We start from the raw sequence: 60,948 nt of genomic DNA on the forward strand, positions 1-60,948 counted from the left end.
GCCTTCTACCAGCTTCAATGTGCTAGTCGGTGTAACTCCTGCCTCCTTTGGGCAGCTATAGGCTTTTGGGTGACAGTTGCATGGAAAGATCCAAAGTGGGGCCAGGAATGGGAGCTACAGACGGGTGTGAGCAAGTATGGTTTTTAAACTAAAAACTGCTGAGGAGACCGGAGAGATTTAGAAGTTTTCTGAAGGGTTTGACCCCCAGTGACTGAGTGTTGCAAAGAGAAGGAAGTTACCATCCAGGACAAACAGAAAAGCAAAGACAGGCAGAAGCCATGGGAAGGAAAATCAGAGCAAGCTGGTGACCGCAGAGCCATGTTATGGAAGGTTTGCAGTCTGGGAGCTCACAGTTACGTATACATTTCTCTGAGACAACTGCAGTAGGAGGTGATGCAAAGACTAAGAAGGCTGACAGCTAAACCAGAAATGATTGGAAATAGCTGTTTTCCTCAGGGATTTGATTAGCCCAGAATAGGTGAACTGAATCAGGAGACCAGGCCCTCCAGCAGCTGAACTGCTGGAAGGGAAACCTGAGGCAGAATAGCTGTAGTGTCACGTCACATGGTGATGTACTGCAGATCTGCATCCTGCTAAGATGAACTACTTTTTATTCCTTGGAGAAAGGGCTCATTAGCCCTTTTAATTATTTTCCTAACTGCTAGAACTCCAGATGCCATTATGTTATGTAAAATGACAAATGTATTTTTAACTTGTAAAGCATGTGAACTTTAAGCTCCTTCCAGTGATACGAACACAGCTCCATTTCGATGCATGACTCATCTTCACATGTAAGGAAAAAAGCTCAGCATTTCACATCCCTGGAACCATACTCCGTGCACCAGTGATGAGCGATAGTTGCTGTGGGAACCATCGCTTTTAGTATCCTGACTGTGCATCCGAAAGTGCCGAGAAACACTGACCGCGTCTTTGGTCGCGTTTAGCGACTGCGTGTAGGGACAGCACCCTTTCGGTAAGCAAGCGCCTGAAGGATCACTGCCCGCTATCGAGTCTCATTGGAATAGCCAGTTTAACACAGGGTTTGGGGCGAACGCGGCCAATCTTCCCCTTCCCAGAGGAGCCATCGGGGGAAGGGCCGGCGGTGCCACCGCGCGGGCGCGCTGCGGTACCAGCCCGGAGCCGCCGCCGCTGCAGCCGCAGTTCTCCCCTCTGCTCAGAGCCGTTTACCCCAATGAATGAATATCGTGCTTCACATCAGCGCCCTAAATCACCTTAAAACCACCGCGGGGGCTCCCCGCCAGGGTTGTTCAGGGGAACCCGAGCAGTGGAACCTGAACACGGAGGCAGCTCCCGCTCCCTGCTCGGGCCCGGCCCAGTCCCGGCCGCTTGTCGGGGGCTCGGGCCGGTCCCGCCGCCGGCAGCCCGGCGCGGCTCGGGGCGGGAAGGCGGCGCGCACCTGCCCGGGGCGGACCCAGGCAGAGCCCGCCTTCCCCGAGCCGCTCCGGGAAGCCTCGGCTGGGGCCGCGCCGCCACAGGCAGGTAATCGGGCTCCGGCGCGGAGCTGCCCCCGCCCGGCTCTCGCCGCCGCCGCCCCCCCGGTCTCCCGGCTTCGCCTCACGGCTTTCCCGCCCCCCGCCGCCGCCTCAGCGCGGGGGCGGAGGGAGCGGCCCCTCTGCCCGTGGTAACGGGGCTGCCGCCGCCGGACCCGCCCCGGGGGTCCCCCTCGAGGCCCCAGCGGGACCCGCTCGGCTCTGGGAGCCGCGCCGTGGCATCTCCATGGACTTCAGTTGTGGGGTGGTTTGGTGGTCCCTGCCCCTCGCTTGTGGACCCCGGCAATTGACGGACGGCCCCAGGGTTCGGTGCCTGCCCAGGCAGTGCCGCTCTGGGGTTCAGTCCAGGTATTCGTGGTTCTCTTGCGTAATTTGGGGGTGTCGGGATGAGGCGGGGGAACCGCTGTGAGGATTTCTGCTTAAAACATTGAGGCAACAAGTGGTTGATGAGGGTTTATAAGCTCGAAGCTCTGTTCTTTTGGGCAGAGCTTAGCTATAGTGTCAGTCCGAGGCTCAGCAGTTACTCAGTTACTTTCTGTTGCAGTAAAAGCAGTGATTTATACCTGCAGACTGAGAGCTGTGTGCGTTGGAGCTGGGGTGACTGGTCGGCAAAGCCAAAGTGTGCTTTCCTGAGGTGGCCCTGCAGGTCTGTTCTCACTGGCACCTGGTCGTCTTGTTAAGAGAAAAGCGCTGAGGTGGGACAACAGTTAGTTGACATCAATTACTAACACTTGTTTACATTTTTACTCAGGACTAAATGGCGAGCGAATGGACTGTTTGAAGCGCTGGGTTTGATTGCTTAAGAGAAGGGGCTCTGCTGAGGATACCCCACAGGAATCTGTTGGATATCTCTGTTATCCCAGTCTCTTCCTGATATGGAACAAAGTGAAGGTGAATCTCAGGAACAGGAATCCCAGGCAGAGAGTCACTTGGAGAGCAAGAGCAGCGTGAAATCCTTGCCTGGGGGAACAGCCCATGTCAAACTAGAGATAAAAAAACATGCAGTTACAGACGACTACAGACTCTCCAAACGTGTGCTAGGGTTAGGAATCAATGGCAAAGTACTGGAATGTTTCAACAAGGAGACAGGCCAGAAATGTGCTTTGAAGGTATGTGTGTTTTGTCTTTTTTTTCCTTATTTATGGTTTGAAGGCCAGAGTTCACTCCCAGACTCCTCTAAAAGCTACTTCTTCTGTTGCTTACCTTTCACAAAGAGTGATGTGTGAAGAATCTGAATATGTGGAAACATTTGCTATTTCAACACTGGAGTCCCAGCTTGAGCCTTTTCCAGAATATTCTGTGTAGTTTCCAGAATCATGTTATCAGCAATGAAATTCTTGTGTTCGTATTTAAAAGACAAGCAGGAATGAGAACAGTGTCCTGGTGTGTTCTGGGAGAAAACTTGCTAGATTTTGAATGAACCTATTATCCAGTACTCACGAAGGAAACTATTTTGGACCTTGTGCAGTGAACAGGCCTAAGCTGTGAAATACTTAAATGTTTATTGATCTTCAGTCTTTCCTGTGTTTGAAGACTTTTCTTGAGGGGCATTTCTAGGGGTTCATTTATTTTCCTACTTTATTTTTACAATCCAATTTACCAAAGGATACTTCCTGGGAAAACACTGGTTACACCAGTAGGGCAAGTGAGTTTAGTAAATATTTATGGTGATAAGTACCACTTCAATAAATGGAGCAATAGCCATTCATTAGAGAGCACAAAGCTCACTTGCCTTTTGTTCTGCAGCTTTTAAACTCGAAAATTTCCCTGATGCTCTTAAGCCACATTATTAGGAAAAAAAAAAAAAAGCAGCCTAAATGAAGCAGGATGGTTCAATACCAGAAGACTGAAAGCAGCTGAAGTAAATGTCATGAGAATTACTTATGGGTGTTACAGATTCCTTGCAGGTGTTAACCTGATGGGTCCAGGAGGCTCTCAGGTATCCTTCCTTTCCCTAAACATGCCCCATGTGTGCTGGGAGCAGAGCGGATCAGCCCGTGGTCAGCTGGAGGCTCTGCCAAGGCCTGGAGATGGTCTCTACCAAACAGAACTGCTGTCCCCACCAAAGCCTTTGCACTGGGATAGAGAAGCCTGGAAATACCTGGCAGCTTTGGGTACTGAAAAAAAAATTCAATAGCAGAACAAGAAAAGCTTGTGATACAATAATTTGCTGATTAATTCACGTGTTTCCAACACTCTCGTGTACTTTATCATGCTCCTTTGTATTAGCTTCACGTAGCTGACTCACAGAAGTTCATCACAGGGAAACTGGAGGTTTTAACAGACTGCAGGGTCTGGGGTACATGCACCTGTTTTGGGGAGTGTCATGTCTTTGCATCTCTGAGGTGATCCATTAATCAGGTTCTTCTGGAGTGATAACAGCACTCATTTCTAAACTTAGCTTACTGTGATGAAGGATAATAGTTAATGCAGAAGCTCATCTGCTGTTTCTGCAGAGTTCAGTGGCTTTGTTGCTGGTTAGAGATCATTCAAACTTCAAAGGGTTTGTAGTCATAAGGGCTGGAAACATTTTAAAACAGAAGTTGCCTTTCCAGAGGTCAATCTAGTAGCAACAAGTATGTTCCAGAGCAAATTTTGTAGCTCTGGAATGAAGTATGAAATATATTCCAAAGTATATTAGCATCTAGAAAATGTTTTTTTATTTTAGCCCTCAGAGCTGGGGAGAGGGAGAAGAGAATGGAAATTGCTGTGCCCTGATAGAATGTCTTCTGCTTGATGGGTTGGAGGAACCTATGGTGGAGTCTCCAATACCTGTTTGTGTTTAGCACTGATTGACTTGGCTGATTTTTTTCAGAACTTTTAGTATATATTGAGGGCCAAAGTTCCACTTCTCCAGTCATTACAGGCCAGCAATAGCTGATGCATCACTGAACTTACCCTGTAAATGTGTTGGTCATCCTGTTTCCCGTCCAGCTGTGGAACATGTGCACTTTTCTTCTGAAAGGGACAGAAGTATGGCAGCAATATTAAGATGTTTATGAGCTCTCTAGGGAGTTTGAATGGCAGATAATAGTTTGCTGCGTGCGTGTGTGTGTGCATTTCTCATCGTTATGGATTTAAGTGCTGAATAAAAAGTTAAACATGCAATTAAGTAAAACTGCCAGCAGCCCAGAGAGAATCTGCTGCTCTCTGCAAAGATGGTCTAGTGAGAAGATTACCCAACAAGGAGGGATAAAAACTCTGCTTGGTTAATTGGCAGGAATAGAAAGATATTTTCCTGGCCCTGAAGATATTTGCAGGGGTGAAAATATTCAGAGGAAGTTTTTCCTTTGTTTCTTGTGAAACCTGAACTGGGCCCCACAAGTCCCAAACCTGCTCCAGATGACACTTCAGAGCAAATCATCCAGTCAAAGCAGTTATGTAAAAGGGACTGTAAGCCTGGGAAAAAATATTCAGAAATGGCTCCAGAGCAGAATTCTCTGTGTAGGGACAACAGGGCCTTGCCACTGCTTGTTCTTCTCAGGTGTGATGGCAGGGTTATCATTCACTTACAGGAATAGAAAGTGGAGGCTGATGAAGCTGTCACAGAAAAAACCCAACTGGTATGACAGGGAAAGAGAAATGGAAAGACTGAATTGCAAGTTGAACATGAAAAAAAAGGGATGCTGGATGGATTTTTTTCCAGAGGTTGCTTGCACATATCCATTGAGATTTATGTATATTTGTGGACAAATACTTCAGGCATGAGAGTGTTTGCCGTAACCTGCTCCTTGGAAAGGAAGAACATCACTCCTGCTGCTGAAGATAAAGTGTAATAGGCTGTTCCCCTTCACATAAAACTTGCCCATTAAAGCAGCTCCTAACTGGGCAGATGGCACTGCTTTCTGCCTTCAGGTTTTCTTTTAAATGGGAACAGAGCCAGCACAGCCAGGGTCTGGATAGAAATTACTCAATGAGAGGAATTTTAGCAGAGGTACTCAAGAGGAAAGGGCTTGAACAGGCAAAAATATTCATCCCCAGAGCTATATATCAGTCAAGCACTCCATGCTGTAATTGGGAGGAACTGGTTAGAATTTCACTAATCATTTTGGAGCGGGAAAACACAAGACATCCTTTTGGAGATACTGCAGAGTTTTGGTTTTCTTCCTGAAATACTGTGTGGCTTGGTTTACTGTGCCTGGCATTGTGATTTGCAGCCCAGTTTACAATGTGCTGTCAGCTTTGTTTCTGTTGAATTGAAATGCCACACGCATTGCTGTCCTGCTCCAGAAAATCTCATCTGGTTTCTCACTCAGACACATAATGACGTTTTGGCTGAACAGCACCGTTTCCAAATAGCGAGAACACAGGGATTTAGAAAAGCAGAAGCATAAACAAAACTGCTGTGCAGGACTGTGGCCTTCTGGAAGGTAGCTATGTTTTGGTCCTGTCTCCCTTACAAATAGAAAAGCTTCTCAGATCTCTTTCCATAGTTGATCCAGAAATAGCTGTCAAGTGAAGTCTAGTCACTCTTCTATTTTTATCTCCTGTCTGCCAGCGTGCCCCCTTCTGTTCACTTTACCTTTTGGGGCTTTAGGGCAAGTTTAACCTCCACTTCTTTAACACTGACATCAGCCCGAGTGTTCTCTGCTGGTGTTTGCACTCCTCACTGTTTTTAGGGAGTGGAGGAGACCAAAATAGCTGGTTACCTGTGAGGATAAATGTGAACTCCTGGGACTTGCCTTTCATTAAAAAAACCCCAACGTACAGCTCCTTGTTCTTTCTTTCCTTCTCCCTCATTTCTTTTTTGGCACAAATTCCTGCTAAGTGGTGTCAAAATAATACTTCATTGTATTTGATAATCTACTTTATTTTTGTGGAAGATGGTAGGAAGGGCTCAGAGCTGGGATTTAGGAATAATAAGAAGAGAGAGAACAGAGAGGTAGAGAGCCTCCTGCAGGGTATATGGGCTTCTCTGCATCTGCAGCTTCAGGATTTTGGTGGATGTTTCAGGATGTAAAAACAGTGTTACATGTCACTGCCATACTATTCATCTTCAGTAAATCTTCAGTAAACAGATGGTGCTTCTTTCCAGAAGGGAAGGAAGGACAATTCAGGCATAGCCACAAAACAAAGATCCTTGGAACTTCAGGAAAGCCGAGTACCTTGGTTATGGGTGCATTGGCACTTTGGGATGAGGAAATCCTGAGCAGCAGTGGTGAAATGCTTCTCCCCTAAGCACGGGGCACATCCCCTTTGTTCTGCAGGTGCCTCCAGCCACCTGACACTTCCAGGTTCGGGTGGGGTGTATGAATGGACCTGCTACTTCATGGGATTGTTTAGGTTGGAAAAGACCTTAAAGATCATCAAGTCCAGCCATTAACCCAGCACTTCCAGGTTCACCACTGAGCCGTGCCCCAAGTGCCACATCTACACAGACCTTATCCTCTAGAATAAATAGTGAGTTCAGCCATCCTCTGCCTCATGGAAAATGTGTTGTGCTGCTGAGTGCCAGCAGAAAAGTGACTGTAACTTGCTGATTTGAAGACAAATAGGCATAGCCCAAATGTTAAATAAAGCGAAAAACAAACACAAATTTGAACACCCTCCTTGCCTTTTAGGTTTGAAGAATGTTTAGTGAATGATAGAGATGATAACTGTAGAGTAGGAGTCTCTGCTGTTACGCATAAAAGTATTAGCATAACTTTCTTCTCAGAAGGAAAAAAAAAAAAAAAAGAGGTAATGGAGAAAGAAATTTTGCCAAAAAACAGCTCCTTCCCAAAATGATTCTTGGGACCCACACATAGGACGGTCCAGAGAATGTTGTTCTGCTTTCTATAGGTGAATTGCTGTGGATAGAGACAAGCGTTCTGCCTCGGTTTCATTTAGTCTTGAGCTACGTTTTTGTCTCTCATTCAATTTTAACGTTTCTGATTACATTAAATAGTTCTGCATGACAAAAGCTAATAGTGGGATAGTCTGTTTTCAGTTAGTTTACCCTGAAGCCAGGTCATGATTGCTCATAAACAGGAGACTGTACAGTCCAAAGTAATTGTTTTGCAAGTTATCTAAATAGCTGGTGCTTGTAAAATACCCTGCTTGCTGCCTGAAGTAAGATGATGACCAAGGAAAATGATGCAGCAGTGGAGAAGTGAAGGTTATTTTAGGCTGATGATTGCCTGTAGAATAGGAAATGGTGACAATCTTCTTAGATGCTGCAGATTGCATTTTTAAAAGAGAATTATGCCAGATTAGAAATGAAACATTTCAACATTTTTGGCATGAGGAAGAATAATGGTGTGCTAAGCTTAGAACTATGATGACAATTTGGGGAACCAAGCGTAATGGTTGGTTAGGTTTTATCCAGGGTGAAGCAGCTCTTTTGGAATGATGGTGTGTTTCTGGAGGAAATCAGCACTTTGCAGTGAAGTATTCTGTAGTTCCCTCTTACCTGCCATGTTTCCTGCAGAGCGTTTATGCTGGTTTATCTCTTGCTGCAGTACATTCAGTGTCAGTAACACAGCTCAGTCTGAGAAACAAAGTCCAGGAGCTGTGTTGTAGATCAAAGCTGGTTACAGCACAGAATGAATATGGGTTCAGAAGAGTTCTAGTTAAATGGCAGCCCTGTCTACACCTAGAACATGGATAGCATCAGACTGCTCTTGAATTTTATCCTTCAGTGCCAGTCTTGGAGGCTATTACGTAAATATGCATAAAATACCTAAAATAACTTCCAGTCGATTAAAAAGTGGGTCGTTTCTACTGCTAGAAGAATTGTTTTTAAACCAGTGAGTCATTCAGAGTCTTTGAGCACTTTGTACTTATTGGGGCCAGACTGGCACCTTTCAAAGTGTCAGTTGGACTAGTTAATTTTTAAAACACGAGGAGTTATCAATTTACTTTGAAGATCTGACATTCTTGACTGGTCTGCTCTTTATTTGAAACACAGCAAATAATTTAAAAACTAAAAAGATGGGCTCGGTCTGAAATAATGAAACCCTATGTAATATATTTTTTTTTCCAATGGCAATGCATTAAGCCTAAAAAGCAGAAACAGAAAGCCAAATGCTATAAACCATTAAGTCATCTTGAAAAAGCAAAACTATGTTGATGCTACTTTGCACCTTCTCTGTTCTCCCTCAATCTCTCAGCAAGCTGGCACAAGTTATAGCCTGACTTGAGTGGCAACAAAGCTGGGGAAGATCAAGGCGTGTTCCCCGCCTTGCCAGGTTCAAAGACCTGATAATGTTCCAGATAAGTGTTTTACTGCAGCTGCGGGGAAGGTGCCGAAAGCAGAGCACGTGTGTCCTCGGTCAGACGCCGCTGATCGCCTGACCCCCTGCTCGGACCAGAAGGCTCTCCTCTGTCCCCCCCTCCTCGCTTTAGAGTGTAAATCCTCCTGTGCCATTTAACCAAAGGAAAACCTCGCCGGTTTGTGCTAGTGGGAGTCTCGTTACAGGTAACTGGATTTTACAAATCAGCTTAAAGTCCAAAGGAGCAATATGCAAGAATTTTGAACTTAATTTACAATGCAAGTGTACTTCAGGTGCATTTACTTATGGTCGTATCATGTACGGAGTTTCCCAAATTGGAAAAACCTGATAACCTTTGGGAAGAATCAGGTCCGCTCCTGATTGTCAGAGCTCACACACATCCCTTTTTTCTTTAGTGTGTTTTCCTCTGTCTGTGGTAGCACCCTGTGTGTGGCCTGGCCTGAGAATAAATGGCTTCTTGTTGTCATTTTTGTCAGTTCAGTTTCAGCAGAAAGCAGAGATTATGTTCATGCTGTGATAAATTCACGGGAAGCACAGAGAAGGAAGGTGTCACCGTTAGTAGGAGCAAGAGCCAATGTGAATTTGAGGAAGTCAGTGGATTAATATCTTGCCTGTGAAGACTGTTCCATTTTAATCCCTTCACTGTATACAGTGGTTTTTCTTTTTCTTTAAACAAACGATACAACCTTTGATTTATTTACACCATCATGCAGCATTTTGCATCCCTAAGTATTTTGCAGTTGCTTGACCCTGAAGAAGTTCCCATTTCTCTTATGACCTGAATATGTTTTCCTGTTTTTGAGATTTTTCCATGATAAATATGTCTTTAGAACAGCAGACTTTAGGATGGTGTGTAATATTCTATTAGCAACAGTACAGCTGTCTGCAGAACTTTATGTCTTTTATGTCTTTTGGTCCTGCAGAGTTGTTTGAAGTCTGTGTGGCTCTTACACTCTCCAAGGACACAGTGACACTGATGGGAAGGGAAGTGGCAGGAATGTGGCCCGTGCTGGAGGTGCAGAGTAGATGACCTGCTTAATTAATTGGAAAGCCGTGAGAACTTCTTTCCATCAGCAGCAGTGAAAGCTGGTGGTGTGGCCTGTTTGGATTAGCGTATATAAACTGCAGGGATTGTGATATTTTACACAGACTTCCTAAGTATTTAAGATGATTCAAAGCTCCATAAATGAGATTAAGCTGTAACACTGCAGCATTTTAATACCTCGGGAGTGAAGGGGGAGAGGATTCTTGCTCAGCATGTAAATCACGAGTGGCCTCCGAGTTCCCGAATCTTTGTGATACCTGGCATTTTGCACTGAAGCTTTCATGGCCTGTATTAAGAGAAAACCCAAATATTAAATTTGTGCAAAAGGTAAATTTTCCTCCAGAGAAGTTTTCTTGCTGAATTTCTTAAAAAAAAAAACCAAAACAATACCAAACCAAACAAACCACCCCGAGTGTGCCATCTTTATGAGTAATTTCAGATGATCTCGATAAGGAGCCAGTCTTATTAAAGTTGCACTGTGCACAGATCTTAAGTCTTGCCAGTTGAAACTCTGGCTCTTCTCCATGGGTTTTTTCCCAGGATTTTTTTTTTCTTGAATACTCTCTTAAGGATGATGGCATTCCAAGTAACAGGCCCTAAAGCAGCTCCTGGGATCTGAGTCAACAAGGTCTGAGGACAGATTTATTGACACTGTTGTAAGGGGAGAAATCAGAAAAAAATGAATTGTTTATGGGTTTTTGGATGGCATTTCTGAGATATATAAACTGTTTGGGAATGGCAGGGCGTGGAGCAACTCATGGTCTCTTTGTTGTGCTGAGTTTTGGCTGGGTGAGTTTTTTTTCCCAGGTGTGAGTCAGCCCGGGCCTTGTGAAAACCTTTCAGTGCTGGTTTGTACCAGCCTCGGCTTCTGTCGTACTGCGGGGTGGGGTTGGGTGTCATTTTGTTTTCAAGGGAGAGCGCTTAAAAACTGGATAGGGAGGAGCTGCCTCACACACCTGTGTTCTGTGTTGGACTCCTGTGTACTCCTTAGCCCTGAATCTATCATATATTTCAGGGATGAAATGTCCTTAAAATCCCTTTCCAGTGCCACAAGGCCCGGCGTTTGCCAGTGTTCTCCTCGCCTGTTGTTCTAACACTGAGAAACGCTTTCCTTTACTTGCTTAATTTTTTAACCCAAATCGTATTTTATTTTCATGTAAAGGATTAATTTCCCTCAGGGCCTTCCATTTTCCCACATGTTGCTTTTAGTCAATGTGGCTTTGTCAGAAGCAGTCTGGTTTCCACAGCAACGAGTTGTTAGCACCAAAGATGTCAGAGCTCCAAGGTAGGGAGGGGAGGGGGCTGCGTTTTCTGGCTCCGCTGCTGTGCCACGTACTGGCCTTGCTGCAGCCACGCTACAGCACAACGTCCCCATTGTCTTCGTGAAGAGTAAAAGCCTTTCATTTTGTTCTACTCTTCCCTTTCCAATCAATTTACAGTCAGAATTTGACACTTGGGAGGTAGATGGAGTTTGATGGCTCCTTGACGCTTTGAAGCTTCCTGTTCTTTCAAAGCCCTCTCTCTGTTCTAAGGGCGCTGCTGCGTCCTCTGCTTTTTAAAGAGTTTTTCTCTGGGCAAAATAGGGCTTTTGCATACATACAAACCCCGTAGCAGTAGGTTTGTGATAAAGGGGAGCAGAGCGCTATTCTTTCTGACCCATGTTCAGTGTCTGCCCGTGAATGAGAACGCGAAAAATTGTCACTCCTTTCACCTTGCCCAGTAATGTGAAACCTGCTCCAATTAAACCTGCTTGGTTGGGTTTTGCGAGGCGCCCCTTTCCTTAGGGTGGGAACTGAGCCTCGACGCTATTGACCTTGGAATATTGCATTATTTAAAAGGATTTTCTAAAACACGGTTAACCTGTGAAATTCATTGCCCCAGGAGCTGAGAGGTTGTGAGGCTGTGAAGATCTTGAAAGAAAACAGAGGTTCTCTGAGCATTTCAAATGTGAAGAAACCCCCTGTGGTTTTAATGTACTGTACAAATTTGGCTGTGATCTTCCGGATCCTGTTACAACTGATAAATACAAAACTGTCAGGATAAATAATGAAACTTTGAGCTTTGGAAGGCATATTATTGTTTCTCTTGTGTTAAGTGTAGTGCTGCTGCAGGGGTCCAATATCCTCCTGTCTAAGGAGAGGGAAATGGAGCTGTGGCCTCAGCTCTGCTGGTGGCTGTGCCTCTGGGTAATGTCCGTCCCTTGCACAATAGTTTCATATGAGGGCGTGTCTTCCCAGGCAACTTGTACTTGTCTAAACTTGGGTGTAAACATAAGATTAAATAGGGGTTTTTTGCAATAGCTGTTCGCATTTAGATCCTTTTTCCCCCCCCTTCTTCTGAAGGGCAGGGCAGGAAGACACTTTGTGAGACTTGGCCTATGGAAAGGCAAACAGCGTAATGTTCTTGAAACTTCTTTTCAGGTACATTCTACTCCTTATTTTCACCTCTAATATGAATTAGGGTAAAACCCAACTGCTAAAGACAGTTAAAACCAGGAGCTGAAACTTTAGACATGGGTAGTTAATACTTTCAACTGGCTTAAATATATGATGAAATTGTGCCCCTCAATGCAGGTTTTAATTCAATTTTTGTATGTCTGCTATTGACTTTTAAAGGCTAAGCTTTGTACCTGGAGCTTGGAATAGAATTGCAAACTCCTTTGGTAGCTGATTGTATTCTTACTCTTTATTTCTCTTTCTTAACAAGTATCTGGCTTTGCATCAGAGTTCAAGGTACATAGGTTGTGATTACAAAGGCCAAGATATCTGCATTGCTGTCTTGTGTATTGGAATTAGGTGATTTTCCAGATTTATCATGTTTAGTTGGGAGGGTTTATGGTTGGTTGGTTGGGTTTTTTTTAATGTTTGAAAACCTACAGAGTAGCATCTCCCAAGATTGCTGGCACCAGAGTGCAGGGAAGCAGACTGCCAAAGTAAGAGTGGTGTATGGGGAAAGTCAATTAATTTAGAAACAGCCACACTTCTGGTGGATTGGTATCAAGTAGAATTTTTCTCCAGGCTCTTAGCCCTGTAATAACGTTTTCCTGGTGCTGAGATGCTGTTGTTAAAGGCCTCTTGAAGGTGGAGGGAGTGTGAGAGTGACTTTCCAGCTGGATTTGAGAAACCCTGCTTGCCAGGGTGTCTCTGTTGTGACAAGTGTGACTGCCTTGGCTTGGGCTGGGCCTCTGTGTCTGTTCCTGTTGAAAAATGGGACAAGACACTCAAGATTGCAAAAACTGACCTTTTGCTGCACTCGGAAGGAGGAGAAAACAGCAGTTTACATTATTGATAAAACACCTTATACTAGAGCAATTAGTACTGAATCTTCCCCATCTCTCTGCTGTGTGAATCAGTTGTGGAGGTGTGAGGGAAGGTGAATGCTGTGTTGTTGTGTGCATAAAAGCCAAGTCTCCCAGGGAAAATAAGGAAAAAGTTCTCACAAGTGTTGGTTCAATAAAACATCCAACACAGCAGTAGTAATTTATTGTTAAATGGTTCTTGCTGTTCGTGGCATTCTTCATTTTTGGCCAAATGAGGTCATAAGTGTGTAGAACTGCTTGGGTCTCAAACCAAAGCAGGATTTTCCCTCCATCCTACAAGAAGGGAGCAGGTTTTGCAGGAGGGCAGTTCTGGGGGAGGAGAATGGGTCGAGCTTGGAGCCTGGCCAGTCAGTGTGAGAAAGGGCTGTGGGACAGAAACCTCTGAGGGCAGCATGGGAAAGCATCCATGATCCTGCTCACTGTGGAGCTTCTGCCATGTCTTCTTTCCCATCTACCCCAAGCACCAAAGCTCATGAGGAGGTTGGTGTTCTCTGGTTTTATGGAAACCCTCTAAACTCAAACACCTGAGGCCACTCAGTGTGCTGTGACTCTATTGTGTGCTCAACAACTGCTTTCTAACTCAGTCATGCAAGTTCCAGGCATTTATTTCTGCTTCTTGAGGATGCTGTGACTGGGCAGACCAAAAGGGAAAATTCTGTCTTTTAAACTTGATCTTCCATCTGCATTTGAGCAGATTTAAATAGGGATGGCTTGGTGGGGGGGAGGTGTTGTTACTGTCACCACTGGCCACCAGCTTCTCGTGTGCACAACACACCACCTTCATCACCGAGGAGCATTGCTCTGTTTGATATTAAAAATTAATAACATTAATGTGTTCCATCATCCCTTGGTTTCCTGCTGTGTAGGGGATTACCACGAGACTACTGCTTGTCATTCCCCCTTTATGTGCACAAGAGCATTAAATGCTCTTTGGCTGGGATTAACACTGTTAATATAACATTAATATAAATTAAGGTTCTGGTACATGTTGCTTTTTATTACCAAGGGCTCCTCACCTTCTTTGAAGACCAGTATCCTTTAAAGCTCCCGACTCTACCAGGTTTGGGTCTTTTTGCAGAAGAGGTCATCAGGATAGAACACCCTCGGTTTCAACTTTTTAACTTGAAACTGTTCATAGGAGGAACTTTTCTGACCCTACTGACAAATCAGGCTGCATTGAGGTTCAAGCCTTCCAGTAAAAAAAGTTTAAAATTACTTTAAATTATATTGAAACTTTATTTAGAAAATAAATTAACTTTAATAAGATAATTTACACCTTCATACCACATTTAATCTAAATCTGCAAGTTATTTATTGAAATACCTTCTACCTGTGCACTGTAGCAATCTTTAGATTCCTGAGCAGGTTTTGTTGCATGATAATACAGAAATCTTGACTGGTGCTTTGTATTTGCACAGAGCAGTCGATGTCCCTGCTTCAGAACTTGTGGGGGTTTTCTAATTTTCTGTTTACTTCTAGAAAATGGGTTAATTACATTTATAAAGCACTTTCCTAAGCACACGAACAGAATCCTGTGCACGCTGTGAGCTGTCGGTGTGTGTTGGTCACTGATTCCTGCTGGGACATCAGGAGCAATGATCTCTCCCCCTGTGGTGGGACTGATGGCCATTAAAGGTCCAGAGCTGACTGCTTGTTTTGTTGGGAGTATTCCTAGGGAGCCCAAAATCAGTATTCCTGGAAACTCTGACATCCTCCCCCTTGTTTGGGAGAACCTCGTCTGCAAATACTCGTGGTTTTGTGCTTTCATTCAGTTTATTCCACGCTTTTTAACTTTTTTTCTTCTGTGTAATCAGAGCAGAAGTTGATTCCCTTCTCTTCCACCCCCACCTTTTTCTGCTGTTAATTCTCTGGAAGGATTACATTTTAACTACTAAATGTCAGTAAATGTCAACTTTTGCTTCAACCCCAAAACTTCAAATTTTTTATTGAAAATTGTATGAGGGGAAAGTAATCTGTGAGACATCACTCTTCACATTTTTTCCTTTTTTCTTAAATTCAATTAGCCACCAATAAATAGAAATTGTAGTTCTGAAGTATGATTAAATTTGTTGCTAATTTTTTCCAAACTAATAAATTCGGTGTTTTCAATATGTGTCTTTTTTTAATAAGGCACCAAAGAAGAGAAGGAGTATAGTTGCTTTAAAAATAAAGCCAGAATTTGCACTTGAACTTTTTCTGAGGCAAATAGAACTATAAAATCTCTACTTTTTCTTACATGCTCCCCATTTAGTGAGGCTTTTTCACCTAATTTTACTTTATTTTTACTAGCTATGTAGAAATATAAGCTCTGGTATATTATGTGCATGTTTCTTTTTTAATGAAATCATGGACCTTGTTAGCTTAAAATAAAATACATTGGTTTGCCCTTTTTTTCGTGTTTGTATATATCTTTATGTAAGAACATGAGAGCCAAAATTCATATTATTTAGAGAAAAGGGAACAAATAATCATTAATTACTGGGAACTGTAGCCCACTAGAGGCTTGTTAGTAACTGCAAGTATGCAACAAACCCAAACCTGTAGGATGAGTAACTAAACCAAAAATGGTAGATGCCTTTCTGCCTTCTTCCTGCAAAGGCTGTTGGAGTTTGTCTTGAATTGGGAGTTTGGTTTTGGAGCTCTGTTTGCTCCCTGACTGTGAAAGTAGAAGTCAGTGAGCATTTTGGGGAGTACTCAGGCTTCCCTACATTCTGTAAATGCAGGATACAGGAAAGAGGAGTCCCAAATCAGACAGTGCTGCTGTTCCATGTCACTGTGCTGTCTCGGTGCCTCCGACCCTCCAGTAACCCAGGGTTCTTTCCTTTAACACTGTCCCCGAGGAGTCTGTGTTCCAACTTCAACATTTACATCTTCCTGTCTATTCACACAGGATTATATTTTACATCTTAAAAACTTGCCAAAATGTGAGTAGAAAAGTTTGGATGAGTGAGGCTTTTATTAGCAGTATATGCCAAAGTTCACCTTGTTTTTTTTTGTTCAGGTGTCCCCACAGAAGACTTGGAGGTGCTCTGAGGCACGTTTACTATTTCTGCTGTTTGGCCAAAGTACTTTTTCCATGCAGTTGTTACTTTTCCGTGCAGTTTGAGAAGTCTGGGGGAGCAGTGGGAGTGTTCCCTGTGCTGTTTCCCACCTGGCTGGGCTGTGTTTTTCTGCTCTGTGCAGTGGTGCTGCCTACGGAGCTGTTCTGGGGGAAGAGCACAATCACTGCCCCACAATGACTCCGTGCAAAGGACAGGCTTGGAGTGCCCGAGGACAAGGAATATTCTGGGATGTGTCTGTTCCCCCAATGCACATGCTCTCCACTCAGCAGGCATCTCCAGCACCGCCTCCCAAATGGCTTCCCTGCTGAGGTGAGCCAGGTGCAAGGCTGAGAGCAGCTGGGTTGATCAGGGTGATCTGGATGATGACCCCACAGATGCCCAGGATGGGCCCAACTCAGTCTCTCAGTGTTCCTTATGAGGAGCAGCTGAGGGCATTTGTTTTGTTCAGCCTGGAGAAGACTGAGGGGAGACCTCACTGGGGTCTTCAATATCCTTTATGAGGGGCAGGTATTGATCTCTTCCCTCTCATGACCAGTGAGAGCTCCAAGGAATGACATGAAGTCAGGGAGGTTTAGGTTGGATATCAGAAAAATGTTCTTCCCCCAGGAGTGGTGGGGTACTGAGCAGGCTCCCCAGGGAACGGGCCCAAGGCTGCCAGAGCTCCAGGAGCATTTGGATAACACTGTCAGGGACAGGCTGGGGTTGTTGGGGTGTCTGTACAGGGCCAGAGGCTGGACTGGATGATCCCTGTGGGTCCCTTCCCAGCCAGGATACTCTGTTATCAAAATAAATGTTTGATTACATTTATTCAAAATTCTCTCCTTAAAATATAATGTATTATTTATTGCCCCACAAGTCAGGAAGTGTGAAATAATTATCTTCTAATTTCACCTATTTTGTTTTATTGATAGCGTGAAATGGGAGAAAAAGAGGCGGCAAATTACTTACCCATAGACTTGGTAAGACAAAAAAAGTAACGTTCACTAATAATCTGGTCTAGCCCGGTAGAACTGAGGAAAATAAAACCAACTAATAAGTATAGTGGGGCTGAAAGACATGGAGGTAATGACCCTTACTGAAAGAAGAGAGCAATCAGATAAATGAGTCTGAGAATTATTGATTTTATGATATCAGTTAAAATAAAACAAAATCAGAGTGGTAGAAAATTACTTCTTTTTTTTTTTTTTAAGGCAGTGTAGTGTCACAATTTTGTGTAATATAATGCTGAAATGAAGATAATACCTAGTTTTGATTATTGGATCAATCAGGCATTAGTAAAGGTAGTAAGTCTTTTATTCAAGTATTTGATTTTTTACTACACCAGAAAAATTAGGCTGTATTTGAGCAAAGCAAAAGAAGTTGCAATAAAAGATGCTGAGGGTTGTATTAAGTCATCGATTCCTCTGCTTTTGTAAATGATTTTCAAGCAGAAGTATGAGGTACAGATTAATAACTGTCAAGTCATCAATATGATGTTATGAAATCAAAACAAATTGGAAGACATGTACTTCTCCAGAAGATAGGAGAAATAGGCAGAAGTAAAATATTGAGCCTAATGCATGCAGATACTTGAGTTTATGCCTTCTGAGGATTATTTAATGACAGCACAGCAGCATTGAAGAAATTAAAAAAACTTTCTGTGGAGACCCTCAGTTATATTTGGTGCATCAGGGCTGATCTGATTCGCTACAATGGTGCTGGAACCACTTAATGTGTGGATGGAAGTGCCTTTGCAGCCTGCAAATCTCAGCATCAAGCGACCCTGCCTATCAAGGAAACATCAACCATCTGAACTGTTCCAAAGCAGATCGTTCTGGATAAGGGGTGTTTGAAGGCAGCGCAGTGATGAAAGCTGAATAGATGTGGTTTGAAGACTGCATCAGGAAAAGGCATCTCAGAATGCTGATTACTTTCCTGATGTAATTAGCCTCTAGGGCAGTATCAGAGTTCACTGTGGAAAGAAACAAAAATAACCACCAAAGTCATTGTCCTTGCTCAGGGAAAATATCTGTAAGTTGAGAGAGTGGGTTATCTTGGTGAAGGCATCAGATCTGTGACTAATGTGATAAATCTGGTGTAAAAAGAAAAAAAACAGATGTCAGGAAAAATGATGCTATTGTGAAGTCAAAGCTATGAGTGCTCTTTCAGGCAACTCCACTGTGCCTCTGGAAAGAGGCAGAATTGGGCTGGACCAAGAACTTTGCTTCCTGGTGGGATTGCCTTGGTCTGCATGGCCTCAAACATCTTGGTATTCTGACAAATTTGAGGGATGGTTTTTCCTGTGCTGAACTGAAATAGTTTTGCAGGAGTTGTTTGGGCAGAAATTTTTCAACCTTTTCCAGTAATAAGACTAGAGGAAAAAGTTTGTTTTGACTGCATAAAATACAAATGTAGTGTCCAGTGATTTGCCTGTTAGTTGGATTTGAAGTTTATTGAGGAGTGAATTTTGTTCCGGGCACGTCTTGCCGTCACCCTTGAAATTATCCCAAGTTCAGTCAAGTTCCAAATCTGTAATGATCAGTCTGCTCTCACATACACAAAGCTCCCTCATAAACAGCAGTTTTGTGTTGGTAAACTGAGCATTCAGATGTGGGAGATGTCAGGATCCATGCAGTGTTTATACTTCTGACTGTCTTGCACTCTGTATTGTCTATCCCACTTAAGGGTTTTTCAGTGCACACACAAAAAATATTAGAGTGGTAAATGATTGATTTCAATAGCTGGTTTCTTTATCACTGTTCAGTGTATGGATCTCTTTATTTCAAGTTAGCTTAGATCTGCTCTGAAAACAGGTTTTGGGTTTGTTTGGTTCATTTCCTCCTGGCTGTGCTTTGAGGAGTTTTCACTCTGATGGCTGGATCACTATTATTTTTGCAAAGTGGCTTTAAGGTAAGTTTGCATTGTCTCTACTTTGTGTACGTGGAGCAGGCGAATAGGTTAAACTTGTGAAATTCCATTGAATTTTGTGAGCTGCATGTGAATTATCTCAGATGAGGGTGGCTTGGTTTTGGTTCCCCCCTCAGGTACAGGTTGCACTTGAACTCAGTCGAGCTTTTTAAACCCAAGCTGTGCCCCAGCTGGGAGTGCCCAGGACTTTGGCAAAGGCAGCCACAGTCCAGGCCCTGGGAAATGAGGAATAGGCAATTAGAAAGTACCTGCGTGGCTCAGCTGACTTCCTGAGCATTGCATGAGACATCAGGAAGGACAAGAGGAGAATCCGGATTTCTTACAGTAGCACTGAGCTGCGGCTGAACCACAAGACACTTCTTATACTGCACTTTCCAGTGTCTGTGTAGAATGCAGAGGAGATGGGAGGGGCTGCAGATGGCAGCTCCTGTCACTCTGCATCCCAGCCTGCATCCTGACCGGGTTCAGGTTGTGCTCTGGTGTAGGGATTAAGTTGAAGGGGGAGGAATAGTGTGTAATAATATTGTGTTTAATGCATACAAAGGGGGCAAATATTCAGGTTACTCAAGCAACTTAATCCTGAAGTTCACTGATGTTAGAAAGGCCATTTTAATCATATAAAATCTGTATTTTGCTTTTGGTAATTATCACAAAGGCCTGTTCTTAGCAGGTAGAACATAGACAAATGGTTCTCTTTTTATCTGCGACATTTTATTTATTATGTATTTATTGAAAGGGTATTAAATGGTTCCGAGAAAACAATTTAGAGAAACAGCATAGCTGATGGAATTGCTCGGTTCTGCCATGTGCGCAGAATTTATATTATCAGGATTTATTACAGCTTCTGTCATCTCTGTTGAAGATTGCCAAATAATTTATGCCAAAGCACCCCATTGCAGTAAAACATGAGAAAGTGTCATCTAGAGACAGGTTTTGTCCCAAAGGAAGACCCAGAAAAGAATCTGAGGTTCCTGACTCCAGTCTCTTAATGGCAAGGACTTAGGCTCTTGACCAAGCCAGAGCAGCCCATGGCTTGCTTCTATGTAAATACATAATCCTGTCAGAAAAATGCATGGTGAAATCTTCCAGGCAATTCCAGGGCCATGAACTGCAGGAAACTTGGACTCAATGCCACGTGGAGAGAGTATCACACAACAACCTTCAAGGAGCACTGCTCAGGAGTTCAGTGGTGCTCAGGTTATTGTTGATGCTGCCATCAGTCCCTTCCAATAAAGCCTCACTGTTCTTCCTTAGTTTCTCTGGAGCCTTCCCAGTGAAACCTGCAACCTGGGCCTTGTCTGCTTTACTGCTAATTGATTCAATTTTTAGTCAGGAACAGGTAAAGAAGATGATTCAGGTTTTACTTCTTCATTTTTCTTTGCAAAAGTTACCTCATTTGCCTAAACTGGATCAGAACTTCAGAGTTTTGAGTTGCCAAAGCTGCTTTTACAGGTGCTTCTGTGTGCGCAGTGGTCACAAGACACTGCAAATAGCCCTGGTGGGAAAATAAATTGTATAGGCTGCGTTTTCTTTCCAATTTTTATTGGCCTGGCATTAACAGCTCAACTGTGTAGAGGAATATCAATGTATCTTAAAAAATCTAAACATTTCTGGAGTTTTGGAGCCAGCAGCCCTGTGTCCTCTGAGCAATGAAAAGGATCCTTTTTGGGGTATTGCAGGAGAGATGAGAGGCTCCAGGGCTGAAACAGGGAGGGAAGGTGTGGGATTATGGATGTGATGCCTGCTCTCTTCCATGTGTTGAATTGGCAGCTACCACTGTGAGTTCTATACTAACTTTACCTAAATAATAATGGCTTGGAAACAAGATGTCTGAGCTAAGGGTACAATAAATAATAAATCCCCACTGAACACAAGAGATTAGCTATAATAAGAAAATCTATAGCAACACTGTTAACAGGCAAAGAGCATGGAGATGGGAAGGATAGGGTGAGGAATGTGGCTATTGACTGTGAGCCCTGGATCTTAGGACAGGCAGGAACAAACATGTTTTGGAAGGTTTGCATAGGCAAAGGAGATAATGTTATCATATGTGGCCTAGATGAAATCTGGACTGAAAAATATTGCAATAATGTACAACACTATAGACTATTTATAAATCTGTAAGCTTTGCATTTGACGGTATCTTTGCAGAATGCAACCTTTAAATTTCACCTTTCAAGGGCCAGAGAGCACTGGGATTTTAATATCTTTCTATCTTTTTTCTTCTGCCAGATATCTGTTTGGCTTTGTACCTTTTGCAAGGTATGTAAGACAACTGTGTTGTTGTATCCAGGAGAACAAAGTTACCACACACATTGCAAAACAGCCAGGGATTCAAGGCCAAGGCCTGCAGAGTTGAACAGAGCTCAGAGGTGGGGAGAATTTATTTACAAACTTCCAAAGACATGGGCACTGTGCAGCTTTAAAAGTTGCAGTCAGGCCTCTTTTGGGCAGAGCAAGAGGTGGGGTTGTGGTAAATGTCAGAATTTTAAGTTTCCAGACATGTCTAAAGGAGGATGGCAGGCTCTGTGGCTCACTTCACTTGATTCACATTCTTGGGTTCGTTTCTGCCTCATTTTTAGTTGCTCTAAATAATTGCTTTTTTGAAAATGATTTTTTTTTGTTTGTTGGTTTGGTTTGTGGGTTTGGTGCTGTTCTGGGGTAGCCAGAATTTGGGTCCTGAAAAACAGGCATTTAGTCATTTGAGTTAAGCGTCCAGACTTCTGTCCTGTTGCTGCAGCCAAACCTTATTCCATTTTTCTCAACAGGCAAGATAATTTTTCTTTCTGATTCAGAGGCCGAATCACCCTTAACAGAAGTTGCCTGGGTAAGCAGGTTACAGAGTTATGAAGAGGCTTCACTTTCACATTCCAAGTCTTGAGTTCTTGTGGTCTTTTCACAGAAGGTTCCCTGGGATATATGAGTGAAACAGATATTTCTGTAGCAGTCCTTTGGGAAACAGCAGGAGTGTTTTTCCAGCAGTCCTTGCTGTGGCAGTGTGGAATCTGGAAAGTGAATGTAGCTCTGGCCTGGCATCCCCTGAGAGTCCTGTGTGCAGCTCTCTGCTTCTGCCACTCTCATGAAACTTGCCTTAGGGGTGTCTTCCTCTTTCAGGCTGTCTTCTGAATCCCCCTCACCCTGTAATGAACCCATGTATCCCTGAGGACGTTTTCTTGCAAAGGCTCACCTTTTCATTTGTTGTGTGACAATTGGTTTTGGAAATACCTCCCTTTAAACTGAGTGGGAAATGGTATTGTGTTTGCATGAAAACTTTATCAAATCAACAGTATCCCCCACGCTAGGAAACACCCAGGAACTTCTACAACTCCTCATGAGAAGTGAGAATAGCCATACTCTTCCCAAAATAGACAGTGGTTCCCCCTCAGCTGGGCTCTGAGGAATGAATACAGGGCTGTGGCTTTATTTTGCCAGCTTGTGTTTCAGGTGTCAAAACTGGGAGACACTGCACACTGTAGGCATGCAAAGAGTTCTCTGTCAGAGCTGGAAGGACTCAGGTAGTGAAGTGGAAGACCCTCATTTAATTCAGGCAGAGCAAGGATCTGGAAGTAGATTTCTGCAGCCAGACTTAATAGGAATTTTGCTGTGCGTTATCTGATCTGAAAATCCAGGATCTCTTGATGGTTTTCCATGGTGGTTCTGTGCAGGACCTGTGAACGCTTTTCTACCAATCTGCTGTATAATTTCATGTGGAAACTTCTAGTTTTGACTAAAATAGTTCTAATCTTGCAGTTGGAAATACGGATAGTGATAGATAATTATGAATTCTGGCAGAGCACCTCCCCATGTTCAAAATATCACAGCCTCTTAGTTTAGAATAGTCACTTCTAAGAAGAAACTGAGACTTCAGGAGTTTTGAGTTTTAATGCTTTAAGGTTTGAAAAAATGTCTCCAGATCCTGCAATAGTTGATATCATAATTTAGTATTAGGAAGTGTTTTGAAAGGGATCGCTTTTGATGACCTGGTTGAGCTCGCCCAGCACAGTTGTGTAATGAGAACAATGTATCACTGTCTTGATGTTCTTTCCCTAGACCTTCAGGGATTCTCCTCCCTCGCCCAAAGCAGAGTGCTGGGAGTGGAGAAGCCTGTGGTGGCAGGGGCACTGGGACGCTCTTTGGAGCTGGTCTCCTGCTGGTTGTGAGCAGCCCTTGTAACTTCCATTAGAGACTAATGTGGGGCAGGAGGGTCAAGCACATATCTAAATTTACCAACAAATAACCTCCTGCCTTGCTCATGCAATGACGAAGATGGATCAAGAGATGCTTTCTATAGGTTTTCAAAGCAGCCTCTGCTTGGGAAAGTGTTATATGGCCACATATAAATAAACATAAAGCATTTTTGGTGATGGGAGAAGGATTAGCCCATGGAAGTTGAAATTGCCACCATCTGACACGTCTTGGACAAAATCCTGCATATTAAGCAGGTGTCATCCAGATCTTCTGGGGTGTGGCAGGATGTTCAAAATTTGCAAATTCCCTTTACCCTTGCAGTCTCCACCTGGGGATCTGCCTTCCCAACCAGAGGGAAGAGCATCATGGGTGAGTGCCTTCTCCCCTTGCCATGCCTGCTGTGAAATGTTGGAGCAGCTCTGTGGAGGGAGCAGCAGCTGCACACTCGGACAGTCTGTTTCCCTGTTAACATGACTTTAGCGCAGGGATGTTTTCCTGTTTCCCTGGTGGGTCACATCCAGGAGAATGAGACTGGATGAACACACATTGCTTCTGTGACAGCATCACCTCAGGAGTCAGGAATGCTTCCATGGGGCAGCTGTTTTCAGGGTACTGATGTTAGTTGGAAGCAGGCAGGTGGCTCCTGAGTCCCTTTTCTGTTGGCCCAGCTTTGTCACTCCCTCCTCCCCCTGCCTCAACCCAGACTCTCTCAGACACGCTGACTTGTGGAAGTGAGCCAACATTGCAGTGTACCACAGGCAGCTACTGCTGCGGGGAGAGGAGGGGAAGGATGGTGCCTTAAGAAAGGGAAACTGATATGCTTCAGGTTAGAACAGATGGAAAGGATCTGATTCCTGGAATGATTCTTGGTTTTCATCAGTGCTTTTGCTACATCTCATTTTTCTGACCCCTGTGCAGTCCTCTGAGCATGATGCTGCTTTCGACAAGACATCAAAACATCAGACTTCCAAATATTCCTGAGATCCTCCTCCTCTTCTTTTTCCACGTACAGCCAACACAAGGCAGAGAGAGAGAGGACATTATTCAGGAATGTGAAGGAAATGCTCTTGATTTTGGGAAAAAAACATCACCTTTCCGTTTAAGCTGCTCTGTTCTACCCTTGTGGGGTCTGCTTCCTGTCAGCTGGTTGCAGGGAACATGAACCATTCCTCTCTAACCTCTGTCAAAGAAATGGAACATGGATGTTGGGGAAGGAGCCCTCTGCTCACACCTCTCACTCCACAGCATATCCTGGTATAGGGAAAATCTTTAGAGTGAGGCATTGTAGCTAAGAACTGAAATAAAGTGGGCAGCAAAATGGAAAGATGTTCCCTTCCCTCAGGATCACTGGGGAAGTAAAGTCTGCTTGCCTGGAGTAGCTGGGAGCTGTGACTGGCCAGGAACAGGGGTTCTCAGCTGTTGCAGGAGAGTCTCCAGGGCTTGGGTGCTTGGACAGGCAGGGTGGGAGCCTGGATGGGCTGGGCAGATGCCAGGTGTGGATGGAGAAGGGAGCTGTGGTCAGGAGGCTGTGGGTTAGAAGGGTGGGGCATTAACCTGGTGAGAGGATCTTGATTGATGATGGCTGGCAGGGTGTTTAAGGTTTCTGAAAGGAAATGGGAAGGAATGTATGGCTGTGTATGAACTTGCAGATCCCAGCCGCATTCTAAGAAGTGTTTTCCAGCGTTGTGGATATTAAAGAGCTCTTAATCAAGTAATGAGTTCTGTAAGGCATTAGCTGCTCCTGGAGTGTGCTGTGGTGCTTGGAAGGATTTGTGCTGGATTCTGCTGCCGTTGTGGCAAAACAGAGCTGTAACCAGGGGTGGCTGAGCCAGTGCAGCCAGCTAAAGCCATCAATGAGAATTGTAACATAAATAACAGTTTTACTGCAGTGTCACTTGACTGTGTTGATTCCATCTGTTGAATTCCCCCTCCTCCCCCCGAAGTATTTTTCTTTTCTTTCCTTGCCTTTCCTGGGTACCGGTTTACTTAGCTTTACAACATATATTCAGACAAAATAAGGACAAGAAGTCTTGGGAGAACAATCTACTTTTTCTTTTAATGGCTTCCTTTGCATTTCTAGCTCTGCTGAATGCCACAGAGTTTTGTTTCTGTTCACAGTCACACTATTCTCTGTCATGTCGTGGCTGTACACAATAAGCAGTTCCAGGGATCTTTATGCCTGGAAGACCATTAAGCTTCCATCCACAGAGCTGTGGATTGAGTTAGGCCTCAGAAACAGATACAGATCTTTGCTTGAAAATGCCAACGACAGAGCTTGCACAGACACGAGTGTGAAAACATACAGCAGCGATTTGCAGCACTAAAGAAATCTTACAGATGTCCTTGCTGCGGGCTTTAGGGCTTTGTTTTATTATTGCAGACAAGCTAAGTTGTCACAGGTGACAGCTTTTAGGATTGAGTGTTTGATGCTGCACTGGCCAGAGTCACTCCAGTCAGATTCCCAAGAACTGGGTCAAATCTCAGTATCTCTGCTGCCAGAGACGTGAGGTGGAGTTGCTGTCAGTGCCACTGATGTCAGGGATTTAGCAAGTCTCTCCTCAAGGTAATGCTTAAACAAAGAAGATGAGCCCCATGGAATGGGAGAAGGAAGATTTGGGTGTTTTTTGTTTATTTCTGGGTTCTTTGGATGATATAGGAATACTTGAGACAGACTGTGCAGCAGAAGAGAGACACTGCTTGGTCATGCGACAGAATGCACAAGTGTGGGTGTTGAAGAAGGACATGTCGAGGAAGCTCTGTCTGAAAAAGAGCTGGCCTGGGGTGGCACATTGCCCAGCTTTGCATGCATGGATGGCAACCTGAAATTCATATGGGAGGGGATGGGAAGTCAGCTAAAAGGGAGATTAGGTGTGTGGGCAGTGGCATGACAGGACAGTATCTTCATGCTGAATTTCTCTGCCAAATGGTGGGGCTGTGGGGGAGAACAGAGCTGCAGGAGTGGGGGGAGCTCATTAAGGTGTCAGCTGTCCCAGAATGGGGCTGGGGTGCAGACAAGGGTGAAAAGACAGACACGGCAAATGGCCACGGCAGGAATCCAGCAGGCAACCCAAAGAACCTCTGTCAAAGCCTTCCTGGGAGCTCTTGAGTGATTTAATCTTCATGACTGTAGTGCAGAACATACAGAGAAAAGCTGGGGGACAGCTCAGGTTTCTCTCGGAGCTACTGTTATCTGTGGTTAATGAGATTAAACATGTTCCTAATTTCTGTTTCTACCTTGTTTGGTATTATCACATCTGTGTTAATATTCATACTGCTGATTAGTGTGAAGGCTAGGAAAGAGAACATCAGACTTAGATCTTCTCAGTGCCTTCTGCCACATCCTGCTTCAGCAAAGCTGTGCCATGACTTACTGATGTTGGTATCATTGCCCTGCTGTCCCACACAGTAGTACAGGTGATTTTCATGGCAGTTAGAACTGGAATTAGAGTACTCGGAATAGCATCTACATTTGCTCTTTCCCCTTGTTTCTGTGGAAAGCGTGTGTAGAATGTTACTAGTAGTTAGAGGAGTTTCGGTTTTATTAAAGAAAAACAGAGGTATAAGACAAAAATAGAGCAAAATATAACAAATGGCATGGGTTAACATATTATTGGGAGGACAGGGGATTAGGGTTGGTTAAAATGGAGCTTAGGAACTGTGACTGTCAGTACTGGGAGGTGTGTGAGAGGGTCATATCCTGGCAGACATGTTCCGGCCCATTTCATGGCCACAAAAAGTGCTGGTGTATTCTGGAGGTATTGCTGTATCACAGTAGTTGCACAGAAGAATGTCAGAGGTAAGAAAATACAACTGGCACTTCAGAAAATACAAAGAGTTTTTTGTAATGGCTGTAGTTCTTGTGGAAATCTGTGTCTCGGTCTCAGACTGACCCCAAGACCACCCTGAGCCCTGGACAGGCAGGATGTGTCCTCATTGTGGGAGATTTCACTATGGCAGGTGTCAAAACTGTTTACTGTAGGGTACATCTCAAAGCTTTAAGTGATCCTTTATTGGCTTTGATTCAAGGCATAAAGATCTTAGATATCTGGAAGATCAAAACTGTAGTCTTGAATTTACTTTAGTTCTGTGAATAGCTGAAGTCATAGCAGAGGGAAAGTTTGATTGGCTGACGATGTGAGGAAGTGCCTCAATATTTTGTATTGCTGGAATTTTCTAAAACAGCCAAGTTTCACAGGCGAGGTCCGTTCATTTTGCTCAGCCAAGGATTGAGTTGTATAAATTACTGAAGCCAAGTCAACTGACTCCTTGTTATGAGAATTTATGAACTCATGGCTGGCAGGAGTGAAGTTCGTATTGAGGTGGTGGTTTTGGGTGGGTTTTTTTGTTGTGGGGTGTTTTTTGTTTGTTTTGTTTTGTTTTGGATTTGGTTTTTTCGGGGTTTTTTGTTTTGTTTTGGATTTGGTTTTTTCCGGGTTTTTTGTTTTGGTTTGCTTTGGTTTTTTGGTGGTGGTGGTTTTGTTTGGGGTTTTGGGTTGGTTTTTTTTTTTTTTTTTTTGTTGTGGGTTTTTTGTTTTTGTTTGGTGTCTTGGGTTGCAGTGCAAGATGTAACCAGCAGTGTGGATTCTGTTGCCATCTGTCGAAAGCGGCTGGGGAGGTGTTTTCTTTGTCTCTTCCAGGGCCCATTCCTCATAACTCTGTGGGGAGGGGGGTGTGTCTTCTGTTAATGGGCAGCTGTTAAACCAGCTGGGGCCGTGTCCTGTGACCCATCCTCCCTCCGGGGGGAATCTGCTGTTCAGGGGCCATCGAGGCTCACTGCAGGGCTGACACAATGGCATCATCCCAGTGGGAGATGCTCCACCCAGGGGGAGGAGCCCAGCATTCCTACCTGGATAAAACCTGAGATTCAGAACACCAGCACAGCCTGTCTGCACTGGATTCCCAGAGGAAGAGCAGACCCGTCTCACCACCACTGACCCCTTCTACAGGATCATCTCTGCTCCAGCAGAACCACATCTGTCACTGCAGGAGGACTGAATTGCACTGCTACCAACACCCTGACCAGCGGGGTGTCAGGCTGTATTCTGACTCTGTCAGTGTTTTCTTTTTTGTTTGCTTTTTTTGTACTGCTACATTTTTATTTTTAATATTCCTAGTAAAGAACTGTTATTCCTATTCCCATATCTTTGCCTGAAAGCCCCTGATTTGAAAATTATAATAATTTGGAGGGAGGGGGTTTACATTCTCCATTCCAAGGGAGGCTCCGGCTTTCCCTGGCAGACACCTGTCTTTCCAAACCAAGACATTTGGGTTTTTTGTTTGGTTTGTTTTTGTTTTTGTTTTTCTTCTTCTCTTGTTTCCCTTTTCAAAGGCAAACCTCATATCAGACACTTGAGTGAAATTATAAGGTAAGAAATGTCAGAATTTTCAGCTGGGATTTTAGATTTCCTTTTCCTCAATCTGGAAATTTAGGAAGAGTGAAAATCGTAGCAGAGCTAGAGATTATTTTGTTTTAATCACAGATTAGCATGTCTGGGTTTTGAAAAGGGCATTTCAGCAGGTCTCCCCAGCTACTGAATATTGACTGCAGGTGTTGAATGCAGTTGTCAGTGCTGGCTAAACAGCATTTTATGGTAGGAATTGTCATCAGGAGAAGGTAGAAAGAGGAGTCGATTTCTAGGCCTTCTTGTATAAACAAGTGTTTGAGGATGTTCCTGTCTGGTAGCAGCATGTTAGTAGCTGTTGGTGATTTATTTTTCGTCTGAAATCCATTTGCAGTGTTTTGAATACAGCAGAAGCCACGTGCAGCTGTTTTGTAGCCTGTCACAACTGAGAATAGCTGGAATCTTAGAGTGCCAGTAGGAATATGTTTCCATCCACACCGAACAAGCACAGTATTAAAACACAAAGTAATATGGTTCTAGCAAAACCCATAGCATGCTTTTTATTTAAATCTCTATATACCTCATGGTAATAAATGTACAGTTGCATGTTTGGCACTGCAGTTCAAATACATTCATGTAAGATTATCAGAGTATCAGGAAAGTCACTTTTCTTTGTGGGCATTTTGGCTCATTTTTGTGCTTCATTTTCTGCCAGCCTCACGTGGGCAAAGGGATACCTTTGAAATGTATCCTGGCCCCTAGCTTTGCCATTTCAGTTGCATTCCCTGTATCTCCACTAACATTTATGAGCAAAGACAGCTGACCTTTGCAGAGTGCATGGCTAGTTGCATGTGTAATTAGAGCATTAATAGTGCTATGTCTCATTTATTTACCTCAGGTTTTAGAGTCATAGTGAGTGCCTGGTGGTGACTCGAGTACTGCTACAATAAATAAAATTCAGAAACCACATCAAGTTATTTTTGAGAGACCTAGTTGATTAACTGCTGGAGAGAGGCTTGGAGCAAAATATTTATGTGGTGTGTGCTCTCTAGGGAGAGCAAAGGAGTGAGCAAAGTTCTTCAGCTGACTTGCTGTACGTCCAGTGCTCTAACTCTAAGGAAAAAAAATAATATCTCTGTTAACCTGTTCTTTTCATCTTTGTCCATTCTACTCTTTTCTCCTGTTTTCCCTTTAAAACATGTGCATAAGGAATCTGAACTCATGTGTGTCAGCAGGGAGCAGGTTTCAGTGTGGATCTGACTCCAGGTGCAGAGAATCCTCCCCAAGTCCTTTGCACTTTCACTTGTGCTGGCAAGGTCCCAAAGATCTGCTGCAGCTTTTGCCACTTCCAGACTGGAAGAGTGGAAGGAAAAGGTGGATAGAGAAGGATCCTTCAGTGCAGTACAACCCTGAAACTCAGCAGGGTAAGGGAAAGAATTCGATACCACAAGCAGGAGTGATGGGAAATTGTGCTACTTGACTGTTGTTCCAATTATTAGCTTGGAGAAGCCCACCTTTGGGACTGGCTGTGTCTCTGAGCCCCCATGGAGAGGCCAGGGAATGCCAGCTGTGGTGGCAGCTTGGACAGCTCTGCAGGAATCAGGGTGACAGTTTGTTTCAATGGAGCCTCCAAGCAGGTTTGAATTCCAGCAGCCTAAGGTGGATTTGAAATAACAGCAGAAAAGTGAAAGGTTTACAGATGACCCTCTATCTGTGCCTGCCCTAGCCCTTAGCTGTAGACTGATGCTTCAGTACTAAATAATTCAAGCAGAAGGGTGTTGTATTGTTTTCATTTTGAAGAACAAAATTGGTTCTTGGAGATTTGTGCGGGAGTGGATTCCCCTCTCACTGGGCTGCCATGGCAGGCACACAAGTGGTTTCGTGCTGCAGCTTGACTGATGGGCACTGCGGATGCGTGAGGAAGGAAATCTTGATCATTTCAGTTCCTTGAGTATTCTAACACAAAGGATGGCTTTATCTCTTCTGAAGAGACTTGGAAACAGATAAAGATTGTTCACATTGAATTAAAAGATATATTGGAAATAATCAGGATGTAATGAAAGACAAAACATCCAAAGCCATACTGATAGCTCTCTTTTCTTTTCTTTCTTTTTTTCCCCCTTTTCTTTTAGTAGCATAGGAGAGGGAGGGAATGAAAGAAACATTATCCAAGCCTCTTTTTGCCATCAACCCCCTCTTGAATTAAGAGAGACTGGAAGAACTGCTCTGCTGCAAATGGTGTCAGGTTCTGTGCATCAGTGTGAGTTCAGTTCCCAAGGCTTATTTGTAGCATTCAGCATTTTGGTAACAGCGACACACAAAGAGGAAAGCAAGCAAAAACCCACTTCATTTAGCCCCTTAGACTTTTTATTTCCCAGCTAGAAACATAAATAAGCTAGACCCAAGTGCCTGTGTCTCACTCTTGCGTGCTGAGGACCCTTAGGACTGAAAATTTCTGCAGGTTCCATTTCTGTTTTAATAATGGGATGCCATCTTGTGAGGAAGATAGCACAGAGATTATAAAACTGATTGTCTTATGTAGGGGAGTTCAGATTCTGGAATTGGTGTATATAAGAAAGACATGGTTGTAGTGTCAGATGCTGCTTTAGTGTAGCACATAGAGGAGATGAGAATTGAGCCTGTAACACCTCTAATCCAAGCACAGCACCTGTTTGGAATCAGGAAGAATTGTTGAAGGTTAAAATAAATTTTAAAAACGTAGTGGAGGTCTTAATTTCCTATGTAGGGAGCAGATAGGAGGTCTGACAGGAGTGTGTGTAATCTGGCAGTGCATGTTAAAGTGAAAATCACTGAGAAGTGGTTGTTTCCTGTCCTCAGCCTGTTCCCTACCCATGCCCATGGGTGTCTTCCCTCTCAGTTGTTACAGTTTCGGAGTACAGAAGCTCGCTTGCCACTCCCTGGAGCCCTGAGGTTATTTCCTGTATAGATCAGACCATTAAGGTATGAGGGTTCCTGCTGTCCTTCCTCGTGTACACCGCACTGAATCAATGGAAAAGCTATTAGAAGATACTGTGTCACTTTTTAGCTTTTTTTTTTTTTTTTCCTTTCTTTTTTTTTCTTTTTTTTTCTATCAAGAAATTCTGCACAGGAAGAAATTCCACAGAGCCAGCCTACCAAACTGCAGTTTAGAATTTGTTTGGCAGGTGCTCCCCAACCCGAGTTAGGCCAATGCCCCAAAATAAGAGTTCAGGGCTCCCTGCACTGCCCAGGGCCTGATTTGGCAGCACATCCTGGAGTGTCTGCTGGCATCTGCCCTGTTGTTCCTCAGGAACAGGCTGAGCACTCCCACTGTGCTGCTCTTTTCCCTCTTCAGCTTTTTCAGATATTGAGGACAGTTGTGTCAATAACATGCTATACTTTCTTGCCTTCCATCCATCACCCCTGTTTTTGGTGACCTCCCTGTTTCATCTGCTGCTTTTAGGCTGTGGTTTGGTGATGCTGAGCTCCAGCCAAACTCCAGTTTTGTACTGAGCAGCTCCTGGAGCAAACTGTGTTGTATGACCACACACTCATGAAGTTGTGCAAAGGCTGCCATGCTTTGTGTCGTCTGGTCTCATGAGAAATTGGGAGATGAAGCATTTCTCTTGGGGATTGTGTGTTTTTGAAATTGGGCTGGTTCATGATCCTGCCCATGGCCTATCCTGACATGCTGTGACTCAGCTGAACTCAGGAAACTTTAGGGCACTGACTGGGGGCTCCTGTTCCTGAAGCTGCTTTTCCCTCAAACCACCAGGAGAACTGATCTGAAATTCTGGGTTTATTCACAACTGCCTCTGCACTTTTGTACAATATCGGGAACCCAACTGAAGTCTTGTCAAACCCATTGCAGCAATAGAAGTACAGTCACTCTTAGGGCTCAGGAGGCTGGCAAAAGATCCATTTAGAGTCTTTGCAAGTTTGTGATACTTAATCACAAGTCCAAAATTTTAGACTGTTTTTAAATCGTCACCTAAATTTTGCAGGAATTGGTGATTTCAACCCTACACAGCTTTCATTTTACAAGTGTCTATGTCTCTAAAATGTCTTAAGAGGTACAGTTCTGCCTTCCAGTTTTAGACAGAAAGAGAAGATTTAATTTATTCTTAAAGTTCAGAAGGAGAAATCCAAAGGTAAACAGTTGGTTGGTATATCAGATGTTACTTGATATGTGTGTCTGCTCTTTATTTCTGAATTTCCCTTTCTCTGCTCCTCCAGGTGTCATCTTGACATGAGTACATTCAATCTTGGCACAAAGAAGTGTACAAAACTTACTTGAAGGGTGGAGAAAAGAAACTGCAGCATCCTTGTGTGCATCAAAATGCCTTGTAAAAGCTCTTCAGAGAGTGAGAATTCAATTCTCTGAAACAGTTTTCATAGGCACTTGGTACAAACCTGAAAAACAGCATCTCTGTGCGCTATGCAAGCACAATAGACGCAGATGATAGTGTAGTTACATTAGTATAGAGAATGGGAATGTCTGATCAGTGGCACAGAATAGAGGAGAAGCTTTTGTAACTGTCCTGCTCAGAAGTGGCATTAATCCAGTAATATCCAAGCAATAAACACTGCAAGGCCTAGTTAATCTTGAGGATGTTTGGGCTTTATTGTGGCACACATCATTTAATGAACTTTTGAAGAGACCTCTAGGCAACAGCCCAAACTCAGAAAGACAGAGGGGAAAATTCTGATGGACAGCCCTACTGAGCTAGAGCACAGCGGCTGTGAAGGAAAGGCTGCTGAATGGGCTGATGGCTGAAAGAAGCAAAGCAACCGCACTTGGACTCACTAGTGGGCTCTTTGTCCGAGTTGGAGCCATCTCTTTCTTTAGGAAGTTATTTGTGCTGGAAATGAGGCCATAGGCAGGCTGGAGCAGGAAGGAGGAGGCGGACAGTGATCTCAAAAGGGTGTGCTCTGGGTGCAGAATGACAGCCGTGCAGGAGGTTGGCTCTGAGGGCAATGAACTTGGCCAGAGAGCTCCTCCAGCCCCTTGCTCTGCTGAAAATCCGGTGCCGTGCAGGAGCTTTGGAGCCTGGCTGGGGGGCCTGGGCTGGGCACACTGTGGGGTTCCTGCACACTCAGCTGAAGAGCCAGCTGCCCTCCTGAGCCCACTTGTCCCCCCCTGCAGCCGTGGTGTACTTCACAGAAAGACAAAAATGTGCACTCAGCAGAGGAGTAGTTGTCACCCTTTTCCAGTTCCTGGCCTGGCAGAGAAGCATTTACTCTCTTTCCAGTTGTTCCTGAGCACTTCCCCAGCATTGTATGAAGGGCTGCAGACCTTTCCCGCCATGTTACTGTGTCTGCTCTGCTGAGAGGGATGCTGAAGCAGCAAAGAGGTGTAAGATTTTTTTCTCAGTGATGTAAATTGTCTGTATTGAAGTCACTAAACAGAATTTGCGTCTTCCTTCCTGTGACCTTTAAAGTTTGCCTGTATTGAAGGTGCCTGTGACACCACTTGTGGCTTAGCTCGGCTATTGGATAGAAACAATTTCGGTTTCCTGCTCTGATTCATAGGTCCCTAATGACAGGTTACATGTTAATTCTTGTTTTCAGCAATTATCATGCAGTTGTGGGACCTGATAGCAAACGTGAGTGGAAAGACCTTCCCACTGAGGCCTGATAGTGCAGCAGTGGTACTTTTTATTTGCCTGTCTGAAAACAGTTCCCCCATAGTTGCTGTGGGCCTTTTCTAACGCAAATATATCAGAGGTGATTGTTCTTTGCTTGATTTTTATTCTGTTTCACTACCTTTAACAATGCTTTAAATAGCATCAGTTTTGTTGCTGCTCCATCATCACCGTGGTTATTACCATAGGGCATAAAGTACCAAACTCAGATCACAGCTGTATTGTGCAGGAGCTGTACAAATGTGCAGTAAAGGGAGTCTCTGTCACAAAATGTTAGTAGTGTCTGGAGAGCCGAGGCAGACAGGAACAGGCACGATTCAGCAATGTGCCCCTGCTGCACAAAAGCTCAGTTGTGGTGTCGGGTACAGAGCAGTGCTTCAGACAGGAAGGGACACGCTTCTTGTGCACGAGGTTGCAAGATCAGGAAGGATGAGCTCTTGCTGCCCTTCTAGAGATCAGTGCCTTTAAAATAAACTGGCTTTGCATGTGACAGAAAAAAATTCAAGCATCTAGATAGCCAAAGGTTGCTTTCTAACCCTGATGGGGTCAAAAGTGTGTGTAGTATTTAAGAAGCACATTCAGAGTCCCTGTAAAAGTCCTCTTTGTTTCAAATCTCGCTTAATTTACAGGATTTGCACTGCACCCAGTCTCTTCTCCCAGCAGCTGGGGGCAGGTGGGAGTTACTGTCCCTAGCAGAGGGATTCTCTGTTTAAAAGTTTTGCAAACACATAAGGAAAATTTGCTGTTTCCCATCCAGAAGTGGGTAAGGTAGACCTGCCTCCATCTCAGATTCAAAATTCCTCCTTACTGTCATTCAAGGCCCTTTCAGTTCCTAGGGATCAATTTTTTTTCTGTGTTCCTCAGTCTAACAAGTTGGACAGCCCAGAGAAGGTGAAAATGTCATGATGGATTCTCATCCTTTGGCTGGAGAAGGTTTTCTCATCCTTGAGCCCCAGTGCATGTTGGTGCCTGCTGATGGCAGGACAGTGGTGCCTCGCTGACTTTGCTCTCTGCTCTTTCTCTACAGCTCCTCTACGACAACCCCAAAGCCCGTCAGGAAGTCGAGTATCACTGGCGAGCCTCGGGGTGTCCTCACATTGTCCATGTCCTGGATGTGTATGAGAATATCCATCATGGAAAGAGATGCCTGCTCATTGTCATGGAATGGTATGGACCAGCAGCAACCCCTCACCAGGCACTGCCTTTGGAGGGATGGAGGGAATAGGAGAATGTGTTGGCTTAGGTGGCAGTTGGGGAGATTTCTCAGCAGCACAATTCTGGTTTACACGGGAAATCTCTTGTTCCCTTTACGGAACTGGTAAGGAAAAGTGCAGCTGCTCCCGGCATCCCTTGTGCTGGAAGAATGAGGAATCTTTACCAGAAAATAAATTTTCATTATGCTCCTTAGCAATTGTCTGATTGACTGATTAATACACCTTTGAATGATGTCTCTACCAATACATTCTGCTTTGGTTGGGATCAGCTTCCAACTTCAGATGTAAATCAAATGATCCAATGTGATCTGTCTTGTCATCACTACTTTGACTCTAACTTTCCCTATTCTCTCCCTAGTTTTCAATACCTCAGTTATTGTCCTTTTAACTGAGGACAAATTAATAATTCTTTTAGGTATCTTTGCTTTTTTCTTTTCCTTCCTCTCCACCCTTTCCATGAAACAAGATTATTGTCAGCCTCCCAGTGCTGGCATATCTGACTTCCCATCTTTGTGTGTCGTGTTCCCTGTGACAGGGTACTCTAAACTGAAAGCATCTAAACTCCCTGGTCTTATTTTGTTTTGTATTTATGCCATACCAGAATGGCTTTCTGCATTGATGTGAGTGAGTGTGATTGTTTAGGAAGCACTGGCATAAGAGGCAGCCTGTAATCTTTATCTGTTCCTGCTGTGGTTGCATGAGATTATATCAATGCACAGTCAGGTGTTAATTTTGTCCTTTCTGCTGATACAAGGTGGGTTTTTTGTCTTCTTTGTTCCAGCATGGAGGGAGGAGAGCTGTTTAGCAGGATCCAGGAGAGAGGAGACCAAGCTTTCACTGAGAGAGGTGAAACGCCACAAGTTTAATTTTAAATTTTGTGAAAGATTTCTTCGTTCTTCTCCATTTCTCTGTCCCCTGTTTCCTTTTAGGATTTTTTCTTTGGTTTTATTTATGGTGGTGTTTGTTGTTGCTATTATTGTTATTTATCCCACTGTGTGTTAAGAGTGATTATGAAAAGTTCCTGAGAACCAGGAATTATGAGAATTGGCCAAGTTCAGGCAAAATATGAAAGGTTTAGAGAAAAGTCTTTCTACAAATCTGCCCAGCTTTTTCATTTCTGTACCATGAGAGCATCTGTTCCTCTGCTCCCTGGTCTTGTGCCAGACCACCTCTGCCATGATCAGCGCAGCTCCTGCTGGGCTCTCTCTGGCTGTCCCTCAGGCAGCGTCATTGCACATTGTTGGGCCATGAGTATAATGAGCAAATCACATCTGATGAAACATCTCCTATTCAGGGGTTTTAAAGCACTGCTTGAAAAGAAGTGTTATTAACCACACTGCAAACAAACCTGCCTTCTGTAGGAGAGACTGAGCACGTGTCTTGAGGCAGGGACAGAGCTTGCACTAGACCAGTCTTGCCATTTTTATTGTCTTTGCTATTTATTTTTGACAGAGAACCACAGGTCTGTTTGTCTAGGGTTTTCCTTGCCCCCTCACAGCAGACAAGAGCTTGTTTCTGCTCAGAGTAAAACCATTAATGTTTGTAAGGTGATAGTGTTTGTAACTATTGGCCTGACAAAATGATTAGAAGCAAAAAAATACACACCCGGGCTTGTAAATTACTCTGATTTATTTTGCAGCTCTGGTGTAGAGGCCAGTCTATTTTCTTCTCCTGTGTTTCCTAGCCTAGGATGAATCCTTTATAGTCCTATAAGAGACTTGTGCAGGGAAAATGAGCAGTTTTAGCAACTTTATTTGTTCTCCTCTAAAATACAAATTCCAGGGAGGAAACTGGTTCCGTGAACATTAGTAACTGCGCTTTACTAAAAACATTATTTTTCTATGTTATATAGCATTGTATAACACTATAAATACTTAATCAGAAATCACCTGGTTCAACAAAAAACCACCTTCGTTCTTTCCTGAGGTAAATGAGCCCTGTGCCACTGGATTCCCCAGATTCACTGCCTGTTTATATAGCCACAGCTTCCCATTAGGACCTGGAAAGAGGAGGTTGTGCAAGGTTTTCCCCGAAGAACAGGAGTGTTTCTGCGTTCTGATTGTCCTTGTCTGAGATTGTGTCGTTTCAATATCAAGCCATGTGAAAAGGGCTTCCAGGTTGCAGTACAAGTTCTGCCTGTGCAGAACCCAGAGGATCAGGTTGAAGTTTCTATTGTTTCCCTGCAATGGAGATGTGATATAATGCTCACATGGGAATGTCATTCCTTCCTGCTCTGAAACCGCTCCCTGTGTAACTGAACCCTCCCAGAGCACTGCTGTTGCAAGGCAGCTCCACCGCCAGAATTTTCCACTGGGACTATGTTAAATTTTTGAAACATATTATTTCAAAGGTAGCAGTTTGGGCTTTGCTGAATAGAACTGTTGATTTTGTTCCTCCTGATGAAAAACTCCTAAGACAGTGAGGAGTTAAGATGTGACCTATCCTAAAATTACTCTATTGTTATGTAGTTCTATTTTTAGAAAATCTGATAGATCATCCTCCTACCCCTGAACTAGAAGCTGAAAGTTACATTTTTGTCTCAAACAACCAAGGACATGTCCTGGACAATTAGAGATAAGGTTCTGGTTGGGGCTCCTTTCTTAACAGTTGCTGCTTGTGTACCTGCTCTGCTCTTGCTGCTTTTTTTGGTCAGCAAATTAAAGCACGAATTTCCAAGCTCCTGAGGAGTCTGAGCTGCAGCGCCTGCTCAGGAGGAGACTGAGCAGCCGGGCAGTTGGGGGCTTGGTGCCTGCAAACCCAAAACACAGCTGTTAGGGCTAATTTTAGGGTTTCTCTAGTCTTGACGCTTGCCCCGTGTTCCAGCAAGCTGTTTGTAAGACATAAGCATTCCCAAGCAAGTCCCTGAATTACAGTGGGAATGTTAATGTGACCTTTCTCTAAAATTGTATTTATAGAGGCCTCTGAAATAATGAGAGACATTGGGACAGCCATCCAGTACCTGCACTCCATGAACATCGCACACAGGGATGTCAAGGTGAGGACCCAAGGGGTGTGGGCTGGGGATTAGAACTTGCAGCAGGAAAAAAACTGGGCAGCAGTGATTTCAACAGAACGGGGGGTGCAGTCAGATGGTCAAAGTGCTCCTGTTCGTCTGCCAGCGGGAGAAAGGATTTGCTCACTAGTTTGCAACTAGTCCAAGGTTGGAATATTCATGTGTGCTAATGCCTTCCAGTTGTGTACGGAATGCAGAAAAAATCTCATGATAGTCAGATGCTTAGTTAAAGAGATACTGCCCACTTGCAATCCATTAATTAGCAAGAAAATAGCACTGCTTCAAGTGAACCTGTAACTTATAGATGCCTCTATGTGCTCTCTTTGCCAGTTATTAGTTACTTTCAGCATCATACTTGTATTAACCCAAACCAAAAAAAAACAAAACCAAACAAACCCACAAAAACCCCAAACAGCAAAACCCCCTTCAGAAAAAGGGGAAACTTCTTGGAGGAATAATATCGAGTTTATGCATCTAACCCACTTCAGTGTGTGAGTATTTGGGAAAATAGGGAGATCTCAGTTCCTGCCAGTGTTTAAGGAGGTCAAGTTTGAACCCCAGTCTCATTGTAGGGGCTTGACAGAGTTTGTAGGGTTGTATTTCGTGTTCATGCTCTGAAGTGCACAGCACAAGCAAAGCCAAACTCGCTGCTCCCTGGCACTTCCAGCGCAGGGACACAGCGAGGAATGGAATGTGCTGGAGAGCAGGACATGTAATGATAGACTCAGGCATCAGATCAATTCCACAGCTCTGAGCTGGTGGATTTTCTACAGATGTTTGTGTGTTTAGCTGGAGGGAGAGCTGACACATCGTGGTGTCACCAGGGGGTAAACTGGGAAACGAGTTGAACTAACCGTAGACAATGGAAATACCCTGTCGTCCCTGTTCTTGGGCTCAAGAGCTTGTATTTCCCTTTGTGCCACTTCTGCCTGTATGGAGTGTGGAGCAAGAGAGGAATTAACTCAGGTTTCAAGAGACAGAGGAGGGGGAAGCAGTGAAGGGACTGTGTCTGTATCAGTTAATTTTGATGGAGTTGTCAGTTGCTCATGGAGGGTTTGGCTGAGGATTTCCCTTCTGCCCCTCGGGTGCTTGAGGATCAGCTGCTGTCACCACACAGATCAGTCCCAGGAAGTGCAGGGAACTGGGAGAGGTTCAAGAAGCCAAACTGGATGCCCACTGGACAGGGTCTTGTGGTTAGCTCTCCCAAATACCTTGCTAAGATGGATGGTGATGCTTAATCTGAGGAAAAGTGCTGCATGTTGGGAGGGAACAATGCTGTGTGTTTGGTGGGGTTGTGATGGAAGTAAGAAGACCTAGATGCTGTTGGTGGTGCTGGGTTTGACCTGTCAGCTCATTAGAGACATCTCTTCATTGTCCTGTTTATGCTCTTCTGGTGGCCTTCCAGCCTGAAAACCTGCTTTACACATCTAAAGACAAGGACACTGTGCTCAAACTCACAGACTTCGGCTTTGCCAAAGAAACCACTGTAAATGCACTGCAGACCCCCTGTTACACTCCTTATTATGTGGGTGAGTTATCCAAGACACATTTCTTCTGTTTCAGTCATTCCTCCCCTTACAGTGGGTGGGAAATCTTCTATTGTGGATGTAATGTGAAGTGTTAGCCTCCAGGATTTAAACTGGGATCCAGTCCAAACCTAGTCTGGTTCCAGTACAGTTCAGTGCTCCTGCTGTCTGCCTTGGTGGCAGAGGAAACAGCCTTCACGAGAGATACAAATGAGGATATACAAGGAGAGAGAGAGGGAATTCCTCCTGATTAGACATGAAGTAATCCTGATGTTTCCTCTGAATGATGCAATAAAAGCCATAATTTGAATTGAGCTTCATGATATTTGGGTGTTTCTGTGCAAAACTTTCCTTAGCTTAAATAAATGCAATAAAAGAGAAGAGTATTGCCTCAGCTGTAAAACTTCTTTAAGCTGGCAAATTGAAGAATTAGTAATAAAGAACTAACATGACTTAATCATAGCAGAATTTTTCGTTCATTTTGTCCAAAGCTGAAGAACTGGATAATGAATGCCACAGCAGACTGTCCTTTATGCACTCATTTTAGTCTTGAGTTAGTAGTCATTCATCATATGATTTGACTGGGGCAGTCCATGCTTGGAATTTCTTTGCTAGAAAAAGGACTTAATTTGTTCGAAAAATTACTTCTCTGATTAAAGTTTGTATAGTTTTCTGGATTGAAAGAGACTTATTCACTGGGAGCAGATAATCACATTAGCAATACTCTTTTTCTGATGCTTTCCGTATTTTTGTAAGCGGGGTTTAGTGATAAAATGGTAAGGAGTTTACACACATATGTTTTTATGCCTTTATATTTGTGGATAAACAAGCTGACATTTCCCTTCTCAACACCTTTTTATAAACCAGCATGATTGCTCGTATGTTTAAAGAATAATTTTCCTTACAAAATCAAGCTCCCTGCCAGTTTACCTGCCCCAGGGGACAAAAAAAATCCCCTCTAAATGTATCTCTCTCTAATTTTGTTACTTAGTGGAAAAAATATGATGCTCTGGAGGCCAAAGAAAAATACAGTGCCCTGTAGCTGCTGGAGCTAAACACACCACCCAGATATCATTCAAAATTTTATCACAGCTCCAGTAGGACCTTTCTATTCTGATTGCTGGAACATATGCTCCTGCCTCTTTCGGTGCAGTGTCTCCCTGTACACATTTAGCTGTAGCTCCTTCTGCTTTTTGGTAATCTTAGTACTCCCTTGAGCAGAGAGACACCAAGGTGAGGAGTAGGGCATTTTTCCAGCTCTGTTCCTCCTTTTTAAAGCTACTTTAGATGCCTTTAGGAACTTGTCAGTTGAAAGTGCCACCCAGTTCCTGCAGTGTGTTGCATTTTTTAATGCCTCTGATACCTGTTGTTGAAGTCTGCTGCTACTTAGAAAGTGATAAAGATGAAGAAAAATACTTGGTACTCTGTTTACTTGTGGTTTTCATCTTCCCCAGCCCCAGAAGTCCTCGGTCCTGAGAAGTATGACAAATCTTGTGACATGTGGTCGTTGGGTGTCATCACATATATTCTGTAAGTATTCGGGAAGGAACTTGGTGGACAGAAAGAGAACCCAACTTGTTAAATCTGCACTCACCGGTGGTTGTTCACTGGGATTGTGCAGCCTGCAGTAGAACATAGGCTTGAATAAAACTTTTTAAGAGGTGGGAGGACTTCCCTAGTTACAAAATTCTTTTGTCCACTCTTCCAGCCTGTGTGGGTTCCCTCCATTCTACTCAAACACCGGTCAAGCCATTTCTCCAGGGATGAAGAGAAGAATTCGAATGGGCCAATATGGATTTCCCAATCCAGAGTGGGCTGAAGTGTCAGAGGAAGGTAAAAATCCTCCCTGGTGTTGATGAGTGTGAGCATGGTGGTGTGCAGTGCTGCAGTGCGTACAAAGAAACTATTTCTAAAAATCTGTGAGCTTTTGTTTCCCTTTCTTCTGCAATTTAAATCAATTTTTTTATAAAGTGCTGCAGAGAATGACTGGGAACTCAGATACCAGCCAGCAACCTCAGTGCTACACAAGTAAATGACTACTGAAAACTTCTTTTAAAATCCAGCTAGTGCTAGTGAATGCTGATATTAAACCCTCTGGAAACAGAAGTCTCTAATCCTGAGAAAGGGAGACAGCCAGGACAGCTCCAATGCAAGCTGAACTGGAAGAAAGGCAAACTGTCTTAAGATTTTATTCAGTCTTTGCCCTCCTTGGTGATCCAGCCAGCTAGCAAGTTTTCATGCTGGCTTTTTGGGATGTGGGAATTTGCCAGCTACCAGTTAAATCAAGGTCAGCAATTTATTTTGCATAAGTCATTAATCAAAAGCTGCTGAGCTCAAATCAGTGTCCTGAGAGTGGGTATTTCTGATTCCCTCTTATCCTGACCGTCTCATAGCTGAAGTCTCACCTGGCTGTCATATTAAAGAGAAGGGTCACCAATGTCTGGGCTTATCTGTTTTTCTTACAAGCCCTTTATATTGCTGTGATCCTGGTTTTGTCTGCTGTTTAGCAGCAAAAAATGATCCTTGGGCCCTGCTGTGCTCTGTGGCATCTTCACCCCTCACTGGATCTCATGGCTGTGTGTGCAGCACAGCCGGCTGAACGTTGCTGGGGGAGATGTTTTAGTCATGGGTTTCTGGCTAAATATTTTCTCTGCTTTGTGTCTTGTTCATATTCCAGCAGTTCAAAACAGACTAGAGGAGCTCAGTGAGGGAACTTGCACTTGGACTGTGTGTGGGGTTTCTGTATGTTTGCGTGGATGGAGATAGGGACCCTCTGCCTTCGATCCTGTTAAGATCATCTCATCAGTGGGTGTGCTTTAGGCTAATGAGGCACCTTCAGCAGGTTGCTGCTTTTTTCCCTGCTTTGTCCTTGTCCTGTGCAGCCTCTCTCAACAAACTAAACTTGTACCTCTGGCAGCTTCTTACAAGCATTTAGTCATCTTGCATATGATGTTCCTAAAAGAGCACTCTTATATAGAAGTTTTTACAGGTTCCCTAAGGAAGTTTTGTGCAAGTCCTTCTGAAGAACTTCCATTGGGTGTAGTGTTTCTAGTCTGTCCACCCACATTAATGAAACTCTTGTCTAGACTCTCAGCATCTCACATCTCAGTTACTAGTGCTCTTGCTTTGGCAGATTCCATGTTCACAGAAAGCTCCTGCAAAGCCTATTTGTGCAATCCATTTATTTGACCTCTTTGTCTTTTTAGTGGCCTCTCAGTTGTCAGAGTTTGTTGTCACTTTTTTCCACAGCCTGTGCTAGTTGTTGTCTTCCACCATTTCTCAAAACATCAGCTTATGTATTCAGTCAGCCCATAATGCCCAGCTTGTTGCCATCTTTGAGGCAGGCAGCTTAGCAGCTTTCTGTTCCTGTGCTTCTCTTTTCCTCCAGTTGTTCCTCTCAAAGCAGTTGGTTTGGTGATGTAGAGAGCATAGTTAGAATCCCCAGTCCTTCTCTTTCCTTCTTGCCTCTTGTTTTGGATGTTTTTCTGTTTTTCCCCTTCAAACACAATAACCTGCCCCACTGTACGTGGCTTCTTAACATAGTCGCAGCAACTGGGAGGAGTTTTCAGTTCTGCAGAATTGTGTTTCTTCATGCAGCAGGTCCTCGTTTCCCAAGGTTCTTTGGGTATGCAGCCCTAGACTACACCATGCCCTGTTGGTTCTGTTTTTCAGCCAAACAACTCATTCGCCATTTACTGAAGACTGACCCAACAGAGAGGATGACAGTCTCTCAGTTTATGAATCACCCTTGGATTAATGTGAGTCTTATATCTCTTTTTACACCATGAATTGATTCTTACATGCGGAACTTAGGTGTAGCTGCACACAGCACAGCAGGAGAAGGGCTGTTATTACTGTTGGTCCCTTAATTAACCTCCTGTGCCCTCCACAGAGGGTCACCTGCCCATAAAACCATAATTCTTCTTGGTGTTAGCAGAGGACACACAAGGGGAGACACCCACAGTTGTGTCCTTGGAAGCGGCAGCTGAAGATGTCTCTATATTATGTGAGCAGGCAGTCTGTTGACTCTGCAGCATATGCATGTGTTACTCTCTTTAAAAATATAAAAATAAACTCTATGTGCTTACTTCATCGGAGCAGGATTTAAAGAGCTATTATTAGTGGTCTGAGGCACCATTGTACATAGCTGTGTTAGGGTGAACATGCTCCTGCACTCAGTGGGAATTCTCATCCTTGGCAGAGTTTGGAAATGCATGGGGGAGGAGCAAAGGGTCTCTCATTGCCCTGTGAGAGATTGGCAGGTAGGGTGGTACACAGAGCTATTCATGGTCCTAGTTCAGGTTTCATTCTGTGACTTGGTTGAATTTACTTGTCCTTAAAAGAAATATTTTGAGGAAAAAAGAAAAAAAATACATTATTAAGACAATATGGACTCTTCCAAAGAAGAGACACAAATCCCAGAAGTTACAAGACTCAGTTTCATACCATCTCTGCTCTGTAGGTGTCCCTCAAAATAGTACGTTATACTTCTCACATTTGTGTCTAAAAAAATACCAGTCTTCTTCTCGCTGCCCAAAAAATCATCAGGCAGGAACAGAATCACTTCTGCTATAGAATGCCCTTTGTTCCCATAGTGCTGCTGTGTCTGTGCCGATCCTCAAAAGATGGGGCAGCAGCAGAAGTGGGGCTGATAGTCCCCATTCCTACAATGCCTGCTTCAGGATCTGAAAGCCCTTGGAGTCAAATGAAATGCAGCTGTAGGACATCCTGTTGAAGCAGAAAAGTGTTGTCATTCAGAGCTGAGAAACTGACTTTGTAAAGACTCCGTAAAACAAACCCCAGACAATGTTTCTGAGTCTTTTTTAACCAAATAAAAGTGTAATCACTGCTTAGAATAAATACCTCCAGCTTTGAGTGTCTGAAGCCCCAAGAAGGTGTTTCTGAAGTCAGCAGGTGATGAATTTCATGGAGTGAGCGCCTAAAAGCTGAGGAAGCTACCACCTACAGCAACATTTGTTACTTGGAATATGCACAGAGCCAATTAATGAGGAGATTAGAGACAAGGTCTGCAGACTCTGCTGCACCTGCTCCAATTGGAGCCCTGCTCCAATACCCTTCCTGGAAGAAAGCTGCAGGTTGGCTTTTTTCTCTGCTGAACCTATTGCTCACAGGGAGCAGAGGGAGGGAGAGGGGAAGACCAATACAGTGAATGTCTGTGTTTTCCCTTTTCCTAAATCCCAAGGTGGAAACGTGTCTGGGGAGTTGCACAAGGAGCAGAGGAGGCTGCTTGTGTCTCCTTTTTTTTTTTTTCCTTTCCCCTCGTTTTTTTTTTAAGGAGATGGATGGCAGAAGTATTTTATTGTGAACTAGGCAAAAATTGTCAGTTTAGGTGGAGTACAGACTCACTTAGTTCCTTCTGTATAAGATTTTTTTTAACAAGCAGCAGCTCACAGCAGAAAGGAGAGCACTTTTCACAGGGACAGAGACACCACTGAAAGCAGTCTGCTCGTTTTCCATTTCTCTTGTCCCAGCTGTGTTTGATAAAACTGTACCCTGGCCAGCTGGGGTTCTTGTCCAGAGGATGCAGGAGTCAGGATTTCTGCTTCACTTCTGTGACTGCTGCACTGCTGCTCTGAGCACTTGTTCTAGTGTAGGGTTTGTTTTACAGGGATATACAGGGATCTCCTAGACTTCACTGACATGCAGCTGTAGGATGCCACAGCAGCAAACAGCAAGTTTGGGTAGAAAGCATAAGGAAAATAGAGTATCCAAATGAAATTATAGTTTGAGTTATGGACTGGCAAGAATTGCCATGATTCTTGCTGAGTTTAGTCAGGGAACTGTGCTTCATGCTTTAGCAATTGTCCCTTATTCTAATGTAAAGTATCTCCTGATCTTTCATGGCAGGTGAGCAGAGATCTCAGTTTCATGTGGATGCTCCGTCTTCTGAGCTGTGCCTTGCTTGGAAGAATTGTGTCATTTCCTCTTTGGGGCACACTTAGTCTGATGAAGTGGTAATCTCAGTTAATGCATACGTGCAAGGAAATGTCTCCTACAACAAATCCTAGGAGATAAAGGTCAAATTAAGCACTTTAAGGCACTGACTAATGAATAGTGAAATGACAGTTAAAATCTAAAACATACATAAAAATTGATCCAACACTGGTTGGATAAATTGTTTGGACTGGAAGGGAGTAGAGTGAAAGAAGCTCAGCACTGATTTCTCCTTTTTGTTCTTTAAATGTTGTATGGGGAATGTAATCCTTTTCTCCTACACACATGAGTTCATTTGTGGAGTGATTGGAAGCAGGAAGAATGAGGGCCACTGGAGGACGTTAGAGCGAGTTTTATGCCAGAGAAGAGCAAAAAATCATTTCCCAAATGTTTTTCAGAACTTCTTTTGGTATTTTTCTTTGTTCTCAGAGATCAATGTCAGTGCCACCAACTCCTCTTCACACTGCACGGGTCCTGCAAGAGGATAAAGACCATTGGGATGAAGTTAAAGTGAGTCAACCCAAATTCAGACTTCTTTAAATCAAGTGTGATAGGAGAGGAAATGTGCTGCCTTCTCTGGGGATGTGCATTTCCTTGGATAGTGTGGCTGTTTTGAATACAGTCATGTCAAACAAGGGAGGCATAAACAGTCTTGGTTAGAACAGTAGTGTATATGATGGCTGTTTTAAAAAAGAGGGAATGCTGTTTGAGCTTCATCTGGCAGCCTTACAGCTGCCCCAGATATCAACAAAGATGGTGTTTATGATCAAAGGCATTAATGATGCTCCTGCTGAGCCACTGCATGTACTCAGGGAGGAGAAGGACAGTGCTGGGGCAGTTTGAACTTCATTACAGTGAAGGCCATGATGAAAATGTAGGGGGACAGGTGAGACGGCTGAGCTGCATTCTGGCTTTCTGCAGTGCTTATGAATTGTGGAACAACACTGAATAACCTCAGTCTTGTCTTCTTGTGATGTTTGGTGGGGGGAAGATGAGAGAAAAAAGAAAATTGTCTTAATCTAAGCAGGTGCCTCACCTACTGACTGCTGAATGCTTCCTGCAAAGGGAAACTGTAGGGCACACTGAAAGTCTTAACTCCTTCCTGCTGGCCTTTAACAGGTTGGCATGCTTTTACAATTCTGAATTTTCCGCACTTCAAATCCCTAGAATTTTGACAATTGCAGCATTCCTGTAGTGTATTTTAATTGATTACTGATTTTATTTAAATCACTGATGTGTACTCTCAGCTGTTGAGCTATGTAATGGTAAAATTTTCTAGGGCTTAGGCAACATTTACCTTCTGAGTCAGAGATCAAGCAGATATTTTCACTTAGCTGCCTTATTTTCCATTTTCCTGAGAATTTCTTATGCTTGTGCTTTTGTATAGGTCCCAGAGGTATTCCCTCGAGCTACCAACATACCCGTGATATTGAATTGTTTTTCCTTTCCCAATGTTTAGGCATTTGTTTACTTAAACAGATTTTTCTTTACAACCTTATTAAAAAAATTTAAAATATTCCTGTACTTAAGCATTAATTCCAGCCAAGGAGATGTGTGAATCTGTCGCGCATACCTCTAAAGATCTTTGTGTGGGGGCACAGGGGCCGCCCGGGAGGAGCGCTGGGCACAGGGACACGGTGGAGTTGAGGCCAGCAGAGCGTGGTGCTGCGTGCTCCCGTGTGAGATGCGGTGCGAGCAGCTCCTGCTGACTGAGCCCCGGGGGCAGGCAGCCTTTGTTCCCGGGGCGGTGCTCGGCTCTCGCAGCCTGCGGGCTGACGGAGGCTCCTGGTGTCCCTGCTCTCCGGGCTGCACGGTGGGGTGCCCCGCACTCGCTGCCCCAGGGCCTTCACCGCGTTGCTTGCTTGCTTTCAGGAGGAGATGACCAGTGCTCTGGCTACCATGAGGGTGGATTATGATCAGGTGAAAATCAAAGACTTGAAAACGTCCAACAACCGCCTCCTGAACAAGCGCCGCAAGAAGCAGAAGCAGGCGGGCGCCTCCTCGGCGGCCCCTGGCTGCAACAACCAGTGAGGGCAGAAGCCGAGGGCCTGTGGGTGAAGAGTAAAAGTTAAACGGAGCGATTCAAAATCATGTGATCGCCTCAGTCCACACCACGAAGGCAATGAGATCGTGAAGACGCGGTCCTGCAAAGAGGGAACAGTGTGATAACGTTTTGATAACTTGAATCAGGGCTTTGCTTTTGAAGACTAATGGATCTGACATGATTCTGTTGCATATTGCAAGGGAAGGTACAGTAATGCCAGAAATGTTACAGCTTTTTGGTTTGGCTTTAACTGTGTGGGACAAGAGGAGAGAACAAGAGGCAGCCTCAGCATCCTAATGCACTGAGGCTTTAACAGCCATCTACAACAGTAACTTCTGCTGCTGTTTTAATCTGGGGAATAGAAAAGTGCCAAGTGTTCTGCTAAGAGTGTTCTAGTAGTTTAGTAGAATTGGTAATAGTCTCTATTTCCAAACTTACCTCCTCCAGTTACAGAGTATCACCTAAACTGTAAACAGTTATTCTTGTTACAGGAAAAAGCATCCATACATTTCCATTTCCATTTTGTGTAGTCTCATAGGAAGATCTGAGTTTGTCATGGATTCCCATTTGATAACATGAATTTTCTGAGCTGTAGCCACTATGTTGTGTCTTTGCCACTGTCAGACTCCTCTCCTGTAATGTTTTCAATTTAACTTGTACTTTATGTGAAGAGTTTCAGGAAGGATTTAAGTAGTTGAAAGTATCCTGCAGAGAATATTGCTGTTCTCCTTGGATCCACAACCTCCAGGGCGTGCAGCTGGACATGCAAGGGATTGCTTTAGATGAGAGACTTCTGAAGCTCAGGCAGAAGTGGCAAATGCATGTTCTCTGAACTCTTCTGGTAATTATCTCCAGATCCTGTGCCTAAGATGTGCTGATCACAGCAAATTGTGGGGTGTTGGGGTTGATTTGTTTCCTGGGGGCAGGAGGGGGAGGATGCTGCTTTATTTATGGTGATTTGGTGGTGTTTCAGGATCCAAAGATTTTCACCACTTAAGGAAGATTACTTTTAAGCACATCCACCCATTGTTTTTTTTTCCTATTTTAGTGCTTCTTATGTCATGGGAACCTGGCCTTGGTTTGCTGGTATGTTTTATTTTGCGATCAGAATATTTTCTCTCACTGTATTTTGGGGTTTGGCTTTATTTTTAGTTTAGGTGAAAGCAAATATTTGTGTGTTATCACATTCTGGGATGAAAATGATGTGCTTCCAGTGATGCAGGCAAATACACCTTTGTGGTAGGCACACAGAGTACCGGTATGTTAATGGGCTTGGAAGAATGTAAAAAGACAGAAAGGAAAACAGGGCTCCAGAGTGGATCTGAATTGTTAGATCAGAGTGACACACAGCAAACTCAGCTCGAGGCTTTGGATCTCATCTGGGGAGCCCAGTTCCCATCTTCAGAGTGATGAGTGAGACCTCAATTCTCCTTTGTGATCTGGTCCTAGGGTTTTGTAACATGATTTATTAAAATCAGTTTTTAACCTTCCTTCCTCCTGTCATCCCTGTTTTTATTGAGTTGTTGCAGGGTTTGCGTTGCTTTGCAAGACACATCTGTGTTGAAGGTGACAGGGAAGGAGAGAAGGAAAGTGTTCCATGATGTCTACATTAAAAGGCTGCCCAACTTTGAACATTTTTATAAGATCACAAGGTTTTGGTTTTGAATATCAATCTCTGTAAAATTGTGGTTTTTAATTATTTCATGTTTCATGTATCCGTGCCTATAGCATGTCCTATATGTTTTTGTTTTGCCATCCAATGAATTATGCAAATATTATTCACTACCTGCAAAGAAAGAGTTGTGATGTGTTCAGGGTGCAACAGTTGGATTTAGAGCCAGGTCCAAGTTTCTGTCCCTTTATCTAAATTTTTTGAGGGAGGTATGTACATTATTGCTGCCATTCCATCTCTGTGCCCATCAGGTGATGGATGTTCCCAGGGCAAGCAGTGTATGGTGTCCTGTCCTGTTCACCTCAGGGACAGTGCCACTGAAACTGTTGCAAACCAGCTTCTTTCCTCTGCCTAGGCCCAAGTTTGAGCAGGACCTCTCAGTTCCCACCTGGTACCTCCTGGCTTGTCAGTTCAGTCTGGAGCTCCAAGATGTGTCTGTTCCTGGGTGGTTTTCTGTAGAAGACCTGTGAAACACACCTGGGCCTGATTCCTTCCTGTGGGATTCCAGTATTTACTGCAGATCAGAAGCTGGAACCGAGGCACCTGGCACAGCACCTTCAGCTTTCTGTCCCTGTGTGGCAGGACAATCCCATCTCATTAAACTCAGCCTAAGTTCTTGCCTCCTATGCTGAGCTCCCCAAAACCAGCCTGCCATTAGCTCCCCAAATCTGAATCTGCCTTCACCTCCCCAAATCTGAACACGCCATCAGCTGCCCAAATCTGAACACGCCATCAGCTCCCCAAAACCAACCTGCTATCAGTTCCCCAAAGCTGAATTGGCCATCAGGTCCCCAAACCCTGCAGTATCTCAGGCCCTGCTCTGGGTGTGTCTCTGCTCTTGGCACCCTCTGGCTGCCAGCAAGGCTCTGAGGAGGACTCTCCTCCTCCCTGCATTCACACACTTTGTATAAAGAGCTCTGGTGAGCTGGTGATGATGTTTGGGTCTTGCCTCTTCCCCCAGCCTTGTCCTATAATAGTCTTTTTGGAACCTGCTGCTCAGGATCCAAATTTATAGCCTGTTTTTAGAAAGGATAGGCTATTACAGAACTGATTATGCATTTGCATATTCATCAGCCATATAGAGGAGGTAAAGAGCCAGGAAGGGACAGAAGAAATGAATGGTCAATAGAGAAGGCTTCAAGGAGAACACAGATTGAAAGGTCTATTTATTTTTTACAGCAGAAGCTAAAAAAAGGATTGTGCACAATTCCCCACCCCCATCCCCTTTCACAGTGATTGCTCATGGGCCACTGCCTCCCCTTGTGTTTCTCTGCTCTGTGCTCCTCACACACGTGGTTCATGTGCTCTCACCAGTGCTCTTGCTCTTGTCCATGCACAAATGTGTGCCCAGGCACGCAGGAAATTCCCTTCCTCTCTTTCCCAGCTTTTGCACTACACGCTTTCTTACCTCTTTGTCCACATGTGCCACATGGTGAACCTGGGTTTGACATGGTACAATTAAAAACTCACATTAATGATAAGCTCTTGGCCTAATTCTGTGTTTTTCTATTTGTCAAAACCCAGCATGCAGTCCTGGGATTGCTTTTCTGTCTTAACACTTCACTGCCTTGAGTCTGGAGGCCCAATTACGTAAGTGCTTCTGACTTGTCTGACATGAGGGATAATGAGAATGCTGCATACTCAGTTTGATCTAATTTCCCTGCCCTCTTTTCAATTCACACTTTATTTGGCCCACGTTTAGACAAAGGTGCTTTTGAGAAGGGGAAGATTTAGTGAGGAGGAGAGAGCCAAAGGTTTTAATTACTTGCAGAGGATCATGAGCACTTGTACTGTTTCAGGCCTGTGGTCCAGGTGGGGAGGAGGTGTTAATGTGCGCTCAGCTGCTCTGATGTGTTCTCTTGCTTAGCCCAAGGATGAAGCCAGCTCAGCTAACAAACCTCAGGGACAAAGAGAAGGAAGCAAGCAGGGAATGACTTCACATGCAGGAGAATTCAGATTTTTCTAGGAATAAGTGTTTTGGGGAGTTTTATTGTGGAAATGTCAGAATCTTCTTTTTCCTAGGTTCCAGTATTTCCCTTCTTCACCCAACTGTTCTCAGTAGTGGAGCTGGCGTAGCTGGGAATGGACATAATTAATTCTTTTTTAGAGAGCCTAAAAAGGATGAAGGCAATGAAGCAAATTGAGAGACAGAGAACACATACTCAAAATCTCAAAACAAAGAAAAAAATCCTGTTAAAAATTCTTGCAAGCTAACAGGCAGCTCTTCAGCTTCATACTTAAATGTGTCTCACCTGTGGAAAATTGAGGTTACAGCAAGCCTAGGTAATAATGTTTGCTGAAGAAATATTTCTCTGAAATCTTTGCACCAGGTAAGAAAACTCTTTTTGAGAATTAAGTCCAGCTTTAAAATAGGATTATTTCTTTTCACTTTGTGTGGTTAGAGGAATTTAATGGAGCAAAGAGAGCAGAAATGGGGGATAATATGTCATGTTGAAGAATGAGATAAGAAATGTCTGCTGTTGTGTTCTACTCCAACTTACTTTTTTGCTGCAAGTGCTACCTCTGTACAGATATAGCAAGATAGATTCAACTCTTTATTAGTCTTTTTTAGCACTGAAGAAGGAGGATGTTGCTGCACTCTAGGGAAATGTGGAAGATAACCCTGTGACTGTAGATGAACATCTATTCTGGTAAATCTGTAAATGATGCCTAGCATTAAATTTATTTTAAAATTTCCTGCCTCATGAATCTGCCAGATGCCAGAGTCTCCCAGGTCTGCTCTAACTGCATTATGGCACAGAGACATCACTGTCAGAGGGTTTCCTCCTGCTATTTGGGACCACAAAAAGAAGCAGTTGCTGAAATCTACTGCAGTGGTTTTAGTTTCTAGGAGCCCAAAGAGGAAAGAGTGTCTTGCAAATAGCTGGAGATGACAGAAAGGGCCAGGCTCTCTTTTTTCTGGGGAGGGGTATCTTGACCTTCAGTTGAGCTCCCAGAGCTGCTGATAACAATCATGTTTTATCCATGTGGGGCTGTGGGCCCTGCTGAAATCTCTGCTGCTTTGATACCGTGCTGGGGCCTTCCCCACTGTGAGCCAGGGAAAGGCACTCACTGGGGCCATGCTTGCAAACCATTGAGAATTCCTGATCGTGGGGCTGCAGGGAAGCTCAGTAATGCCAAAAAAGAGGAGCTGCATTGTTTGCTTCCATTTTAGGCTTCTAGGTAAGTGTCTGTTGAATTTTCCTGCCTCCAAGGTCCATCCCAGTACTGCCAGTGTAGCAGCTCTTTCTTCGTTTGTTAACAGGGAGCACAAATGCTTCTTTGGGGGACTGCATTTCTTTCTCTGAATTACAAAGCTGGAATGAAACTCTTAAACAGCATGGTTATTTTGCCTAATGTGTTCTCCCCAAACTTCCAGGCTAATCCATTTGGGAAACATGGAAGATGTTCCCAAGAGACTTCTTATTGCTTAGCTACTGAGGCACCTGCTAAAACTGAGCTCTTTTAAAAACTGAAAATTATTCAAATGTGAAAAAGAGTGGGTTGATCTGGAAAAAAACTTCTCAAAAGACTAAAATTAGCATGGAATGTGTTAGAAGAGAAATACTGGTGGGGGAGGAGGACTAAGGGTTTTTTTTAAAATAAAAATGCTACTGCTTGAGTAATGATCAAGGAAATTCTGGTTAGGATATCAGCTGCTGCTCCAACCCAGAGCAGTTCTTGGATTCAGAAATAATTATGTTTTCCTAAAGATAGATCTACAGTACAGACTCTAGGGGTTTTTTTCTGAGTTAGTCTAAAGCAAGGATCAGCTTGATGTTTATAAATGAAACTTTTGAGTAAATGCTGGTAATAAACCAAATAAATAGAGCTTTTTCTTGTTGTTGGTTTTTTTTTTTTAGAGCAACTAATAACCGAATAAACAAGCTTTGCAGATTAACTTCTACCCTCCTAAAGTTGCCTGAGTGAGCTGCTAGCAGAAACCTTGGAAGGTGAAGTTACCTTTCATTTTTGCTTTTGGAATTTTGCATTTCTATCTTGCACTTTACCACTGCATGTTTGATTTTTGTCTTGAATAAAATTCTAATTAGTTGTCCCAAGGCTACCATTCCATGATGCAGGGGTTTTTTTCTCTTTTCTTGGCTCAGTAGCAGTTGTACCACTTCTTTTATTTCTGACCTCCTTGTGGTGTAAAGGATTGGAAGAGGTTCAAGGAATCCCATTACCTGGCTGGAAGCAAAAAACTTCATTGTCTTTAAAATGGTGAGGTGGCAAGTTCCAAGCAATGGCTAATAGTATGGGAAAAATCACCCTCTGGGGGGGGGAAAAAAAAAAAAAAGTTCTTACAAAGAAATGCACCGAACTAAAAAAGAGTAAAATGAGGTGGTCTGGTTATCTTCCTTTTAAACCCTCTGATTTTCTCCTCCTCCTTGATTTCAATAGTTGAATGTATTTTATACTGCTTGGAAGTCATGAGTACTTCCTTTAGAGAGACCTGACTGCAGTATTTCAGTTTCTTCCCTAAACATAAAAAAAAAAAAAAACCTATAGAAGTTTTATGCTGTAGGATATTTTAAATCTGAGGAGTAGGAAGGAATTGCATTTCCTGATTTAAAGTGACTCAGCTCGGTCTGCCTCCTTGTTTCATAATAGATTCTCTGCATCCAGCTCAAACCTTGGCTGGCACTCGGGAGAGGTATCAGATGTTTTCTCCAATGATTTGTCATTCCTGTACAAAGGCAGTTTTTAAGCTGTTCCTTAAGGATCCTGGAACAGCCATCTAGTAAGCAGTGATTAGCTCAGAAGGTGCTTGCCTGTGTCACAAGGCATCTGCTGCTGTTCCTTGGAGCTTCCGTCAGCTCCTGTTGGACAGTGACGCGCATGGCCAGCAGGAACTCAGCAATCATCACTCATTACTTAATTAATACTGTTTGGTTTATAGAATCTGCAGCCGCTCACACACATCAAACCTTATTCCCATAACCACAGTCCCATATGAGGTGTTACTTTTATTTCTGTACAAAACCTTCGTGGTGGTCATGTTCTGTACTAAGTAAATTAATTTCGAAGTAATTTTCTTTTAAGTCAGATACTTTTTTTGGTAGGATTCTTGAGATTTTGTGTTTTCCTTTGGAGCAGATATTGTTCCCACCACCGGAAAATTATTTCCAGTGAGAATTTGAAAGGAAAGTCCATACTTGTTAAAAAGAAAGTTGATATTTGTATGCCATGTATGGTTGCATATGACGAAGTCATAATGTGGAAGAATCTAATTAGTACTATCCAGGCAACGGAAGACCTTGAGCTTGCTTGATTAGAATTAACTGCTGCATACATGAAAGGAGAAATTTAATTCAAATTCCTATTAATCAGAAATACCATCCTGCCTAAATGATTAAAAAAAAAAAAAAGAAAGTCATGCTAATTTTCTGTTTGGATGATGATGATGTCCATGTCAAGAGTGATTTTTGTGTTGCTTTGATCTTTGAAGTTTTATACTAAGGTAATGTATAAACCAGAAGTATTTCAAGTTTTGTGACTTGAATGCTTTCAGTTCAGAAGCACAAATAAATATTTAGGTACACAGGAGTAGGTACAAAGCCTCCAAAAATGTTGTTGTCAAGTTCCCTTTTGCCCTTTCCCACAGCATCATGCAGGTAAGGTTCTTTCTGCCAGTGAATGTTGTGTGGTTCCATTTCTCTGTGTTCTCTTTCCCCTCTGCCCCTGGGCATTGCTTTGTCCAAGGAAGAGGAGGAGAGCAGCAGAGGGGAAGAGCCCTGGCTGGAATTGCTTGTGTTGTTCAGCACATGCAGGTGAGGCCTGGCAGGACGGGGAGTTGTGGGTCTGTAGATGTTGCTCAATATCTGCACTTTGGCTCCGTAGGAAACTTCAGTGTTGTGGGAAGCTGTTGGGAGATCACGACCACTTCCATGTCATATTTGGGGTTTCTTCTGTTTTTTTTCTGCAACAACTGGATTATAAGAAAAACGTGCTCCGTTGAAATAGTTTTACATTAGGGAAAGGCTGTTTGATGTGCTGAATGCCAGCTTTGTGTTGGTTTGTGTGTCACAAGCTTTCAGAGAGAGTGATGAAATTGTGCATCTTGATCTCAAATGCTGGCAGCCACAAGGATGCCAGCATCCTGTCTCACATAGGTTTGAAGGCTCTCTGTCTCTCTCTTTGTAAGTCTTGAGAAGTCCAGGTGACCCAACTCAAAGTGCTGTGGCAATATCAGAGACCACAAATATCTGTTAGGTATATCCCTCTGTTTGTGTACAATTGGGTAAAAAACCCCACATGTGACCAATTGTCACAAAAATGGAAATACACCACTCACATGAGGAGTCATGTACAAGCTGCTGTCCTGATATGCAATGGGAGCAGAAAAATAAGTCATCAGGGAATGGCCAAATGTTGAATTTCTGTTGTTCTGTTGGACTGTGTTTTTCGCTGAGGGGTTGAACATCACCCTCCTTGATATAAAAATTAATGGATTCTCTTTGAAACTGGATCAGAGCAGGGTATGTTCAACTGTTCATCAAAGTGCAGAAATGTAAACGTTAGACTAAATTCCAAAATCTCGAGCACATGCAGCAACAAAGGGGAAAGAATATGTAAAGTGCACAAACTTAGCTTCATGCCTTATTTTGAAAATAATTCATGGTAATCTGCATGTTACTTAGAGTGCCATCTCTGGGCATCAAACACTTGTTTTATGAAGGAAACGTTCTTATCCTTGAAAGTTGAAAGAGACTTACTAAACACCTTCCAGTGTTTAAAATAATGGTCCTAAGGTTTAGCTCTGTGCTTTTGAGGAAGGCTCATTGATTCTGTGAATCCCAAACGAGCTGGGATGGAGCATGGGCTGCACTGATCAGTTCATCTGTACCTGCAGCTGCAGGACTGCAAGGGACAGTCAAACCCAGGCATCCATGATGGCAGATAGACCTTGAATTCCTGTAATTGGGAGGGCAAAACTGAGGCCACTCTAATCTATTTCTCATTTAGTCCTTGATCTTCTGTCTTTATTCATGTCACTGCAGATAGGATGGCTCTGGCAGCTCTGGAAGGGGAGCGGGACATTTCAGGTGGCTGCCAGCCATACCCATGATAAATGGAGACCCTGGCCATGTGCACAGAGCCAACCCCAGGAGGTGGAGCATGGGCTGAGTTCCAGCCTGGTTCACATGAGATCTGACCTTGTGCTGCTGCAGGCCGGCCCCTGTGTCTGGCATCGCAGCTGTTTGAGATTCTCACACCTTTTATTTTATTTATTTATTTATTTTTTTTTTTTTTTTTTTTTTTTTTTTTTTTTTTTAACTAGGAAAGGTAAAAGATTCCTGTGCTCTTCTTTTTGACTTGCATGTATGTTCCTTTCCACTGTTTGTGGGATTAAGGTCCCTTCCAACCCAGACTGTTCTGTGACTGCTCTGTGATTTACAGTCATTGCACTCACTGTGTGAGAGTTATAAGGAACATGCAGAGATCATCCTCTGATCCTGCAGTGCAGTCACTGCCTGAGCCAGGCACCAGCCATTGACAAAGAGGAGATAATGTCCCTTTGAATGTCCCCAGTTAGGATAATTCTGTTTTTCAGCTGTTCATTCATTAGCAGAGAAGTAAACAGTGCAGCAGAAGGTTGTGAAGCAGGGTGTTTATTCACTTGTTTTCTGGCCTTCTCTCTGGATTAATGAAATGACTCATGGACAGTAATAGCATGGTTGGAGGGGAGAAAAAAAGGGAATAGAAATATCTGGAGGTGGGACATACAAGGCCAAATCCTTCTGTCAGGACACCCACAATTCACCTTACATATGTGATCTGGTTCTCTTTGTTACATTTGTTAAATGTAAAGAATGAATCGCAGCCAAAACCCCAGGGCAAAAGAATGAAATGATCATCTAAAATGGGCAGGGTGGCTTAGATCTGTGTGGAAGAAAAAGCTGGTGGAATGTGAGGCTCTGCAATTCTTGTAAATGTTTCTGTGCAACTTGGCCTTTTCTCATACCATGTTCTCCTCTGCCCAAGAGGAGGGACAGTGCGTGTGATGTCCCACAGGACAATTGAGCTGGTCTGGCTCTCACCGTTATGGTGCCACTCACCCCCTCTCTGCTTCCAAAGTGCCATCCCATGGTGATGCTCAAACCTGTACCAGTCTCACAAAATGGTGGAAGGAAAATAGTGAGACTGCTTTGGTTTCGAAGATACTCAAGGACTCACTGTTCTTGGAGAATTTGGAGCTGGAAGACTTGGAAAGGTGATGTGGATTTTGGGCAGAGAAGGAAACCAAACACAGAACCAGGTATCACAGATGCACTTGGAACACCCATCTTGGTCCTCTCTACTACAGCTTCCCAGGGAACACTCAGAACACTACAGCTTCCCAAGGAACACCCGTCTTTGTGAAGGTGATTGTCTTAGTTTGAAAGACAGATGTCTGCTATGGAAGGCAGGAGCCTCCCTTGGAATGGCGAATGTAAAACTTCCCCCCCACACACATTATTATAATTTTGAAATTAAGGGGCTCTCAGGCAAGGATACGAGGGGTAGGAATAACAGTTCTTTATTAGTACATATAACAAGGCAAACAACCAACAATAACTATGGCATTAACAACAAAACAGAACCAGGAACCGAGACGGGAAGGGATGGAGGAGAGGCTTTGCTTCCCCAAACCCCGGGGCATCTGATCCCGGTGCCCCTGCAGGACTCTGAGGAGCACCAAGCTGGAATGGCAGGGATGAGCAGAGATCCCGGGCTGGGGATGAGATGGATCAGGAGCTCTGCAGTGTTTGCTGTAAGGACAGGGATGAGCAGAGATCCCGGGCTGGGGGTGAGATGGATCAGGAGCTCTGCAGTGTTTGCTGTAAGGACAGGGATGAGCAGAGATCCCGGGCTGGGGATGAGATGTATCAGGAGCTCTGCAGTGTTTGCTGGAAGGGCAGGGATGAGCAGAGATCCCGGGCTGGGGGTGAGATGTATCAGGAGCTCTGCAGTGTTTGCTGGAAGGGCAGAGATGAGCAGAGATCCCGGGCTGGGGATGAGATGTATCAGGAGCTCTGCAGTGTTTGCTGGAAGGGCAGGGATGAGCAGAGATCCCGGGCTGGGGATGAGATGTATCCGAAGCTCCGGTGGCAGCCGGAGCTGCGGGAGGCCCCGGCAGGGCAGGAAAAGGCGAGCTCAGGATAACGGGGCACACGAGCAGATGGTGGCAGGTCCCTAGCACTGGACTCCGGTGGTGACAGTGAATTCTCCCCGCAGTCGGCAACAGCCTGACCCGGCTCCTTCCGATGCCAAGAGTGAGAGAGCAGCTGCCCCCAACCCTGCCTTTTACTTGCCCCCAAAACTCTCGATATCTTCGCTCTCGGAGAGAAACTCCCAGAGACAAAAAAAGTGTAGCCAGGTGCTAAACACCCTTCCAACTTTTTCTTTCTTTTTCTTTCTTTCTTTTTCCTTCTTTTTCCTTCTTTTTCCTTCTTCGTTAACTTCTTTGGTTTTGCTTAAGAACCCATAAGTATCCAGCAGTTAGTTTCCTAGCAACTTATGGGAAAAAATTCTACAAGTAAAACAGGAAGAAATCTAACCCCCAACAGTGATATATCTGCTTTTCAATTATTTACTAATAAAAATCTAAAATTTTCCGTATTAAAAGCTGCATAAGCAATGAAGCACAGGTATCTTTTAGTTTAACAGCACAATTTTTTCGGCAAGGTTCAACAAACAGAAAGCAGGACAAGAGAGGAATAATAATTGCGGAATCCTGAGGAGAATTAATTTATAGCAGATACTACCAGGCAATTCTGATGTTGGACAAAATAAACTGAGATGCACCTATGAGATACTTTCAAATACAGAATATGCTGCTCAGCATTCATATTAGAAGTTATCAATTCAGAATCCTTGTCATCTATGGGAAATGATGTGTGAAATGCTGTCCTAAAGACCTCTTTGGTTCTGGCTTTTTCTCCATGGGAGTACTGAACACCTAAAGCCTAAAAACCCTAAAGCCATCAGTCAGCTCCTACTCTGAAAAAGGCTTAATTTATGAATTCTCAAAAAATCGGTTTATAGCCAAGATGCTCTTCTGTTCATTGTTTATTTAAAACTCTTTGTTGGTCGTTTCTATGTTGTTTCATTTTGAGAGGAGCCAGTATATTTAGGGTGGAGATTTAAGCCACACAAGGTGAAAAACAGGGATGAAGCTGGAAGAAGGAGAACTTGTCAAAGCCTGTAGAGAAGAAGTGAGGATAATTAATCAGACAAATGGAGATAGAGAGCAGGTGTGCAGAGGGAATAGTCTGATGGAACAAAAAGGCAGCAGAATGAAAATGAATGTCAGAAGAGGTCTGTCTCTGTTTTATGCATTATCAGCTGTAACAAGAAACGTTTTCCTTGACAGGCTGAATTCTTGTTTTTTGAAAAACAGCCTTACAAACATTAATCAAAACGTGAGCATTTTAATTTTTTATTATTGTTTATTTAATATAAATAAATTGATTCAATGCTGGCCACCTAAACAGTGAAGATGGAGTCCCCTCACAAGCCTATGAATTCCAGCAAATGACTAAAATACATTATGCAGAAAACAAGTTTCCGTAGTTTGAGTAAGGGAAATATGTTAGAGATACTAAACTGGGAAGAGAAAGGGAAATGCAGGGCAAGGGCAAAACCAATTTTCCCTTGATATGTTTGTAAACCAAACATTTTTCAGTATTTAGGTCAGCACAGGAGGCAGGACACAGTTCATAAACTGCAGTGAGAGGGAGCAGTTGAGGTTCACTCTCGAGCAGGCAGGGTAAGGTCAGGTCCCCTGTTTCTCTGAGCAACAGAGCAGTGTCACCTCCTTCTCCAGGGAGCAGGATGTGGCTGACAGCCCAGAGTCCATCAGAATTGGAAATTCATTCACTGCAAAGAGAAGCAACTGGTATCACTTCCTGCTCAGAGATGGAAGGGAAACACTCCCTGGCTCGGTGTTTTCTTTGCAGTTCCCCCACAGAGCCTGTTGCTGGATTAGAGGTTTTGGGGTCCTGCCTGCACTTTTTCCCTTCTCAGGGCAGCACTGAAGTGTTTTGTTGTTCCCTGGAAGCCAGAGGGCTGGGAAGGGATGAGCACACCCAGAAGGGTTGGCTTTCTCAGATGACTGAAAGGGAAAATTTGGAGGAGTAACTTAAAATGAATAAAAAGAAGCAGGAAGGAGGGAAACTTGAGACCACAGCCCTACAGATTTGCAGATGGGATCATCTCAGGTGATAACAGACCCGAGCTAGTTATCTGTCGTGCCTGCCCAGAGTGATGTTCTGATTCAGATCATTTCTCCCTTTCATTTGATCCAAGTCCTGCCTTCATCCTAA

The 60,948-nt window shown here is 43.7% G+C and overlaps 1 protein-coding gene across 4 annotated transcripts; it reads left to right on the forward strand.

The window, feature by feature from the left end:
- Positions 1-1,447: 1,447 nt before the first annotated feature.
- On the forward strand, positions 1,448-52,331 carry MAPKAPK3 (MAPK activated protein kinase 3). 4 transcript variants are annotated; one of them, XM_066195820.1, is made up of 12 exons: positions 1,545-1,859; positions 2,056-2,157; positions 2,263-2,620; positions 35,240-35,379; positions 36,208-36,272; positions 38,342-38,421; positions 39,845-39,968; positions 41,420-41,495; positions 41,674-41,798; positions 43,638-43,723; positions 46,350-46,430; positions 47,793-52,331. In XM_066195820.1, the coding sequence occupies exons 3-12, from the start codon at positions 2,387-2,389 to the stop codon at positions 47,949-47,951; spliced, it is 1,170 nt and encodes a 389-aa protein (XP_066051917.1). In that variant the 5' UTR covers positions 1,545-1,859; positions 2,056-2,157; positions 2,263-2,386; the 3' UTR covers positions 47,952-52,331. The 4 variants fall into 4 exon arrangements, with proteins under 4 accessions (XP_066051919.1, XP_066051917.1, XP_066051918.1 ...); XM_066195821.1 differs by having other exon boundaries at positions 2,081-2,157; XM_066195822.1 differs by lacking the exons at positions 1,545-1,859; positions 2,056-2,157 and adding an exon at positions 1,448-1,500.
- Positions 52,332-60,948: the final 8,617 nt, after the last annotated feature.

The sequence above is a fragment of the Chamaea fasciata genome, unplaced genomic scaffold, assembly GCF_029207755.1.
Source record: "Chamaea fasciata isolate MVZ Bird 193981 ecotype frontalis unplaced genomic scaffold, bChaFas1.0.hap1 SCAF_13, whole genome shotgun sequence".
Taxonomy (NCBI): domain Eukaryota; kingdom Metazoa; phylum Chordata; class Aves; order Passeriformes; family Sylviidae; genus Chamaea; species Chamaea fasciata.

What these genes read in the sequence shown, in the direction of transcription:
- MAPKAPK3 (XM_066195822.1), top strand. Translation starts at nt 2,387, where the DNA reads ATGGAACAAAGTGAAGGTGAATCTCAGGAACAGGAATCCCAGGCAGAG. An exon ending in GGTGTCATCACATATATTCT is followed by an intron (nt 41,496 to 41,673) that starts GTAAGTATTCGG and finishes CCACTCTTCCAG; the next exon opens with CCTGTGTGGGTTCCCTCCAT. An exon ending in GGCTGAAGTGTCAGAGGAAG is followed by an intron (nt 41,799 to 43,637) that starts GTAAAAATCCTC and finishes TCTGTTTTTCAG; the next exon opens with CCAAACAACTCATTCGCCAT.